The sequence below is a fragment of the Salmo trutta genome, chromosome 18 (genome assembly GCF_901001165.1).
Source record: "Salmo trutta chromosome 18, fSalTru1.1, whole genome shotgun sequence".
Classification (NCBI taxonomy): domain Eukaryota; kingdom Metazoa; phylum Chordata; class Actinopteri; order Salmoniformes; family Salmonidae; genus Salmo; species Salmo trutta.
In genome coordinates, this window is record NC_042974.1 from 55,807,411 (window position 1) to 55,879,300 (window position 71,890).

The 71,890-nt window shown below is 42.8% G+C and overlaps 1 long non-coding RNA gene across 1 annotated transcript; it reads right to left on the reverse strand.

The window, feature by feature from the left end:
- Window positions 1-48,548: 48,548 nt before the first annotated feature.
- Window positions 48,549-53,560, reverse strand: LOC115153553 (uncharacterized). Its single transcript, XR_003867711.1, has 3 exons — window positions 53,510-53,560; window positions 51,261-51,329; window positions 48,549-48,801 (listed from the first exon to the last, which is right to left on the reverse strand). It is a non-coding gene; the product is annotated as an uncharacterized LOC115153553 (long non-coding RNA).
- Window positions 53,561-71,890: the final 18,330 nt, after the last annotated feature.

Genomic DNA, 71,890 nt, shown 5'->3' on the forward strand with positions numbered 1-71,890 from the left:
GAAACCTTTTGCCACAATAATAACACTGCATTCCTACCAATTACTGCCCCTCTCCCTATCTCTCTCTCTCTCTCTCTCAATTCAATTTAATTCAATTCAATTTAAGGGCTTTATTGGCATGGGAAACATGTTAACATTGCCAAAGCAAGTGAAGTAGATATAAACAAAAGTGACATAAACAATAAAAATGTACAGTAAACATTACAATCACAGAAGTTCCAAAACAATAAAGACATTTCAAATGTCATATTAGTTATATAAACAGTGTTGTAATAATGTGCAAGTAGTTAAAGTACAAAAGGAAAAATAAAAAAAACATAAATATGGGTTGTATTTACAATGGTGTTTGTTCTTCACTGGTTGCCCTTTTCTGGTGGCAACAGGTCACACATCTTGCTGCTGTGATTGCACACCGTGGTATTTCACCCAATAGATACAGTTGAAGTCGGAAGTTTAAATACACCTTAGCCAAGTACATTTAAACTCAGTTTTTCACAATTCCTGACATTTAATCTGAGTAAAAATTCCCTGTTTTAGGCCAATTAGGATCACCGCTTTATTTTAAGAATGTAAAATGTCAGAATAATAGTACAGAGAATCATTTGTTTCAGCTTTTATTTCTTCCATCACATTCTCAGTGGGTCAGAAGTTTACATTCACTCAATTAGTATTTGGTAGCATTGCCTTTAAATTGTTTAACTTAGGTCAAACGTTTCAGGTAGCCTTCCACAAGCTTCCCACAATAAGTTGGGTGAATTTTGGCCCGTTCCTCCTGACAGAGCTGGTGTCACTGAGTAAGGTTGGTAGGCCTCCTTGCTCGCACACACTTTTTCAGTTCTGCCCACAAATGTTCTATAGGATTGAGGTCAGGGCTTTGTGATGGACACTCCAATACCTTGACTTTGTTGTCCTTAAGCCATTTTGCCACAACTTTGGAAGTATGCTTGGGGTCATTGTCCATTTGGAAGACCCATCTGCGACCAAGCTTTAACTTCCTGACTGATGTCTTGAGATGTTGCTTCAATATATCCACATAATTTTCCTCCCTAATGATGCCATCTATTTTGTGAAGTGCACCAGCCTCCTGCAGCAAAGCCCCCCACAACATGATGCTGCCACCCCCGTGCTTCACGGTTGGGATGGTGTTCTTCGGCTTGCAAGCCTCCCCCTTTTTCCTCCAAACATAACGATGGTCATTATGGCCAAACAGTTCTATTCTTGTTTCATCAGACCAGAGGACATTTCTCCAAAAAGTACGATCTTTGTCCCCATGTGCAGTTGCAAACCGTAGTCTGGCGTTTTTATGGCGGTTTCGGAGCAGTGGCTTCTTCCTTGCTGAGCGGCCTTTCAGGTTATGTCGATATAGGACTTGTTTTACTGTGGATATGGATACCTTTATACCTGTTTCCTCCAGCATCTTCACAAGGTCCTTTGCTGTTGTTCTGGGATTGATTTGCACTTTTCTCACCAAAGTACGTTAATCTCTAGGAGACAGAACGCGTCTCCTTCCTGAGCGGTATGACGGCTGAGTGGTCCCATTGTGTTTATACTTGCATACTATTGTTTGTACAGATGAACGTGGTACCTTCAGGCATTTGAAAATTGCTCCCAAGGATGAATCAGACTTGTGGATGTCTACAATTTTCTTCTGAGGTCTTGGCTGAATTCTTTTGATTTTCCCATGATGTTAAGCAAAGAGGCACTGAGTTTGAAGGTAGGCCTTGAAATACATCCACAGGTAGACCTCCAATTGATTCAAATTATGTAATTTAGCCTATCAGAAACTTCTAAAGCCATGACATAATTTTCTTTTAACAAGAAATGTGTGGAGTGTTTGATAAACACGTTTTAATGACTCCAACCTAAGTGTATGTAAACTTCCGACTTCAACTGTATGGGAGTTTATCAACATTGGGTTTATTTTCGAATTCTTTGTGGATCTGTGTAATCTGAGGGAAATATATCTCTCTAATACAGACTGCTCATGCGTTTGGCAGGAGGTTAGGAAGTGCAGCTCAGTTTCCACCTCACTTTGTGGGCAGTGTGCACATAGCCTGTCTTTTCTTGAGAGCCAGGTCTGCCTTTCTCAATAGCAAGGCTATGCTCACTGAGTCTGTACATAATGAAAGCTTTCCTTAAGTTTGGGTCAGTCACAGTGGTCAGATATTCTGCCACAATGTACTCTCTGTTTAGGGCCAAATAGCATTCTAGTTTGCTGTGTTTCTTTGTTAATTCTTTCCAGTGTGTCAAGGAATTATCTTTTTGTTTTCTTTCGATTTGGTTGGGTCTAATTGTGTTGCTGTCCTGGGGCTTTGTGAGGTGTGTTTGTGTTTGTGAACAGAGCCCCAGGACTAGCTTGATTAGGGGACTCTTCTCCAGGTTCATCTCTCTGTAGGTGATGGCTTTGTTATGGAAGGTTTTGGAATCACTTCCTTTTAGGTGGTTGTAGAATTTAACAGCTGTGTTCTGGATTTTGATAATTAGCGTGTATTGGCCTAATTCTGCTCTGCATGCAATATTTGGTGTTTTACGTTGTACACAGGTTATTTCTGCAGAATTCATGCAGAAATAACTCTGCATGCAGAGTCTCAATTTGGTGCGTGTCCCATTTTGTGAATTCTTTGTTGGTGAGCGGACACCAGATCTCACAACCATAAAGGGCAATAGATTCTATAAATGATTCAAGTATTTCTTGCCAGAACCTAATTTGTTTGTCAAATTTGATGTTCCTTTTGATGGCATAGAAGGCCCTTCTTGCCTTGTCTCTCAGATTGTTCACAGATTTGTGGAAGTTACCTGTGGCGCTGATATTTAGGCCGAGGTATGTATCATTTTTGTGTGCTCTAGGGCAACGGTGTCAAGATGGAATTTGTATTTGTGGTCCTGGCGACTGGACCTTTTTTGGAACACCATTATTTTGGTCTTACTGAGATTTACTGTCAGGGCCCAGGTCTAACAGAATCTGTGCAGAAGATCTAGATGCTGCAGTAGGCCCTCCTTGGTTGGTGCCAGAAGCACCAGATCCTCAGCAAACAGTAGACATTTGACTTCAGATTCTAGTAGGGTGAGGCCGGGTGCTGCAGACTGTTCTAGTGCCAATTCGTTGATATACAGTGGGGGAAAGAAGTATTTGATCCCCTGCTGATTTTGTACGTTTGCCCACTGATAAAGAAAGGATCAGTCTATAATTTTAATGGTAGATTTATTTGAACAGTGAGAGACAGAATAACAACCAAAAAATCTAGAAAAATGCATGTCAAAAATGTTATAAATTGATTTTCATTTTAATGAGGGAAATAAGTATTTGACCCCCTCTCAATCAGAAAGATTTCTGGCTCCCAGGTGTCTTTTATACTGGTAACGAGCTGAGATTAGGAGCACACTCTTAAAGGGAGTGCTCCTAACCGCAGCTTGTTACCTGTAAAAAAGACACCTGTCCACAGAAGCAATCAATCAATCAGATTCCAAACTCTCCACCATGGCCAAGACCAAAGAGCTCTCCAAGGATGTCAGGGACAAGATTGTAGACCTACACAAGGCTGGAATGGGCTACCAGACCATCGCCAGGCAGCTTGGTGAGAAGGTGACAACATTTGGTGCGATTATTTGCAAATGGAAGAAACACAAAAGAACTGTCAATATCCCTTGGCCTGGGGCTCCATGCAAGATCTCACCTCGTGGGGTAGCAATGATCATGAGAACGGTGAGGAATCAGCCCAGAACTACATGGGAGGATCTTGTCAATGATCTCACGGCAGCTGGGACCATAGTCACCAAGAAAACAACTGGAAACACTACGCCGTGAAGGACTGAAATCCTGCAGCGCCCGCAAGGTCCCCCTACTCAAGAGTACATATACATGCCCGTCTGAAGTTTGCCAATGAACATCTGAGTGATTCAGAGGACAACTGGTGAAAGTGTTGTGGTCAGATGAGACCAAAATGGAGCTCTTTGGCATCAACTCAACTCACCGTGTTCGGAGGAGGAGGAATGAAGCCTATGACCCCAAGAACACCATCCCCACCATCAAACATGGAGGTGGAAAAATTATGCTTTGGGGGTGTTTTTCAGCTAAGGGGACAGCACAACTTCACCGCATCATTTGATGCGGCCATGTACTGTCAAGTCTTGGGTGAGAACCTCCTTCCCTCAGCCAGGGCATTGAAAATGGGTCGTGGATGGGTATCCCAGCATGACAATGTCCCAAAACACACAGCCAAGGCAACAAAGGAGTGGCTCAAGAAGAAGCACATTAAGGTCCTGGAGTGGCCTAGCCAGTCTCCAGACCTTAATCCCATAGAAAATCTGTGGAGGGAGCTGAAGGTTCGAGTTGCCAAACGTCAGCCTCGAAACCTTAATGACTTGGAGAAGATCTGCAAAGAGGAGTAATTGTCTCTGGCCCCCTCCCAGTTAGGGGGAGTGATGAGCTCTACAGCAGAGTCTCACAACTCAATCGCTGGATGAAAACTGTTTTCTGCCCCTCCCAAAAGATAGAATTTGTAGATAACTGGCCCTCTTTCTGGGATTCACCCACAAACAGGACCAAGCCTGGCCTGCTGAGGAGTGACGGACTCCATCCTAGCTGGAGGGGTGCTCTCATCTTATCTACGAACATAGACAGGGCTCTAACTCCTCTAGCTCCACAATGAAATAGGGTGCAGGCCAGGCAACAGGCTGTTAGCCAGCCTGCCAGCTTAGTGGAGTCTGCCACTAGCACAGTTAGCGTAGTCAGCTCAGCTTTCCCCATTGAGACCGTGTCTGTGCCTCGATCTTGGGCAAAATTAAAAATGGCGGTGTTCGCTTCAGTAATCTTACTAGTATAAAGACCTCCTCCATTCCTGCCATTATTGAAAGAGATTGTGATACTTCACATCTCAAAATTGGGTTACTTAATGTTAGATCCCTCACTTCCAAGGCAGTTATAGTCAATGAACTAATCACTGATCATAATCTTGATGTGATTGGCCTGACTGAAACATGGCTTAAGCCTGATGAATTTACTGTGTTAAATGAGGCCTCACCCCCTGGTTACACTAGTGACCAAACCCCCCGTGCATCCGGCAAAGGCGGAGGTGTTGCTAACATTTACGATAGCAAATTTCAATTTACAAAAAAAAAAACAATGACGTTTTCGTCTTTTGAGCTTCTAGTCATGAAATCTATGCAGCCTACTCAATCACTTTTTATAGCTACTGTTTACAGGCCTCCTGGGCCATATGCAGTGTTCCTTACTGAGTTCCCTGAATTCCTATCGGATCTTGTAGTCATAGCAGATAATATTCTAATTTTTGGTGACTTTAACATTCACATGGAAAAGTCCACAGACCCACTCCAAAAGGCTTTCGGAGCCATCATCGACTCAGTGGGTTTTGTCCAACATGTCTCTGGACCTACTCACTGCCACAGTCATACTCTGGACCTAGTTTTGTCCCATGGAATAAATGTTGTGGATCTTAATGTTTTTCCTCATAATCCTGGATTATCGGACCACCATTATATTGCGTTTACAATTGCAACAAATAATCTGCTCAGACCCCAACCAAGGAAGATTAAAAGTCGTGCTATAAATTCTCAGACAACCCAAAGATTCCTTGATGCCCTTCCAGACTCCCTCTGCCTACCCAAGGACGTCAGAGGACAAGAATCAGTTAACCACCTAACCGAGGAACTCAATTCAACCTTGCGCAATACCCTAGATGCAGTTGCACCCCTAAAAATTAAAAACATCTGTCATAAGAAACTAGCTCCCTGGTATACAGAAAATACACGAGCTCTGAAGCAAGCTTCCAGAAAATTGGAACGGAAATGGCGCCACACTAAACTGGAAGTCTTCCGACTAGCTTGGAAAGACAGTACCGTGCAGTATCGAAGAGCCCTCACTGCTGCACGATCATCCTATTTTTCCAACTTAATTGAGGAAAATAAGAACAATCCGAAATTTCTTTTTGAGACTGTCGCAAAGCTAACTAAAAAGCAGCATTCGCAAATGGAGGATGGCTTTCACTTCAGCAGTAATAAATTTATGAACTTTTTTGAGGAAAAGATCATGATCATTAGAAAGCAAATTACGGACTCATCTTTAAATCTGGGTATTCCTCCAGGGCTTCATTGTCCAGAGTCTGCACAACTCTGCCAGGACCTTGGCTCAAGGGAGATACTAAAGTGTTTTAGTACTATATCTCTTGACACAATGATGAAAATAATCATGGCCTCCAAACCCTCAAGCTGCATACTGGACCCTATTCCAACTAAACTACTGAAAGAGCTGCTTCCTGTGCTTGGCCCTCCTATGTTGAACATAATAAACGGCTCTCTATCCACCGGATGTGTACCAAGCTCACTAAAAATGGCAGTAATAAAGCCTCTCTTGAAAAAGCCGAATCTTGACCCAGAAATTATAAAAAACTATCGGCCTATATCGAATCTTCCATTCCTCTCAAAAATTTTAGAAAAAGTTGTTGCGCAGCAACTCACTGCCTTCCTGAAGACAAACAATGTATACGAAACGCTTCAGTCTGGTTTTAGACCCCATCATAGCACTGAGACTGCACTTGTGAAGGTGGTAAATGACCTTTTAATGACGTCAGACCGAGGCTCTGCATCTGTCCTCGTGCTCCTAGATCTTAGTGCCGCTTTTGATACCATCGATCACCACATTCTTTTGGAGAGATTGGAAACCCAAATTGGTCTACATGGACAAGTTCTGGCCTGGTTTAGATCTTATCTGTCGGAAAGATATCAGTTTGTCTCTGTGAATGGTTCGTCCTCTGACAAATCAATTGTAAATTTCGGTGTTCCTCAAGGTTCCGTTCTAGGACCACTATTGTTTTCACTATATATTTTACCTCTTGGGGATGTCATTCGAAAACATAATGTTAAATTTCACTGCTATGCGGACGACACACAGCTGTACATTTCAATGAAACATGGTGAAGCCCCAAAATTGCCCTCGCTAGAAGCCTGTGTTTCAGACATAAGGAAGTGGATGGCTGCAAATTTTCTACTTTTAAACTCGGACAAAACAGAGATGCTTGTCCTAGGTCCCAAGAAACAAAGAGATCTTCTGTTGAATCTGACAATTAATCTGGATGGTTGTACAGTCGTCTCAAATAAAACTGTGAAGGACCTCGGCGTTACTCTGGACCCTGATCTCTCTTTTGAAGAACATATCAAGACTGTTTCAAGGACAGCTTTTTTCCATCTACGTAACATTGCAAAAATCAGAAACTTTCTGTCCAAAAATGACGCAGAAAAAGTAATCCATGCTTTTGTTACTTCTAGGCTCGACTACTGCAATGCTCTACTTTCCGGCTACCCGGATAAAGCACTAAACAAACTTCAGTTAGTGCTAAATACGGCTGCTAGAATCCTGACTAGAACCAAAAAATTTGATCATATTACTCCAGTGCTAGCTTCCCTACACTGGCTTCCTGTTAAGGCAAGGGCTGATTTCAAGGTTTTACTGCTAACCTACAAAGCATTACATGGGCTTGCTCCTACCTATCTTTCCGATTTGGTCCTGCCGTACATACCTACACATACGCTACGGTCACAAGACGCAGGCCTCCTAATTGTCCCTAGAATTTCTAAGCAAACGGCTGGAGGTAGGGCTTTCTCCTATAGAGCTCCATTTTTATGGAATGGTCTGCCTACCCATGTGAGAGACGCAGACTCAGTCTCAACCTTTAAGTCTTTACTGAAGACTTATCTCTTCAGTAGGTCCTATGATTAAGTATAGTCTGGCCCAGGAGTGTGAAGGTGAACGGAAAGGCTGGAGCAACGAACCGCCCTTGCTGTCTCTGCCTTGTCGGTTCCCCTCTTCCCACTGGGATTCTCTGCCTCTAACCCTTTTACAGGGGCTGAGTCACTGACTTACTGGTGTTCTTCCATGCCGTCCATGGGAGGGGTGCGTCACTTGAGTAGGTTGAGCCACTGACGTGGTCTTCCTGTCTGGGTTGGCGCCCCCCCCTTGGGTTGTGCCGTGGCGGACATCTTTGTGGGCTATACTCGGCCTTGTCTTCGGACGGTAGGTTGGTGGTTGTAGATATTCCTCTAGTGGTGTGGGGGCTGTGCTTTGGCAAAGTGGGTGGGGTTATATCCTGCCTGTTTGGCCCTGTCCGGGGGTATCATCGGATGGGGCCACAGTGTCTTCTGATCCCTCCTGTCTCAGCCTCCAGTATTTATGCTGCAGTAGTTTATGTGTCGGGGGGCTAGGGTCAGTCTGTTACATCTGGAGTATTCTCTTGTCTTATCCAGTGTCCTGTGTGAATGTAAATATGCTCTCTCTAATTTTCTCTTTCTTTCTTTCTTTCTTTCTCTCGGAGGACCTGAGCCCTAGGACTACCTGGCATGATGACTCCTTGCTGTCCCCAGTCCACCTGGCCATGCTGCTGCTCCAGTTTCAACTGTTCTGCCTGCGGCTACGGAACCCTGACCTGTTCACCGGACGTGCTTGTTGCACCCTCGACAATTACTATGATTATTATTATTTGACCATGCTGGTCATTTACGAACATTTTAACATCTTGACCATGTTCTGTTATAATATCCACCCGGCACAGCCAGAAGAGGACTGGCCACCCCTCATAGCCTGGTTCCTCTCTAGGTTTCTTCCTAGGTTTTTGGCCTTTCTCAGGAGTTTTTCCTAGGGAGTTTTTCCCAGCCACCGTGCTTCTTTCACATGCATTGCTTGCTGTTTGGGGTTTTAGGCTGGGTTTCTGTACAGCACTTTGAGATTTCAGCTGATGTACGAAGGGCTATATAAATAAATTTGATTTGATTTGATTTGATTTGATTTGAGTGGGACAAAATCCCTCCTGAGATTTGTGCAAACCTGGTGGCCAACTACAAGAAACGTCTGACCTCTGTGATTGCCAACAAGGGTTTTGCCACCAAGTACTAAGTCATGTTTTGCAGAGGGGTCAAATACTTATTTCCCTCATTAAAATGCAAATCCTTTTATAACATTTTTGACATGCGTTTTTTTGGATTTTTTTGTTGTTATTCTGTCTCTCACTGTTCAAATAAACCTACCATTAAAATTATAGACTGATCATTTCTTTGTATGTGGGCAAACGTACAAAATCAGCAGGGGATCAAATACTTTTTTCCCCCACTGTATATGTGGGGGAAAAAAGGGCTTAAGCTGCATCCCTGTCTCACCTCTCTCTCTCTCTCTCTCTCTCTCTCTCTCTCTCTCTCTCTCTCTCTCTCTCTCTCTCTCTCTCTCTCTCTCTCTCTCTCTTTCTCGCTCTCTCTTACTGTCTTTTTCTCTGTCGCTCTCTTGTATTCCCTCACTGTCTCTCACTCTCTCACTCTCTCTCTCTCTGTCACTCTCTCTCTCTTCTCTCTCTCTGGTAATAGAAAAATAAACAGAGGATTCATCATAATAGTGACCCTGTGACTAGACTGTCTGGATGTCTGCTGGGCTGACTTAATCAATATCAATCGCTGTAGTTGTCATTTGTGACGAGAGGCTTTTAGTTCGGAGACAAGAGAGATGGGAGGCATGGCATGGACTGTGTGTGTGTGTGTGTGTGTGTGTGTGTGTGTGTGTGTGTGTGTGTGTGTGTGTGTGTGTGTGTGTGTGTGTGTGTGTGTGTGTGTGTGTGTGTGTCTCCAGACGCTTTATCCTCTTTTCATTACTGCCATTGTCTGTTCTAATAGAGACTGCTCCGCTCAATGACAACTACGCTCCCAAACTTTCTTACCCAAGTTTTTCACCCTTCTTTCATTTTCTCTCTCTCTCTCTCTCTCTTTATATATATATATGATGAATGAACAAATGAGTCAATTAACAGTGAATACTTAAACGTCTCCCCCTGTGTGTTGCTGTGTCGTTGGCGTGTGAGGTGTTGTTGTGAAATTGCGTCATCTTATGGGAGAGGAGAGCAGTTGCTGGTCTGTGAAAAAGTGGTGTTTGGTGTAGCCTAATTAGAATTGTCTCTGTCAGCTCTCTCCCATCATTAGCACCTCTCCAGGCTGTCACCAATTTGACAATGATGCTAAACTAATCAAAGTCAATGAATCATGTAATTATGCACCTTTAAAACCCTGTCTCCAATTTTACATTACATATCATTTTTGGGGAAATTTAGCATACGCTCTTATCCAGAACGACTTGCAATCAGTGCATTCACCTGAGACTGTGTTGAGGGATAAATTCAGAGACAGTAGTAGGGGCTGTTCACTCTACACAGCCTAGCCCAAGTGCTGTCCACTCTACACAGCCTATCCCAAGAACTGTCCACTCTACACAGCCTAGCCCAAGTGCTGTCCACTCTACACAGCCTAGCCCAAGAACTGACCACTCTACACAGCCTAGCCCAAGAACTGTCCACTCTACACAGCCTAGCCCAAGTGCTGTCCACTCTACACAGCCTAGCCCAAGTGCTGTCCACTCTACACAGCCTAGCCCAAGAACTGACCACTCTACACAGCCTAGCCCAAGAACTGTCCACTCTACACAGCCTAGCCCAAGTGCTGTCCACTCTACACAGCCTAGTCCAAGTGCTGTCCACTCTACACAGCCTAGCCCAAGAACTGTCCACTCTACACAGCTTAGCCCAAATGCTGTCCACTCTACACAGCCTAGCCCAAGAACTGTCCACTCTACACAGCCTAGTCCAAGTGCTGTCCACTCTACACAGCCTAGCCTAAGTGCTGTCCACTCTACACAGCCTAGCCCAAGTGTTGTCCACTCTACACAGCCTAGCCCAAGAACTGTCCACTCTACACAGCCTAGCCCAAGTGCTGTCCGCTCTACACAGCCTAGCCCAAGAACTGTCGACTCTACACAGCCTAGCCCAAGTGTTGTCCACTCTACACAGCCTAGCCCAAGAACTGTCCACTCTACACAGCCTAGCCCAAGTGCTGTCCGCTCTACACAGCCTAGCCCAAGAACTGTCGACTCTACACAGCCTAGCCCAAGTGCTGTCCGCTCTACACAGCCTAGCCCAAGTGCTGTCCGCTCTACACAGCCTAGCCCAAGTGCTCAGAGATACCCAGTGTTGCTAATTGCACAGCACCATTTACTCACACAGTAGAATGGAACGAGTGAGTCCGTTGGTGTAGGAATTAAATGTAGGAAATGTAAAATGTGCTACTGCTGCTGGTGGTGAATGTGTTTCCTGCATAGTGTCTAACCTACCTTGATGCTGCTGAATTTGTTAAGGAACAGTGATGGAGCATTTACATAGCCAGCGGGAGATGGCAGTAATGAATTCTGTTGGGAGGAATAGATGTGTGTGTGTGCGCATGAGCTCGTGTGTGTGTGTGTAAATAACTTTGCCTTTCCCTTATTTATGAATTAATTAATAAATACATATGTACTTGAGGCTCTCACAATCAAATCACACATTCCGAGCCACACTCCAATCCAGTATTATCCCTATAACAATGACGGCTGGGTATTCCTTAAGGGTGGTGATCCATAGTCTGGCCATAGTGTAGGGGTTTTTATTTGATTTTTATTTATTTATTTAACCTTTATTTAACTAGGCAAGTCAGTTAAGAACAAATTTGTATTTACAGTGACGGCCTACCAGAAGGCGAAAGGCCTCCTGAAGGGACAGGGGCTGGGATTAAATAAAAAAACAAAAAAATATAGGATAAAACACACATCACGACAAGAGAGACACCACAACACTACATAAAGAGAGACCTAAGACAACAACATAGCATGGCAGCAACACATGAAAACACAACATGGCAGCAGCCCAACATGGGAGCTGCACTATTCATGGTACAAACATTATTGGGCACAGACAGCAGCACAAAGGGCAAGAAGGTAGAGACAACAATACATCACGAGAAGCAGCCACAACTGTCAGTAGAGTGTCAATGATTGAGTCTTTGAATTAAGGTTAAGAGATGGAGATAAAACGGTCCAGTTTGAGTGTTTGTTGCAGCTCGTTCCAGTCGCTAGCTGCAGCGAACTGAAAAGAGGAGCGACCCAGGGATGTGTGTGCTTTGGGGACCTTTAACAGAATGTGACTGGCAGAACGGATGTTGTATGTGGAGGATGAGGGCTGCAGTAGGTGTCTCAGATAGAGGGGAGTGAGGCCTTAGAGGGTTTTATAAATAATTATAGCACAGCAGACATGGACAGTGAGAAGGAGGAGAAAGAACCATCTTGGACAGCAGGGTCATTTGAGAGCGAGAGGAGTGGAGCGAGGAGATGATGGGAGGGAAGGAGAGGAAAGGAGCGGGGAGAAGAGGAGGGAGGGGAGGAAAAGAGACTACCTTAAATGTGTTTTACAGAACTAATGCTGTAGAGCATGGTCACACAGTTATCCGGACCAGCTGATGCTCTCATACATGTTTCAACAACCTCTCCCTCAACGTGATCAAGACAAAGGAGATGATTGTGGACTACAGGAAAAGGAGGATTGAGCACGCCCCCATTCTCATCGATGGGGCTGCAGTGGAGCAGTTGAGAGCTTCAAGTTCCTTGGCGTCCACATCACCAACAAACTAATATGGTCCAAGCACATCAAGACAGTCGCGAAGAGGGCATGACAAAACCTCAGGAGGTTGGCATGGGTCCTCAGATCCTCAAAAGGTTTTACAGCTGCACCATCGAGAGCATTCTGACAGGTTGAATCACTGCCTGGTATGGCAACTGCTCGGCCTCTGACTGCAAGGCACTACAGAGGGTAATGCGTACGGCCCAGTACATCACCGGGGCCAAGCTTCCTACCATCCAGGACCTCTATACCAGGCGGTGTCAGAGAAAGGCCCTAAAAATTGTCAAAGACTCCAGCCACCCTAGTCATAGCCTGTTCTCTCTGCTACCGCATGGCAAGCGGTACTGGAGCACCAACTCTAGGTCCAAAAGGCTTCTAAATAGCTTTTACCCCCAAGCCATAAGACTCCTGAACAGCTAATCAAATGGCTACCCAGACTATTTGCAACCCCCCCCCCCACGCTGCTGATACTCTCTCTTATTATCTATGCATAGCCACTTAAATAACCCTACCTGCATGTACATAAGTACCTCAATTACCTTGACACCGGTGCCCCCCCACATTGACACATTGACTCGGAACCTGTACCACCTGTATATAGCCCTGCTACTGTTATTTACTTGGCTCAGTTGGTAGAGCATGGTGTTTGCAACGCCAGGGTTGTGGGTTTGATTCCCACGGGGGAATGCTAAATGACTAAAATGTAAATGTACTTCTTTAATTATTTGTTTTTCTTATCTCTTACTTTTTTTAGGTATTTTCTTAAAACTGAGTTGTTGGTTAAGTAAGCATTTCGGCGCATGTGACAAATAAAATTAGATTTTATTTCGGTGCATTATGGGTAAAATGCAGAAAAATACAGTTATTAACTGTAATTAGAAGCCTTCTGTAAAAATTAACAACATACTGTATTTCTTTACAATAAAGTACTGTATTACCTATGTTGGTGTTTATTTACTGCAGCATACTGTAAATTATGGTGCATTGTGGGAACATTTTCTTGTTGGAGCTCATTAACATATTTCACGCCGTGCCTTGTAAGAGTCTATATTTGTTGTACCTGTGAGTGAGAATGCTGTACCCCCCCACAGAATAAAGTAACATTCTGTTTTTTAACAATTCTACAAAACCTCCTGTAAATCTACAGTAACTTAATGGTCAATTGCTGCCAGTAATTTACTGCAATTCACCACACCACAGAATACAGCACCACATCACATTTTTGGAGTACCAAAAACCTTTTGAATACTAGTTGGTGCATGGTATTGTTGTTCTTGACTCATTAACATATTTTAAGGTGTGTTTTGTAAGAGGCTATATTTGTTGCACACTCCATACAGAGCCTCCAGTCTGCATAAAGCAACTAGTAGGGAAAGTTTATACCTAGTCAGTTACATAACTGAATGGATTTAACCGAAATGTGTCTTCTGTGTTTAACATAACCCCTCTGAATCAGAGAAGTCTGGGGAGCTGCCTTAATGAACATAATCAGCGCTCTGAGGAACAGTTGTTGTTGGGGGTCAACTGCTTTGCTCATGGGCAGAAAGGCAGATTTTTCCACCTTGCTGGCTCAGGTATTCCAACAAGCGACCTTTCGCTTACTGGCCCAATGCTTTAACTGCTAGGCTACTTGTCTGGTCCCTAACAATTAAATGTACAGTTGAAGTCGGAAGGTTATATTCACCTTAGTCAAATACATTTAAACTCAGTTTTTCACAATTCCTGACATGTAATTCTAGTAAAAATGTCCTGTCTTAGCTCAATTAGGGTCACCACTTTATTTTAAGAATGTGAAATGTCAGAATAATAGTAGAGAGAATCACTTGTTTCAGCTTTTATTTTTTTCCATCACATTCCGAGTGAGTCCGAAGTTTACATACACTCAATTAGTAGCATTTGGTAGCATTGCCTTTAAATTGTTTAACTAAGGTCAAACGTTTTGGGGAGCCTTCCACAAGCTTCCCATAATAAGTTGGGTGAATTTTGGCCCATTCCTCCTGACAGAGCTGGTGTAACTAAGTCAGGTTTGTAGGCCTCCTTGCTCGCACATGCTTTTTCAGTTCTGCCCACATATTTTCTATAGGATTGAGGTCAGGGCTTTGTGATGGCCACTCCAATACCTTGATTTTGTTGTCCTTAAGCCATTTCGAAACAACTTTGGAAGTATGCTTGGGTCATCGTCCATTTGGAAGACCCATTTGCAACCAAGCTTTAACTTCCTGACTGATGTCTTGAGATGTTCCTTCAATATATCCTCATAATTTTCCTCCCTCATAATGCCATCTATTTTGTGAAATGCACCAGTCCCTACTGCAGCAAAGCACCCCCACAACATGATGCTGCCACCCCCGTGATTCACGGTTGGGATGGTGTTCTTCGGCTTGGAAGCCTCTCCCTTTTTCCTCCAAACATCTATTTGATCTGTTTTGCCCAGTAATCACAGCCAGTTTGGAAGCCTTTATTTAGGCCTCTAGAAGTGCAAGTGATATAAAACACCTAGCATTCATTAATATGTAGTACAGTCGAGGCCGGTGAGGGGAGGACAGCTCATAATAATGGCTGGAATGGAGCCAACATTAATTTCACCTTTATTTAACCAGGTAGGCCAGTTGAGAACAAGTTCTCATTTACAACTGTGACCTAGCCAAGATAAAGCAAAGCAGTGATAGATGTGCAGATGAGGATGTGCAAGTAGAGATACTGGGGTGCAAAATAACAACAACAAAAAAATAACAATATGGGGATGAGGTAGTGATCGGTAAGCTGCTCTGACAGCTGATTCTTAAAGTTAGTGAGGGAGATATAAGTCTCCAGCTTCAGTGATTTTTACAATTCGTTCCAGTCATTGGCAGCAGAGAACTGAAAGGAAAGGCGGCCAAAAAGGTGTTGGCTTTGGGGGTGACCAGTAAAATATACCTGCTGGAGCGTGTGCAACGGGTGGGTGTTGCTATGGTGACCAATGAGCTGAGATAAGGCTGGGGCTTTACCTAGCAAAGACTTATAGATGACCTGGAGCCAATGGGTTTGGCGACGAATATGAAGCGAGGGCCAGCCGACGAGATCATACGGGTCGCAGTGGTGGGTAGTATATGAGCTTTGGTGACAAAACGGATGGCACTGGGATAGATTACATCCAATTTGCTGAGTAGAGTGTTGGAGGCTATTTTGTAAATGACATCGCCGAAGTCAAGGATCGGTAGGATAGTCAGTTTTACAAGGGTATGTTTGGCAGCATGAGGGAAGGAGGCTTTGTTGCGAAATAAGAAGCCAATTATAGATTACATTTTTGATTGGAGATGCTTAATGTGAGTCTGGAAGGAGAGTTTACAGTCTAACCAGACACCTAGGTATTTGTAGTTGTCCACATATTCTAAGACAGAACCGTCCAGAGTAGTGATGCTAGTCGGGAGGGCGGGTGCGGGCAGAGATCGGTTGAAGAGCATGCATTTAGTTTTACTAGCGTTTAAGAGCAGTTGGAGGCCACAGAAGGAGTGTTGAATGGCATTGAACCTCGTTTGGAGGTTTGTTAACACAGTTTCCAAGGAAGGGCCAGTTGTATACAGAATGGTGTCGTCTACGTAGAGGTGGATCAGAGAATCACCAGCACCAAGAACGACATCACTGATATATACAGAGAAAAGAGTCGGCCCGAGAATTGAACCCTGTGGCACCCCCATAGAGACTGCCAGAGGTTATTGCGGACAACAGGCCCTAAGAATGCGGTGATTGACAGAGTCGAAAGCCTTGGCCAGGTTGACGAAAACGGCTGCACATTACTGTCTTTTATCTATGGCGGTTATGATATCAATGGCATCAAACCCATAGAAACCATGTGTTTGATACCATTCCCCCCACTCCACTCCAGCCATTACCACGAGCCTGAATGATTTGATATCTCTAGAAAAACAGCACGTTGGGCTCACAAAAAACTAACAAAATGGAATTGAACCGGGGTGGTTGGAGGGGTGCCATGTGCGACTGACGTGTTTTCCGTTTCCTCCCGCAGTATTCTTAAAGTTTATGTGAATTTTGCATCAGAACCGTATTTATTTTGAAATAGTAGTTTGGTGATCCCTTTCCGTAAAAACCAAGACTAATTTGCTTTCGAATGTCAGCATGTCGATGAAACATGAGGCCAAAAACTTGACTTTGAGAAAACCCGGCCTACAAGACCCACTCTTATCACCGCCCTCTCTGAGTCTGAGGGCCCGGAGACTCACACTTTACCCGGGGGTACGGTTTGGCTTGGCGGCGCTGAAATGAACATTCTCGAGGCCATCAAACTACTACACTCTGAGATAGTTGAAATTAAAACGGAGGTAGTTGCTACGATTGAGGCCCGAATACAGGAGGTTTCTGATACTTTAAAAGCAGATCTAACCATCCTGTGGAACGAGACGGTGCCAGCAATCACATCGTTCAAAACAACAACAGAGTTGCACACCCCAACGATTGCAGCACTGGAGACCTCCGCTACCAATGTCTCCAACTTAACTACCTCCCTGGAGGCTGACGTGAAACGCTGGCTTCGGATCTGAAAAAGGTGCAGGAGAGTTGTGTGAGTTTAGAGGGATTCTCTCGCCGCAATAACCTGAGACTGGTATCGGTCCCAGAGTCAGCGGAAATGCCTCGCGCGTCGGATTTCGTTTTTAGGCTGCTGAAGGATGTTCATGCCTTGGATGAGAAGCCCCTGATTGATCGTGCCCACCGGTCGCTGCGCCCTAAGCCCCGGGATGGTGAGAGGCCCCGTGACATCATTCTTCGAGTGCACTTTTTCCATGAGAAGATGGAGATTCTCCGACGAGCCCGCAATACCACTCTGAGCTTTCAAGGACAGAGCTTCTCTATCTACCAGGACTACTTCCCCACTGTTCCAGGCAGCGCGCAGCTTTCGCGCAGGCCAAACGACTACTACAGGACCATCCAGGTGTGACGTATGGACTGCGATTCCCGGCCCGTTTATGGCTATCTCATGATGGTAAAGACTACACATTTGAGTCTCCGGATGAGGCTATGGCTCACATTCAACGTCACATCAAGAAGTCTTGTATTTGCTCATAGATCAGCAACTGTTGCTTGCGAACTGTGGATAGTAAGTAGCCCACCTGTGGTACAATTATGTTTAGTTATAACATACTATTCTTGATAGTTGGGGAGTTGGCGAACCCATTCAGGCTTATTTGATGTTATCTAATGTTTTGATCATCTAGTGTGCTTGCCTAACAAGCATTCAGTCATTTTAATTTCATTGTATTAAGGTTTTACTTAACTCCTTTGTTTCCAGGCTGTCTCATTCACCTATTCAGTTTGTTTACATAGTGTCTCAGTGACTCAAAATATTTTTGGTTATTTGTTTACTGCATCAGTTTGTACCAACCCAGTAAACAGTAAATGTTCCCGAGGCTACACCTTTTTGGGGGGTCTTCACTTCAATTTTAAAGGTTTTGAACGTCATTTATGCCCAGCAAATGTTCAACGTTGCGCACACATCGTTTTTTGGTCTTGGCTGTAAGTTGTCTTATTGTCAAACTAGACAATTATTATTTTATTTTTATTTTTTGATCGTCTTACTACGATTTGCTCACTTCAAATTAGGTTTTTGGTTGAGAGCCTTTAAACATTTTATTTATTTTCTCTCTCAATGTCTGTTATAAGACTGGGAATATAATTATAAACATCTACAAGTGACGCTTTTGTAATTTCGGTTGCGCAAGCGGTTGACTTTTATTTTTCTGTCTTTTTGCTGCTTGATCCACTAAGACAAAACACAACTTTAAAGAGCGGGACTGTGGGTTTAGGTTTAACACCGCACTCTCACAGACATACTGTGTGAAGAGAACATGTTCTATTTAAGCTTGTACCTCATTTGGGGAGGTACTGTCTGGGATGGGGGGAGGTGGTTGGGGGGAGGAAAGAGGTTGAATTGTTCAGTTCTAATGTTGTCATTCTGTCTTTTTAGTTTTTTCTATACTTTTGTCAAGAATCTTGCACCGTACATTATTACTCTATGACAAGTTATTCTGGGGATTTTGGGTATTCATTGCTTTTCCACTCTATGCTCTAATGACAGGGTTGTATAACGGGAGTGCTCATGGTGGCCGAAATAATACGATCAAGTACATTTCATGGAACATCAAAGGGGTTAACAACCCTGTGAGGTGTAAAAGGGGGCTGACACACTTAAAGGGTTTGAATGCAAATGTTGCATTTCTACAAGAGATTCACTTGAGGACGGGTGAGCACTTTAGGATGCGTAGGGACTGGGTTGGTCAAGTGTTCTACTCTAACTTTCATAGTAAATCAAGAGGTGCTGCCATTTTGGTTGATAAATCTACTCCCTTGTAGCTTCTGATGTTATTGCTGATCCTAAGGGACGATACGTCATAGTAACTGGTAAACTGTTTTCTACCCCTCTTGTTTTGGCTAGTGTTTATGCTTCCAATTAGGATGACACAAGTTTAATTTATTCCTTTTTATCTGCTATACCCAATTTAGATTCCCAATTGTTGATTTTAGGGGGGGGACTGTACAATGTCCCCAGTTCTTGACAAGTCCTCACAAAGAACTACAGGTCCATCTAAATGTGCCCAACTTATTCAATCTTTTCTTCAGAAATATGCTATGTGTGAGTCCTGGCATTTCCTACACCCTACAGATAGACAGAATTTGTTTCATTCTCATGTTCATCAAACATATTCCCGTATTGATTACTTATTTTTGGACAAAAAACTTCTGCCTAACCTTCGGCAGTGTACTTACGAGAGTATTGTTATTTCTGACCATTCACCATTAGTGCTTGAACTAGAGTTTCCCCAGCGACCTCCTGTGTGTTATCAATGGCGTCTTAACCCCTTTTTACTCTCAGATAAGGAGTTTGTCAATTTAATTTCTTCTGTAATCACCTTATTCCTAGAAATTAATTCAACGCCAGGTACAGTTGAAGTCGGAAGTTTACATACACTTAGGTTGGAGTCATTAAAACTCGTTTTTCAACCACTCCACAAATTTCTTGTTAACAAACTATAGTTTTGGCAAGTCGGTTAGGACATCTACTTTGTGCATGACACAAGTAATTTTTCCAACAATTGTTTACAGACAGATTATTTCACTTATAATTCACTGTATCACAATTCCAGTGGGTCAGAAGTTTAAAGGCAAAGAAGAGAAAGATGGATGAAGATAAACAGCCCTTAGCTGATTGAGAGGGTTGCTGTCCACCTGTAGTCTTCCCAGAGGAAGATTGGCCGTTTTTAGTATAAACGTTTCTGTCCAGTTTCTGTGCCTTTAAACAGTTTGGAAAATTCCAGAAAATTATGTCATGGCTTTAGAAGCTTCTGATAGGCTAATTGACATAATTTGAGACAATTGGAGGTGTAACTGTGGATGTATTTCAAGGCCTACCTTCAAACTCATTGCCTCTTTGCTTGACATCATGGGAAAATCAAAAGAAGTTTAGTTCAAGCACTAATGGTGAATGGTCAGAAATAACAATACTCTCGTAAGTACACCGCCGAAGGTTAGGCAGAAGTTTTTTGTCCAAAAAGAAGTAATCAATGTGGGAATATATACTCTGACCAGACTGGCTTTGTGAGAAATAGGCATTTGTTTTTCAATATTAGACGCCTTATGAATATACTGTACTCCCCAGCGTCAGGGGACCCGGAGGTGGTGGTCTCATTTGATGCGGAAAATGCTTTTGACCGTGTTGAGGGCGACTACCTAACAGCTGCCCTTTATAGATTTGGCTTTGGCCCCAAATTCATTGCGTGGATTAAGATTCTTTATTTTTGTCCCATGGCTTTGGTACGATCTAACAACTTGTCCTCTGACTATTTTCCCTTGCACCACAGATCCAGACAGGGTTGTCCACTCTCCCCCTTGTTGTTTGCTTTGGCAATCGAGCCTCTCGCCATTGCACTACGCTCTAATGATGCCATTCAAGGTATAACCAGGACAGGCTTAGAGCAGAAAGTCTTGCTATATGCTGACGACCTCCTTTTGTTTATCTCCAACCCTGATACTTCATTGCCACGTGCCTTATCTGTCTTAAAAAGTTTGGATCAATCTCAGGGTACAAGCTGAATCTAGGCAAGACTCGATGGGAAAAGGATTTGGGGGAGGAACTTGGGGAAGACACCTGGGAATCTGTGCTGCACAGGGTGCATTCGTGCTCTTTTAGCACTAGACACAGCCTCATTCAATTCAAGGTGGTTCACCGTATCCACTGGTCCAGGGCCAAACTTGGAAGAATATTCTCTGATTTTGATCCTACCTGTGTCAGATGTAAAACGGAACAAGCCACACTGTTGCATATCTTTTGGGGCTGTCATAAACTATCAGGTTTCTGGGAATTAATATTGAAATGTTTCTCTGATGTACATGACACTGTTATAGATCCGTCTCCCCTTACAGCCCTTTTTGGAGCACTGCCCATAGGTACCCCCCTGTCAAGAATTCAGTTGGACACTGTTGCTTATACAACTCTTTTAGCTAGACGGCTAATACTACAGAACTGGAAGATGGCAGCTCCCCCATCTTATAAATATTGGGTGAGAGATGTGTTGTGCTCTCTGAAACTACATTAAAAGGTAATTCAATACACGTGGGAACCCCAAACTGTTTTATGAGGCTTGGGCTCCATTCCGGTCTTACTTTAAACAGTCCATCCTCTGATGTCATTCATATTAAAACAAAAATAAGTCTGTATTTGACTCCCCTGTGACTTAAGGGTTGGATGAGCATTTCTTTGTGTTTTTTTTTGGGGGGGGTGGACATTAAGATTGATGTGCTTATTGATTGTGACCTGCGGATGCCTTGTTCATCTTCCCCGGTCAGAGACTAAAATGTGAGCTTGTTTTGCCTTGTTCACGCTTACATACAATTATTATATATATAAAGTTTACAATGCTTTAAAAAAAATATATATATATATATATTTTAAAGCATTGTAAACTTTCTTTTTGGTCCAGGGGATGGTCAGTCTGTGGCCATGACTGTGTGTGAGTGGTTACATTTCTCTACCCCTATCCCTTGTCTGTTTACAGGAACAATGGTGAGGTGTCCGCTCTGTCCCTGTACTACAGATTGCCCTTTAACCTTTGTAGCCTTCTGCCCGTTGTATTTAACTTGTCTAAAGTACGGTATCTTTAAAGCAATTTTTTTGAGTGTATTTTTTCTAGTTTAGTATATTATTTATATTGTTTTGTGTTGTCTTGTGTGTAAAACTAAATAAACAGTTTTCAAAAAAAATGGAATTGAACCGACGTCGGTCTAGTAGTTGTTTAATTAAACCCCCCAAAACAAAATGTTGGTTAATCGCTCTACACACACACACACACACACACACAACCCCCATTCACCTTTTACACTCTGAATATACAGTATGCAGGGGCTCACCGTCTTCTGTCTGCTGCTATAGCAACAGTGCTTGGGTGTATCGGAGGACCCCAAGGCCTTTCTGTGTGTGTGCGTGTGTGAAGAAATCCAAAATGCAATCAAGGCTATCTGTCTCTGTGCTGCTAAGCCTGGATCTTCTTTGTAAAGATGTGTTATTTGGGAGACTAATTAATGATAAAGCTACATTTAATTCCTCCTGGCAATATCGTCACACCAACCAACAATCAGACTGTGATACACACGCGCACGCACGCACGCACTTCAGCGATTCCGTCCCATTCAAAATCCTATTTTCCCTAACCCTAACCCGCACTCTTACCCTTACTCTCGGCCTTTCATGTTCTCTCACCCTCTCCAGACCGGTATGATGTACAATATAGAAACAGGGCAATACGTTGCAATAGGCCAGTGCAACCCATGGTTTGGTACCAGCATAAACAGAAACCCTCTTAAACCTTACCCTAACCCTAACCTTAACCCAAAAACCTAGCCTTAACCCTAACCCTAATTCTAAAGCTAAACCTATCTCCTAACCCTAACCCTTAACATAATTCTAAAAGCCCCTAGAAATAGCATTTGACCTCTTGGTGACCAATAATGTCCCCAGTTGGTCAAATGTTTGTTTGTTTAACAAAAGTCCCCACAAGAAAAGTTAAACATGTCCACACACACACACACACACACACACACACACACACACACACACACACACACACACACACACATTTCTATTACACTCTCCTGTGGAGTCTCTGTATACAATATATCCTGCTACACAAAACATACAGGTTTTGTTTTTTATTTAACCTTTATTTAACTAGGCAAGACAGTTAAGAACAAATTCTTATTTACAATGACAGCCTACACCGGCCAAACCCGGCCAACGCTGGGCCGATTGTGTGCTTCCCAATTACGGCCGGTTGTGATATAGCCTGGATTCAAACCAGGGTGTCTGTAGTGATGCCTCAGGCACTGAGATGCAGTGCCTTAGACCACTGCGCCACTTGACATATGATGGGACAATGTAAATACGGCGGCAGGGCCAGGCTGTCATGTTTTTGTTGTTGCCGAAACTCAGACTGTACCCTTTATATTAAAGTAATCTAGAAGACACTCTTATCCAGAAGGATTTACAGTTAGAGTATTCATCTTAAAGGGATAGCTTGGGATTTTGGCAATGAGGCTTCACCCAGAGGCAGATGAACTTGTGGATACCATTTTTATTTATCCGTGTCCAGTATGAAGGAAGTTAGAGGTAATTTCACAAGCCAATACTAACTAGTGCTAGAAAGATGGCTGGAAGTCCACAGGAACTGCTGTTCCCATAGACTTCCAGTCATTGTGCTAATGCTAGTTAGCAATCACACTAATGCTAGTTCGCAACTTCCTTCTAACTGCACAAAGATACAGTTGAAGTCGGAAGTTTACATGCACTTAGGTTGGAGTCATTAAAACTCGTTTTTCAACCACTCCACAAATATCTTGTTAACAAACTATTGTTTTGGCAAGTCGGTTAGGACATCTACTTTGTACATGACACAAGTAATTTTTCCAAGAATTGTTTACAGACAGATTATTTCACTTATAATTCACTGTATCACAATTCCAGTGGGTCAGAAGTTTACATACATTAAGTTGACTGTGCCTTTAAACAGCTTGGAAAATTCCAGAAAATTATGTCATGCTTTAGAAGCTTCTGATAGGCTAATTGACATCATTTGAATCAATTGGAGGTGTACCTGTGGATGTATTTCAAGGTCTACCGTCAAACTCAGTGGCTTTTTGCTTGACATCATGGGAAAATCAAAAGAAATCAGCCAAGACCTCAGAAAACATTTTGGAGACCTCCACAAATCTGGTTCATCCTTGGGAGCAATTTCCAAACACCTGAAGGTATCACGTTCATCTGTACAAACAATAGTGCGCAAGTATAAACACCATGGGACCACACAGTCGTCATACAGCTCAGGAAGGAGACGTGTTCTGTCTCCTGGAAATTAACGTACTTTGGTGAGAAAAGTGCAAATCAATCCCAGAACTACAGCAAAGGACCTTGTGAAGATGCTGGAGGAAACCGGTAGTAATGTATCTATATCCACAGTAAAACGAGTCCTATATCGACATAACCTGAAAGGCCGCTCAGCAAGGAAGAAGCCACTGCTCAAAAAACACCATAAAAAAGTCAGACTATGGTTTGCAACTGCACATGGGGACAAAGATCATTATTTTTGGAGAAATGTCCTCTGGTCTGATGAAACAAGAATAGAACTGCTTGGCCATAATGAGCATCGTTATGTTTGGAGGAAAAAGGTTGGAGATTTGCAAGCCAAAGAACGCCATCCCAACCGTGAAGCACGGGGGTGGCAGCATCATGTTGTGGGGGTGCTTTACTGCAGGAGGGACTGGTGCACTTCACAAAATAGATGGCATCATGAGGGAGGAAAATGATGTGGATATATTGAAGCAACATCTCAAGACATCAGTCAGGAAGTTAAAGCTTGGTCACAAATGGGTCTTCCAAATGGACAATGACCCCAAGCATACTTCCATAGCATAATGGCTTAAGGACAGCTTTGATGCACCTGTACTGACCTCGCCTTCTGGATGATAGCGGGGCGAACAGGCAGTGGCTCGGGTGGTTGATGTCCTTGATGATCTTTTTGGCCTTCCTGTGACATCGGGTGCTGTAGGTGTCATGGAGGGCAGGTAGTTTGCCCTGGTGATGCATTGTGCAGACCACACCACCCTTTGGAGAGCCTTGCGGTTGAGGGCGGTGCAGTTGCCGTACCTGGCTGTGATACAGCCCGACAGGATGCTCTCGATTATACATCTGTAAATGTTTGTAAGGGTTTTGGGTGACAAGCCAAATTTCTTCAGCCTCCTGAGGTTGAAGAGGCTCTGTTCCGCCTTCTTCACCACACTGTCTGTGTGGGTGGATGATTTCAGTTTGTCTGTGATGTGTACGCCAAGGAACTTAAAACTTTCCAATTTCTCCACTGCTGTCCCTTCGATGTGGATGGGGGGTGCTCCCTCTGCTGTTTCCTGAAGTCCACGATCATCTCCTTTGTTTTGTTGACGTTGAGTGAGAGGAGGTTTTCCTGACACCACACTCCAAGTGCCCTCACCTCCTCCATGTAGGCTGTCCATGTCGTTGTTGGTAATCAAGCCCACTACTGTTGTGTCGTCTGCAAACTTGATGATTGAGTTGGAGGCCTGCATGGCCACGCAGTCGTGGGTGAACAAGGAGTACATGAGGGGGCTGAGCACGCACCCTTGTGGGACCCAATTGCACATGATACCCAGGGCCTTCAGCTTGATGATGAGCTTGGAGGGTACTTTGGTGTTGAATGCTGAGCTGTAGTCAATGAACAGCACTCTTACATAGGTATTCCTTTTGTCCAGATGGAATAGGGCAGTGTGCAGTGGGATGGTGATTGCATCGTCTGTGGACCTGTTGGGGCGGTATGCAAACTGAAGTGGGTCTAGGGTGGCCGGTAAGGTGAAGGTGATATGATCCTTGACTAGTCTCTCAAAGCACTTCATGATGACAGAAGTGAGTGCTATGGGACAGTAGTCATTTAGTTCAGTTATCTTTGCCAACTTGGGTACAGGAACAATGGTGGCCATCTTGAAGCATGTGGGCACAACAGACTGGGATAGGGAGCGATTGAATATGTCAGTAAACACCCCAGCCAGCTGGTCTGCGCATGCGCTGAGGACGCGGCTAGGGATGCCATCTAGGACAGCAACCCTGCGAAGGTTAACACGTTTAAATGTTTTACTCACGTCAGCCACCGGGAAGGGGGGGGCAGTCCTTGTTAGCGGGCCGCAACGGTGGCACTGTACTATCCTCAAATCAGGCAAAGAGTTGAAGGTTTGTGTGTTCAAAGCATACAGTATTTCCTCAAGTATATTAGTTTACCTGATTCATAGCGGGCATGTGTCGTTTCCAGTTGAAATAACTAGGGTTGCGTCGTTTTCATTTGAAATAACTAGGGTTGGCTTGTTTCCAGTTGAAATAACTAGGGCTGGGTTGTTTCCAGTTGAAATAACTAGAGTTGGCTTGTTTCCAGTTGAAATAACTAGGGTTGGCTTGTTTCCAGTTGAAATAACTAGGGTTGGCTTGTTTCCAGTTGAAATAACTAGGGCTGGGTTGTTTCCAGTTGAAATAACTAGAGTTGGCTTGTTTCCAGTTGAAATAACTAGGGTTGGCTTGTTTCCAGTTGAAATAACTAGGGTTGGCTTGTTTCCAGTTGAAATAACTAGGGCTGGGTTGTTTCCAGTTGAAATAACTAGGGTTGTGTTGTTTAAAGTTTAAATAACTAGGGCTGGGTTGTTTCCAGTTGAAATAAATAGGGTTGACTTGTTTACAGTTGAAATAACTAGGGTTTTGTTGTTTACAGTTGAAATAACTATGGTTGGCTTGTTTCCAGCTGAAATAACTATGGTTGTGCTGTTTACAGTTGAAATAACTAGGGTTGGGTTGTTTCCAGTTGAAATAACTAGAGTTGGCTTGTTTCCAGTTGAAATAACTAGGGTTGGGTTGTTTCCAGTTGAAATAACTAGGGTTGTGTTGTTTAAAGTTTAAATAACTAGGGCTGGGTTGTTTCCAGTTGAAATAACTATGGTTGGCTTGTTTCCAGTTGAAATAACTATGGTTGTGCTGTTTACAGTTGAAATAACTAGGGTTGGGTTGTTTCCAGTTGAAATAACTAGAGTTGGCTTGTTTCCAGTTGAAATAACTAGGGATTGTGTTGTTTAAAGTTGAAATAACTAGGGCTGGGTTGTTTACAGTTGAAATAACTAGAGTTGGCTTGTTTCCAGTTGAAATAACTAGGGTTGTGTTGTTTACAGTTGGAATAACTACGGCAGGCTTGTTTCCAGTTGAAATAACTAGGGTTGTGTTGTTTCCAGTTGAAATAACTAGAGTTGGCTTGTTTCCAGTTGAAATAACTAGGGCTGGGTTGTTTCCAGTTGAAATAACTAGGGCTGGGTTGTTTCCAGTTGAAATAACTAGTGCTGGGTTGTTTCCAGTTGAAATAACTAGGGTTGGCTTGTTTCCAGTTGAAATAACTAGGGTTGGGTTGTTTCCAGTTGAAATAACTAGGGCTGGGTTGTTTCCAGTTGAAATAACTAGGGTTGGCTTGTTTCCAGTTGAAATAACTAGGGCTGGGTTGTTTCCAGTTGAAATAACTAGGGTTGGCTTGTTTACAGTTGAAATAACTAGGGTTGTGTTGTTTAAAGTTGAAATAACTAGGGTTGGCTTGTTTCCAGTTGAAATAACTAGGGTTGGGTTGTTTCCAGTTGAAATAACTAGGGTTGGGTTGTTTCCAGTTGAAATAACTAGGGTTGTGTTGTTCCCTCATAAAAGAAACACTGGTCTCAATGGTGACTCCCTGATTAAATAAAGGTAAATACATATCACAGGAAGTAACACTTTTCCACAAAGCAGCTATCAGCAAAGTCAGTGCTACTAAGAAAGTACAATTGTGTATGTTAGTGCAAGAAAGGCAAAGCTTTTATTTATTTATTTTAAACAGGAAGCCAGAATTCATTAGCATATTCTACATAGTTCTGTTCCACCAAGTTAACACGATAATAATGCTTTAACACAAGTAAGGCTAATGCATTTATTAATGTCCAATTGAATCGCAGAACGCTTTTCAGAGCTGTTGCTTTTCATTTTCTTTCATTAGTGCACTAGGTTCTTAACTGGCTGTTGGAAAATCAACACAAGGAAACCTTAACGACTTGTGAAGCAGTGTGTGTGTGCGTGCGTGCGTTTGTGCGTGTCTGTGTGTGTGCTCGTGTGTGTTGTCTGAGTGTCACTAATAGGAGGCAGCAACACAGTTACTCTTCATCCGTGTCTTATTTAAAGTATATTTGGGTTATTAGTTAAAAAAAGCAGTCATCCTTTAAATCTTAATGTCTTATTGTGCTTTTTCTCAGGAAATCGGGTGATGATGATAAGAACAACCTTGTTATTGAACTACTAGAGATAATTAAAAAGGAAGTTTGTGTTTGCCGGAGCTAAAAGCTTTGATCTATAAAGTGGGAAGACTATTTTCTTTCAATGATGCTCTCAGTTTGTGTCCCCCCCAAATGTCACCATATTCCCCATATATAGTCCCTATGAGCCCTGGTCAAAGTAGTGCACTTTAAAGGGAATATAGTGCGATTTGCTTTCAGTTTATATGCAGAACATGTTGAATGAAGAATCTCATTAAAAAGGTCAATGAATACTGCAACTATGTCCCATGCAGGATGTTCTATATTATAAGGAAGCTTTTTATTATGATGCGAGACATCCAGGATACAGCTGATGCAAACTAAACTTCAGTCTGTGTTTGCAGAGCTAAAAGCATTTACCTCACGTAATAGGAGGTCTATTTTCCATTTAATGATGCTCTCTGTTCAGATGCCTCCCAAATGGCACCTATTCCTTATATAGTGCACTACTTTTGAAAGGGAATAGGAAGCCATTTGGAACAAAGACGTGCTTTCAGTTTATCTACAGAACATGTTGAATGAAGCTCTTTGTTATGATATGAGACATCCAGGACAAAACTGAAGACATGTTTGAATCTGTGTTTGCAGAGCTTAAAGCATTGACCTTGCACGTAATGGGAAGACTATTTTCAGCTAATGATGCTGTCTGTTTGTGTGGCTCCCAAAGAAAATGAAACATCAGAAGATTACCAAAGTAAAGTTTTTTTTTGACAAGATCAGGGAATTACCCTCGAGAAGAGACATTTCTCAAATTTCTACCTCATGTAACTAAACTTTCAAAGCTTTTGTTCTCCACCAAATAGAGGTCAGCTGTGCTTCATGTCTTGTTCCACCTGACTACGTGAACTGGCATGTGGAGTACTCTCTGTTACTTCTGTCTTTCTTTACATGTCCTGAGGCGCAAGATGCACTCTTTCAGTTTTTGTACAGTTGTGTTAAATGACAGGGGTTAACTTTAGTACAACACTGTGGTCGATGTGATCTTTGAAGGACATCATCATTACAGAGGTGGAGTTCTTCTCTTCAATTTTGACTTCTGATAACAGTGAAGTTGTCGAAGAGCAGTCTTTCAAACAGAGCAATGTTCACCTCAACTCTCTGAAGAAGACTAAGAAGAAGAAGATGATGATGAAGAGGAGGAGGAAGATGTAAACAGAGCAGTGATTACCTCAACTCTCTGACACTGACTGATTTTCCTAACTAATGGAGAAGGGGTCAAAGAACACACTTCTCAAGAGAGCAGAGGTCCCCTCAACCCTGACAGAGACCTTTCACTCTTCACAGTTGATGTAGGCCCACTGTACTGTCGACTTCAGCAGGCCTAAATGTGTTTAATAATAATCAGACATTAACCAATTGAGCAGTTGTTTCTTCATCTCCAACAATCTAGTGTCTCAATCATACCTAACGGTATGGTGTTTAATAATCTGATAGGCTTCCTCAAATGACTGATTTTCCAGTGCGTCACAGTATAACAGAGTGTTATAGTAACCGGTAGGCTATGTGAAGGTTTAATCATGTTTGATAATCATACATTAGTCAGTTAGCCAGAGTCCCAAATGGCACCATATTCCCTTTATAGTGCACTACTTTTGACCAGAGCCCTATAAAGGGAATAGGGTGCCATTTGGGATCATCATCTTTCTTTATACTCTGAAACACTGAGACACTAAATCTTAATCTACTCTCCTGCCGGTTCCTCTCTTCCATTGAGGACTGGGGAACTGTTGACACAATGTACAATGTATGTGTGTGTGTCTGTGTGTGTGTGTAAACATGAGCTACTTTGCTTCCATTCTTTCTCTCTCTCTCTCGCTCTCTCTCTCTCTCTCGCTCTCTCTCGCTCCACCCCCTTCTTCTCTCTCTCTTTCTCTCTCTCTCTCTCTACCCCCACTCTCTCTATCTCTCTTCACACCCTCCCTCTATCTCCTCCCCTCTTACCAGTCCACCTCCCTCCCTCTACAGTGTCCCAGCTGTACTTGCGCTGTTTGGAACAACACAAACAAATGTAATTCCTGCTACAAAGCATAGCAGCCAAATCCCAGAGCTGGATAAGCTATTTTTATCTGAAGTTCGTTTGTCCATGAAAATGCATTGCCCCTCTCTTTCTCCCTCACACAAGAGGCAAGCAGAAGGAAGGCAGCAACATGTAGGTGAACTAAACTGAGATAAAGATTCTAATTTGGATGAAAATTGATGCCATTCAGTATGGATCCCATCCTCTTCAAAGGGCTGAGGGAAGCTACTGGAATGTTGGGAAGGATATTGACTTTCAGAATCACTAGGCTCACTTTGAAAAACGGAGAATACATTGAAGATAAAAGCTGCCACTGGATCCAAGGTTGGATGCATTTGTTGTCTAAATCAAACTAAAGTAAATGTGTGACAGCTTCTAATGAAGAGAACTAGATCAACACCCGACGTCTCATTTTCTTAATTGTCCCCCACGATTTATTTATTGCCTTACCGCTCTTATCCTACCTCATTTGCACATGCTGTATATAGATTTTTCTACTGTATTATTGATTGTATGTTTGTTTATTCCATGTGTAACTCTGTGTTGTTGTATGTGTCGACCTGCTTTGCTTTATCTTGGCCAGGTCGCAGTTGTAAATGAGAACTTGTTCTCAACTAGCCTACCTGGTTAAATAAAGGTGAAATAAAAAGATTTTAAAATTATGAGATCGTGGAGGGGACTATCGATCGATGTCCGTCCATCCGTTAGTCGGACGCAATATCTCAGACAACACAGGCCCGATTTGGACGAAACTTGGGGGAATAATGCGTCTTGCCATAGAGATCCAGCAGGTGGCGTTTTTTCTTTGGCACATGACATGAAGTACAGGTGAATTAGCTAAAGAGACTGCAGGTCTTGACATTCAGGGCTGTCCGCTTGCTTAACATCTACCGAGCTCACCGGGACAGTTAAATCAAGCCTTCCGGCCGGCTTGGGTCAGTACATTTTCAAAATACGAAACAGAATTATTTTAATTTTATATATTTGTATTTAATCCTTGTTAATCTTCCTGATATCTGACGCTTCACACTTGGTATCAACCAGCATTTAGTTTCCAAGCGGAGGGAAAAATGTCAAAGCATTCCCTCTCTGTCTTGAGTGAGCCCCGCCTCAGTAGGCTACGTCCTGGATACTCGCACCAGACCCAGCTCAGCAGAGGACGAAGCCCATTAATTCATAGTTGAACACCGGCACGCTCATTCAAAAGTCGTCCACCTGCTTTTCAGTCTTCTTTTTTATATAGCCGACACAGCAATGTCATTATTAGCAAAGAAATGTTTTACACAGGACTACACTATGGAGCTGTGTGTTCTTAAAAGCCTAGTCATTGCATCACTGAGCAACATTACTAAATACAATCTTGGGAAAATACAACAGTTTTGATGGCAATTATTAAAAAGAGCGGGACCCCAACCCAGCTTTTCAGTGATGTATGATTTATTTCTCAACTCCATTTTTGGCTCAATGGAGCCCTACAGTGTAGGTGTCATAATACCCATAAAACCTAGCGGCCAAGAAGGGAAATTGTTCCAATCGTTTTTTCCACCATAAATTTATCCCATAGTGGATTTTAGAAACACCTAAAATAAGGGCTGTGTTTTGTGTAGGCTTACCCTGGCATGACATTTTGATAACCATATAAATCTCTCACGGACAAGGGGACTTTTATATATTCGACTCTATTTACTGTCAGATTTTAAATGCTAATTAGCATCAAAGTACACGTCAGGCAAAACTACAAATGTAATTAAATCAAATTGTATTGGACACATACACATTTTAAACACATGTTATTGCAAGTGTAGTGAAATGCTTGTGTTCCTAGCTCCAACAGTGCAATAATATCTAACAATTCACAACAATACACATCAATCTAAAAGTAAAATAATGGAATTAAGAAATATATCAATATGAGGATGAGCGATGTCGGAGTGGCATTGGATAAAATACAGTAGAATATAATACAGTATATACATATGAAATGAGTAAAGCAGTATGTAAACATTATTAAAGTGACTAGTGTTCCATTATTAAAGTGACCAGTGATTCCATGTCTGTATATAGGGCAGCAGCCTCTAAGGTGCAGGATTGAGTAACCGGGTGGTAGCCGGCTAGTGATGGCTATTTAAAAATCTGATGGTTTGAGAAGCTGTTTTTCAGTCTCTCTGTCCCAGCTTTGATGCACCTGTACTGACATCATCTTCTGGAAGATAGAGGGTGAACAGGCAGTGGCTCGGGTGGTTGATGTCCTTGATCATCTTTTTGGCCTTCCTGTGACATCGGGTGCTGTAGGTGTCCTGGAGGGCAGGTAGTGTGCCCCCGGTGATGCATTTGGCAGACCGCACCCCCCTCTGGAGAGCCCTGTGGTTGAGGATAGTGCAGTTGCCGTTCCAGGCGGTGATACAGCCCGACAGGATGCTCTCAATTGTGCAAGGATCTTAGGGGCCATGCCAAATGTCTTCAGCCTTCTGACATTGAAGAGGCGATAACACTGTCTGTGTGGGTGGACCATTTCAGATCGTCAATGGACTTGAAGCTTTACCTTCTCCACTGCAGTCCCGTCAATGTGGATAGGGGCGTGCTCCCTCTGCTGTTTCCTGAAGTCCACGATCAACTTCTTTGTTTTGTTGACGTTGAGGGAGAGGTTATTTTCCTGGCACCATTCCACCAGGGCCCTCACCTCCTCCCTGTAGGCTGTCTCGTCATTGTTGGTAATCAGGCCTACTATGGTTGTGTCATCTGGGGAGGCAGGGTAGCCTAGTGGTTAGTGTTGGACTAGTAACCGGAAGGTTGCAAGTTCAAATCCCTGAGCTGACAAGGTACAAATCAGTCATTCTGCCCCTGAACAAGGCAGTTAACCCATTGTTCCTAGGCTGTCATTGAAAATAAGAATTTGTTCTTAACTGACTTGCCTAGTTAAATAAAGGTAAAAATGTAATCTGAAAACTTGATAATTGAGTTGGAGGTGTGTGCAGTCATGGGTGAACAGGGAGTACAGGAGGGGGCTGAGCACTCACCCTTGTGGGGACCCTGTGTTGATGATCAGTGAAGTGGAGGTGTAGTTTCCTACCTTCACCACCTGGGGGCAGCCAGGAAGTCCAGGACCCAGTTGCACATGGTGGTGTTCAGACCCAGGGCCCTGAGCTTGATTGTGAGCTTGGAGGGTATTATAGAGTTGTAGGCTGAGCTATGGTCAATGGACAGCATTCTTACAAGGTGTGTAGTGCAATGGCGATTTTATCATCTGTGGATCTATTGGGGCGGTTAGCAAATTGAAGTGGGTCTACGGTGTCAGATAAGGTAGAGGTGATTTGATCCAAAACTAGCCTCTCAAAGCACTTCATGATGACAGAGGTGAGTGCCACGGGGCGATAGTCATTTATTTCAGTTACCGTCCCTTTCTTGAGTACAGGAACAACGGTGGACATCTTGAAGTAAGTGGGGACAGCAGACAGGGATAGGGAGAGATTGAATATGTCTGTAAACACTCCAGTCAGCTGGTCTGCGCATGCTCTGAGGATGCGGCTAACGATGCCGTCTGAGCCTTGCGAGTGTTAACACGATTAAATGTCTTACTCACATCGGCCATGGAGAACGAGAGCTCACAGTCCTTGGGAGCGGACCGCGTCGATGGCACTGTGTTATCCTCAAAGCTGGCAAAGAAGGTGTTTAGATTGTCCGGTAGCAAGACGTCGGTGTCCGCGACGTGGCTGGTTTTCCCTTTGTAATCCGTGATTGTCTGTAGACCCTGCCACATACGTCTCGTGTCTGAGCCATTGAATTGCAACTCGACATTGTCTCTGTACTGACGTTTTGCCTGTTTGATTGCCTTACGGATTGTTTGTTTTCTGGTTTGGGTAGGTTTAAATAGTCACAGTGGGAACAACATCCCCTATACACTTCCTGATGAACTCAGTCACTGTGTCCGTGTATACCTAAATGTTATTCTCTGAGGCTACCCGGAACGTATACCAGTCTTCGTGATCAAAACAATCTTGAAGCATGGATTCCGATTGGTCAGACCAGCGTAGAATAGACCTTAGCATGGGTACTTCCTGTTTGAGTTTCTGTTTATAGGAAGGGAGGTGCAAAATGGAGTGGTGATCTGATTTGCCGAAGGGAGAGCAGGGGAGGGTCTTGTAGGCATCCCGGAAGAGAGAATAGCAGTGGTCGAGTGTTTTCCCAGCGCGAGTCAATCTGTTGATTGAACGTCGGTAGCGTTTTCCTCAAATTTGCTTTGTTAAAATCCCCAGCTACAATAAATGCGGCCTCAGGATCTATGGTTTCCAGTTTGCATGTGTAACAGTATAGCTCCCATCCCTCACCTCGCCCCTACCTGGGCTCGAACCAGGGTCCCTCTGCACACATCGACAACAGCCACCCTCGAAGCATCATTACCCATCGCTCCACAAAAACCGCTACTTCAAGGTCTCAGAGCGAGTGACGTCACCGATTAAAACGCTATTAGCGCACACCCCGCTAACTAGCTAGCCATTTCACATCAGTTACACTCACCCCCCTTTTGATCTTCTCCTTTTCCGCAGCAACCAGTGATCCGGGTCAACAGCATCAATGTAACAGTATAGCTTCCGTCCCTCTCCTCGCCCCTGCCTGGGCTGGGCTCGAACCAGGGTCCCTCTGCACACATCGACAACAGCCACCCTCGAAGCATCATTACCCAACTACTTCAAGGTCTCAGAGCGAGTGACGTCACCGATTGAAACGCTATTAGCGCGCACCCCGCTAACTAGCTAGCCATTTCACATCGGTTACACATGAAGTCCAGTGTAGTTCCTTGAGGGCCGTCATGGTAACGGCTTGAAGGGGAATATACACGGCTGTGACTATAACCGAAGATAATTATTTTGGGAGGTAATACGGTCGCCATTTGATTATGAGGTATTCTAGGTCGTGTGAACAAAATCTCTGCTAGGTCCTGCACATCATCTCTAGCTGACACCTTTGCTAACAGGTATTGTGTCAATTTAAAACTTGATCAAGACAGTTCACAGAATTGTCCATTTAAAGAAATGTAGCCTTATTTATTATTACATTTAGCTAACATTAGATAGTTAATACAGAGATTCTTACTTTTTCCTCAATTCGGCAGTCTGGTCCAGATCATGATTGAATTTGTAGTTCTTTATGATCGTCACATTATCAGCTAATTAGTAAATACAGGTGCATATATTGATAAAAGTCACTCTGTCCTGGACGGTTATCAAAGCACAGCCCTTATTGTAAGTGTTTCTAAAATCCACTATTGTTTCTAAAATCCTGGAATATTGGAACAGTGGAAAAACGATTGGACCCATTTCCTTGTTTGACCTATTGATCTATACTCTATTGGCAGCGTTTTGCAATCTTGAGTGTCTGGCATGACAATAAAAAAAGTAACCACAGCAAACCCGTCTGCCATTCAAAAGCATAAACGGTAGATCTATATTCACTGTAAAATTCACACAATTACACTGTAGCCTATTTAGTAACACTGTAAACATCACATGATTCTATTCCTTTCAGTGAGAGTTTTTTTTTAGGACATATAACAAGCAATGAGATCATATTAGAGTCTGTGATCGTATCAACCTAATGTTAACCAATTGTGGTAAGCAATGCAGAGGAGCAACCCCATGCTTCAGCCATGTAGCAACAATGTTGCATCAGACAGATGATAATTCTTCAGCTATGTAACCATGATGCTGCATCAGACAGGGGATAATGCTTCAGACATGTAGCCAAGATGCTGCTGCATCAGGCAGGTTGTGATGCTTCAGCCATGTAGCCATGATGCTGCATCAGGCAGGTGATAATGCCCTGGCCATGTAGCCACGATGCTGCATCAGAAAGGTCATAATTATTCAGCCATGTAACCATGATGCTGCATCAGACAGGGGATAATGCTTCAGACATGTAGCCAAGATGCTGCCGCATCAGGCAGGTGGTAATGCTTCAGCCATGTAGCCATGATGCTGCTGCATCAGACAGTTGATAATGCTTCAGCCATGTAGCCATGATGCTACTGCTTCAGGCAATTGATAATTCTTCAGCCATGTAGCCACGATGCTGCTGCATCAGGTAGATGATAATGTTTCAGCCATGTAGCTTCGATGCTGTATCAGGCAGGTGATAATGCTTCAGACATGTAGCCAATATGCTTCATCAGGCAGGTGAAAATGCCTTAGCCATGTAGCCACGATGCTGCATCAGACAGGTGATAATGCGTCAGCCATTTAGCCATGATGCTGCTGCTTCAGGCAGGTGATAATGCTTCAGCCGTGTAGCCATGATGCTGCTGCATCAGGCAGGGGATAATGCCGCGTCAGGCAGGTGATAATGCTTCAGCCATGTAGCCACGATGCTGCTGCATCAGGCAGGTGAGAATGTTTCAGCCATGTAGCCACTGTGTTGCATCAGGCAGGTGATAATGTTTATTGCTAAAATAGGACCATATACAGGCCCTAAAGACTTTTCTTTTCATCATTATGTTATTGGGCTAATTTCCTGAGGGGAATATTACAATTAAACCGTTTTTTAATAGGCTACATGTCATAATTGAGAAAGTGAATGGTTTTATTTTTGTTTTCCAAACAATCAGTGTAAATATCAGATGTTATGGTTGGCTATAATATAAGGTACTTCCTCAGACTGCTAATGAAACATGAAATCACCCATGATTGAAATTCTGCATGTATGACTTGCTTTCCTGTGATCTTGGCCTGGGTCAGTAATTTTCTCATTTGGGCCAGTAGTCAAATTTACCTGAATGTCAAGACTGGTACCCGGGCTGACTGCCTTACATTTTTTAAGAAATGTATTTTCATTGTTAGACCGGCCACTTGAGTATCTGGTCAATATAATGGATAATCTGTGGTCACACATGATAACTGAAATGTGTTAGTCACGCACGATATCTCAATTGGGGGGGTGGTCTGCTGCATCATTCGTGGGAGACATTCGACATGTTTACTGTTGCCTTATTATTAACTTGATAATGCACTCGGTTCAGGGTTATTGTGCTGTTCAATCTTGTTTTCCTTTGCCAATACCATTGCGTTCACAATAGGAAGATAAGACAGTGGAGTCAAAAAGTGCTCTGTAGCATATAAAAGCTCACCATCCCACCATCTATTACTGATCTTAAATGTGTTTTACTATGTAACATCAGCATCTTTAACAGGTAGTTTGAGATACATTATTGCGTCCAGACATAGCCGTTGGAAGTAAGGGTGCTGATATTACTCCTGTAATAGAAAAATACTCCTCTGCACACTCTGCCCTGCTGCTGCACACTCCCTCCTTGGCCCCTTCACTGCTCATCCAAACAATCACACCAAATGATACTCTGAGGACTCTGCCTAACAATTAGGCTGAGCTACAGAGCTTTTTATCGTCAGTGTCATGAATGCGCCAGTCAGTGTATTAAACCTAACATCTAATTTACGACACATGCTACTTCTAATTCTACAAACAGTGGTATTGTGCTGGTTTGAAAGCGGACTTCATTCATGAATTGTCCATTATTCTACATTCCTCCCTCTGCATGTGATTTGGCTGAAGCTACCCTAACGCCTAATCTAATACTATTTTATTCTACAAATAATGATATGGTGCAAGTTTAAATGCACCAAGCATTCTTAATTGCTGTCTCTCTGCATGCATTGTGGCTTAGCGAGTGACACAATGCCACAGTAAGCTCTTTATTTCTGTTCAGTTCTCCAGCGACTACAGTAGTAGTGCAGTTATAGAAACAGTACAGTGGGCCAAAACCTTCATTGCGGAATAAACCATGAAAATAAAGGGTCTATGTTATAGATATGGATGTTTATTGGTAGGGTATTGTTAATCTCGAAAACCCAGAACTAAAATCTTGCAGAATTACGTCAGATGCTCGATTAGACTCTGCGGGGAGATCTATGACAAAAGATACTAGAATGAGCAGTGTGTCGGGCGAATCTGTGCAAACACCTGCAGAAATTGTGATTTGTCCAAATGATCAGTGACGTAAAATCATCATACCGGAACAAAGTTCCTCATTAGTTGTCACATCCCAGAATCTGTTGACATTGACAGACGCTATGTTACCATGAAAGTATTCACACCCCTTGACATTTTTGTGTTACAGCATGAATGGATTCAATTGAGATTTTTCTGTCACTGGCATACACACAATACCGCATAATGTCAAAGTGTAATTCGGTTTTTCGAAATTTTTACTAAAATGAAAAGCTGAAATGTCTTGAGTCAATAAGTATTCAACCCCTTTGTTATGGCAAGTCTAATTAAGTTCAGAAGTAAACATTTGCTTAATAAATTGCATGGACTCACTCTGTGTGCAATAATAGTGTTTAACATGATACCTCATCTCTGTACCTCACACATACAATTATCTGTAAGGTCCCTCAGTCAAGCAGTGAATTTAAAGCACAGATTCCATCACAAAGACCAGGGAGGTTTTCCAATGCTTTGGAAAGAAAGGCACCTATTGGTAGATGGGTAATAATTAAAAAAGCAGACATTGAATATCCCTTTGAGCATAGTGATGCACTTTGGATGTCGTATCAATACACCCAGTCACTACAAAGATACAGTCGTCCTTCCTAACTCAGTTGCTGAAGAGGAAGGAAACCGCTCAGCGATTTCACCATGAGGCCAATGGGGACTTTAAAACAGTTACAGAGTTTATTGGCTGTGATAAGAGAAAACTGAGGATGGATCAACAACATTGTAGTTACTCCACAATACTAACCTAATTTACAGAGTGTAAAGAAAAAAGCCTTTACAGAATATTCCAAAACATGCATCCTGTTTGCAAAATGGCAGTGAAGTAATACTGCAAAAATGTGGCAAAGCAATTCACTTTTTGTCCTGAATACAAAGTGTTTGGGGCAAATCCACTCCAACACATTATTGAGAACCACTCTCCATATTTTCAAGCAAAGTGATGGCTGCACCATGCTATGGGTATGCTTGTAATCGTTAAGGACTGGGGAGTTTTTTAGGATAAAAATAAATAGAATGGAGCTAAACACCTTCAGGAAAACCAGGTTTAGTCTGCTTTCCACCAGACACTGGGAGATTAATTCACCTTTCACCTTTAACACAAGGCCAAATCTACACTGGAGTTGCTTACCAAGAAGACATGTTCCTGAGTGGCCAAGTTAAAGTTTAGACTTAAATCTACAAGACCTAAAAATGGTTGTCTAGCAATGATCAACAACCAAGTTGACAGAACTTCAAGAATTTTTTAAAGAATAATGGCTAAATGTTGCACAATCCAGGTGTAGAAAACTCTTAGAGACTTACCCAGCTGTAATCACTGCCGAAGGTGCTTCTACTAAGTATTGTTCTAGGTAGAACCCTTTGCCTTTGAAAGAACCCTTGTCTTCCAAAAAGGGTTCTTCAGATCAAAATGGTTCTTGGTAGAATCCTATCTCTCCACAAATATTTTTTTTCTTCTAAGAGTGTACATATTTATATGGACAGGGAAACTTAAACTAATTTGTCTCCATATTCCAGCATTTTAGATTTGAGATCAAATGTTTTATATGCGGCAACAGTACAGAATGTCCCATTTTATTTGAGGGTATTTTCATGCATATCTGTTTTACCGTTTATACATGAATGCCGTTTATGTATCTAGTCCCCACATTTGAAGGTGTCATTTATTTTAGAGAAATTCACTTACTGTGCATATCATTTAGTTAAAAGTTTAGAATTTGGTTCCATATTCCTGGCACACAATGACTACACCAAGCGTATGACTCTACAAACTTGTTGGATGCATTTGCAGTTTGTTTTGGTTGTGTTTTGGATTATGTTGTGCCCAATAAAAATGAATGGTAAATAATGTATTGTGTAATTTGGAGTCACTTTATTGTAAATAAGAATAGCATATGTTTCTAAACACTTCTACATTCATCTGGATGCTACCATGATTACGGATAGTCCTGAATGAATTGTGAATAATGATTATGTGAGAAAGTTAGATGCACAAATATTATACCCTCAAGACCCTCATTGTAATCATACCCATAACAATAACAGGGGAGGTTAGCATTTTTTGGGGGATATGCTATTTGTGCGTCTGTAACTTTCTCACTCATCATCATTCACAATTCATTCAGGACTATCCATATTCCATTCTTATTTATAAAATGATTGACACCCCTGTTTTCAATACCTTTCAATAGCTCACCATGCTAGGATAACAGCACTGAGCCTTTTTCTAAAATCACTTATGAGTTGAACACATTGGGAGGGATCTTAGACCATTTCTCCATGGCATCATGAACTTTACCCAAATGCCAGGACATTTTAGCCAAAAACCTGGTTGCCTCTGTCAGGAGGCTGAAACTTGGCTGCAATCTTCCAGCAAGACAATAAAACTAATCACACATCAACATCCACAAATAAATGGTTAGTCTCCAGACATAAACACATTGAAAACCTTTGGTTTGATGAAGGATATCAAGGAACAGGAAGGATTCTGTATCCCTCCCAATGTGTTCTCCAACTCATACATTATTTTAGAAAAAGGCTCAGTGCCGTTATCCTCGCATGGTGAGCTATTGAAAGGTATTGAAAACAGGGGTGTCAATCATTTTGTAAATAAAAATACAATATGTTTCTGAATGTGAGTACGCAAGCAACCCCTCATGATGATTTTTTGTGGCCCTCATCCCAATCAAAGTTGCATCCCTGACTGAAATCAAAGTTGCATCCCTGACCGAAATCATCACTATCCCACCTTCTAAAATCATTGACAGGTGGCACTACTGACTTATGGAATAAATATGTGTCCTAAAATGAAGAAAGAAATTATTTTGAAAGAACAGCTGTCAAATAATTTGCAAACCGGGAGGGACCTGGAAGTCTGGTCACAATGCTGACATGGTAGACACATTTTAATACCATGTGTAGACACATTTCTGGAAATGTGGGCACAATCAGAATGTGGACAAGATCAGGACAAAGGACCCATGTTAGCGCCAGGTATAAATGAGGCTATACTGGTGGATGGAGAGGCACTTAGGCCACAAATCATTTACTACTAAAGTCATAACTCACAGCCTAGAGCCAGGACCCAGAGGACAGGTTATCAGCACAGTAATTACTACAGTACAGCCAGAGAGAGAGTGTGTGTGTGTGTGTGTGTGTGTGTGTGTGTGCGTGCGTGCGTGCGTGCGTGCGTGCGTGCGTGCGTGTGTGTGTGTGTGTGTGTGCGTGTGTGTGTGTGTGTGTGTGCCACTGGAAATGCCATGCGGTTGAGGTTGATGAGGTTGTCCGAGGTTATTTGCTGCTATTTTCAACTTAACCATAAATAACTTTGTAGTTGGGCGTTTGTGCTTGTAAAGGGTGTTAACACATTTGTAAGGTAACACTTTCTTTTGCTAGTCCATCTGTAGATGCTCTACAGACTATCAGTAACATTTCAACCAACTTTCTACAAGAAAATGCTCACCCAGATGCAGCGCTCCTTGTGGCCGAAGACTTTAATGCAGGAAAACTGAAATCGGTTTTACCTAATTTCTACCAGCATGTCACCTGTGCAACTAGAGGCAAAACAACTCTAGATCACCTTTACTCCACACACAGAGAAGCATACAGATCTCTCCCTCGTCCTCCATTTGGCAAATCTGACCGTAAGTCTATCCTCCTGATTCCTAATTACAAGCAAAAACTCAAACAGGAAGTACCAGTGATGTGCTCAACACGGAAGTGGTTCGATGAAGTGGATGCTAAGCTATAGGACTGTTTGGCTAGCACAGACTGGAATATGTTCCGGTATTCATCCGATGGCACCGGCTTCATTAACTTCATTAATAAGTGCATTGACGATGTTGTCCCCACAGTTACCGCACGTACAGTGGGGGAAAGAAGTATTTGATCCCCTGCTGATTATGTACGTTTGCCGACTTACAAAGAAATGATCAGTCTATAATTTTAATGGTAGGTTTATTTGAACAGTGAGAGACAGAATACAACAAAAAAATCCAGAAAAACACGTGAAAAATGTTATAAAATAGTTTGCATTTTGATGAGGGAAATAAGTATTTGACCCCTCTGCAAAACATGACTTAGTACTTGGTGGCAAAACCCTTGTTGGCAATCACAGAGGTCAGACGTTTCTTGTAGTTGGTCACCAGGTTTGCACACATCTCAGGAGGGATTTTGTACCACTCCTCTTTGCAGATCTTCTCCAAGTCATTAAGACTTCGAGGCTGACGTTTGGCAACTCAAACCTTGAGCTCCCTCAACAGATTTTCTATGGGATTAAGGTCTGGAGACTGGCTAGGCCACTCCAGGACCTTAATGTGCTTCTTCTTGAGCCACTCCTTTGTTGTTGCCTAGTCACTTTATCCCTACCTATATGTACATACAGTACCAAACATGTTATTCGCCTCACATGTGAAGAAGTAGTGTTAACATGTCAACTCAAAATGTATAACATGTGAACAACTGACCTCATGTGTCTGTTTTTTTTACGTGTGAAAATTTCAGCTCAACATGTGAAAACAGCTATCTCACATGTGAAAAGCGATTTCAACTGCAAACTTCTCATCGATCAATCAATTACATTTATTTATAAAGCCCTTTTTACATCAGCAGATGTCACAAAGTGCTATACAGAAACCCAGCCTAAAACCCCAAACAGCAAGCAATGCAGATGTAGAAGCACGGTGGCTAGGAAAAACTCCCTAGAAAGGCCAGAACCTAGGAAGAAACCTAGAGAGGAACCAGGCTCCGAGGGGTGGCCAGTCCTCTTCTGGCTGTGCCGGGTGGAAATTATAACAGTACATGGCTTTTAAGGCCAGATTGTTCTTCAAGATGTTGAAACGTTCATAGATGACCAGCAAGGGCAAATAATAATCACAGTGTTAATAATAATCACGTTTATTTTGTAAGGGAATTAAATGATATGGGGGTTTTATAGTAAGTGGTATGCTGTTCAGCTAAAATAGTGTAAAAATCTTTAATCAATGAAAATATGATTACATTTGACATGATCACTAGAATCAATCAGATCATAGCTGACACCAGTGTCGCGGATGTTTCGGTGGAACTGTTGGAGCCGTCAAATCGGTAAGCAGCTGCGCTTGCAATCATTGTCACAAAGCCACACCCGCTCAACTCCAGTTAGAAGTTCAGAACGATAATTACGCTATACCTGAAAAATTAGGAAATGCAATAATGAGGATTTATGTCATTTCTGTTGTAGATTTGACAGCTCTAACAAAGTTCCACTACCAACACCCTCTATTCTGATAGAGCCCTTAGTACTGACCCCAAATGGGATTTACAACTCACAATCTGTGGATTTGGTGTATGCTGAACTTTCTGCTGCACCACAAGTCTGTAGCGCTCCTTTACACATCTTAGCAAAAGAATGCACTCTGAATGCTATTTTAGTTATCAGTTATTCTGACTATTCTCTCATCATTGATTTAATTGACTTATTTCAGAAATGTGAGTGTTTTCTGTATAGCTGTCTAATGTCGGTGGGCCATACTATTCTGTTTTAATGATACTCCTGATTCACAATGATATAATATAATCGTTTTTGAGTTTATTTTAAAAAACGCTGAGATTTACTTTATGTAGGACATTTAAACTTAGTTATTGACTCAGACATGGGGGTGTACTGGAGCAGGAAGAAAGGAATGCCGTGAACCACAAGGTTGTGAGTTCAAATCCCAGGTGAGTGGACATGTTGAGTAATAATTACTGTAGATATAAACATACACAATGTAACTGTGTGTCTAACATGTACATTAAAAGCACGGTTTGTGTGTATCCTAATGTCTCGTTTTTCTTTGCAGGGCATCACCTGTGAAATCTCATGCAAAAAATATATGTGAAAATGTTTATCATGTGAAATATCATCACGTGAAAATCCACATGTAAAACGTTCTGTGAAATATCGTCATGTGAAATTTTCCAAAAACACATGGTTTGACATGATTTCACATGTGAAATACCTTTTCCACTTGTGAAATCATGTGTTTTATCCCTCAAGCCAGGCTAGAAGCACGGCCTGGTTACTCTGAAGATACAGGACTGTCAAATGGGCGCCCTAATTCTCTTTCTCCCAAATTTTGCACTTGTATTCCTCCCCTCGGCATGTAGCCTGGCTGGTAGGGGCATTGGGCCAGTAACCGAACAGGATGCTAGATCAAATCCCTGAGCTGACAAGGTAAAAATCTGTTGTTCTGCCCCTGAGCAAGGCAGTTAACCCGGGCGCTGTGGATGTCGATTAAGGCAGCCCTCCGCACCTCTCTGATTCAGAGGGGTTGGGTTAAATGCGGAAGACACATTTCAGTTGAATGCATTCAGTTGTACAACTGACTAGGTATCCCCTTTTCCTCAGAAACAGAAAGGAGAGACAAGAGGCATGACCATCCCCCTTTAAACTTTATTAGTTCATCTCATTATTGTTAAGCAAAGCAAAACACCAAATTATGAAGGCATCATTTTCATTTAATAGTACTGTACTCCAATTCATATGGTAATTTATAGTTTCATAGTACTGTACTTTACTGTTATTCATTGGATGTACTGTATAGCATGGAACCACTAAAAATGAATAATTTGTGAATGTACAATTGATAACAACATCGGAAAACAAAATTAAATGCTTTTCGCTCAATTTTCCGAAACCCAGAGAGTAACAGAGTGAATCAATAGAACAAAACATATCAGCCATCACGTTACAGTAGGTAAATACTCAAAATTACAAATCATCTGCAAGCGATACACCCAAGTATCTGTTAGAAACAGATAATGAAGAAGACGTTCGACAATGTGAAATAAGGCAAACTCATTTGATACAATTATTGACAAACTGGTTAAAAGACGATAAGTAGAGAAAAGAGAAAAGAGAAAAGAGAGAGAGAGGACTATTAAAATGACTGACTGTTTTAGGATTGCATCCCAAATGGCACCCTATTCCCTATATAATGCACTACTTTTGACCGGAGCCCATAGAGTTAACTATTTAAGGAATACGGTGCCATTCAGGACACAACCCATGTTTGTGAAGTTCTAAGCGATTCTGACATGCATTGGAACGAAACGACAGAGGAAGGAACCATAATCAATCTGTTGAAAGATTAAAAGACACCAGACATCCTGTAGTTCAAAGTGCTTGTTGGTGCTGATAAGGAGCTCTTTAATGAGCTTGTCTATGTCTCAAGTGGCACCCCCTTCCCTATACAGTGCACTACTTTTGACCAGGGCTCATATGGCTCTAGTGAAAAGTACTCCACTTTATAGGGAAGGGGGTTTCATTTGGGACACAGACTTTGTCTGCAGCTACAGATGCTGCTCTCTGAACATCAGACATTGTCAGAGCTTGTGTGTGTGTGTGTGTGTATGTGTGTGTGTCTCTCTCTCTCTCTGTGTGTGTGTGTATGTTAACATCAGACGTGATCAAGCATTATCTCACTGATGAAAGCAAAGCTGCTAGGGCTGAGTGATGGAGATTAAATTATTTTGAAGTGTCTGCCTCTGTGTGTGTGTGTGTGTGTGTGTGTGTGTGTGTGTGTGTGTGTGTGTGTGTGTGTGTGTGTGTGTGTGTGTGTGTGTGTGTGTGTGTGTGTGTGTGTGTGTGTGTGTGTGTGTGTGTGTGTCAAGGTATTAGTAGCTGACATCGTGACTAGGGTTGCAAAGCTACCGGTAATTTACCAAAGTCATCAGAATCTTCAGTAATTTTGGTAATTAACAGAAAATGTGTGGCAATTTATCATAACTTTGGTACTTTATACTTGAATAATTTTAAAATGTATATATATATATATATATATATATATATATATATATATATATTAAAGTATATATATATTCATATATAGTATTAATTGTTATATCTGTGTCCATATTGTCCATGAGTTTCTAGTAGATAGACCATATGGTTCAAGACAAAAAAGCCTAATTAAAGAAAAAAGCATCTAATCAACAATGGCATTATTTTCAATTAACTCTGCAACTCTTCACTTTTCTTCACAGCTGTCACCAGTTTAACGCCAAAACATTGACACCATATATATATAGACAAAGTAAAAAAAATGACAGCGTGTCAATTTATTTATTTATTTTTAAACCAATGGTATTCATCAGTTTGTGGTTTATATTTAGGATAATGTTTTACAGCTTTGCCATATTTTTTAAATCACCTTATTTAATTATGTCAAATATTTTACATGTGATAAGACCAGAGATAATTAGACATCTGTAATAATCTAAAGTATGGCCACTAGAAAGGGCCACTAGAAAGGGCCACTAGATGTCTTGTGATAGATTACATAAAATCCTTGAAAGATACCAACACTCTAGTAGTTTACTGGTAAACGTAGAAAGTTTCCAGTAATATACCCTACCTTTGCAACCCTAATCATGACTAGCTATGGGCGCTGCAACAGCAAGAAATGTGTGACAAGAAGATATGGCAGACACTCTGAACTTGGTATAATGCTGTGATGTACTCCTGTGTGTTTGTGTGAGTCCATGATGTTGCAATGTGCTCCTGCCTCCTCTATGTCAAAGATATTTTCAAAGACCATGTCAGTCATACACGCAGCAATCAACAGAAGCATAGTAAATGCTGGAAGATGTCATGTTCCGTCTTGTTTTCCACTGCTGAATGTCAGACTGTCAAAGCTAGTGACAGACAGACAGACAGACAGACAGACAGACAGACAGACAGACAGACAGACAGACAGACAGACAGACAGACAGACAGACAGACAGACAAGGTGCTGTGTCGGTTCTATGGTGCTTGTTAGAAACATAGGATGGTGGTGGTATACGGAACCCCCAACCTGTAATGTTAACGTCTGCAAACTGGAGCTGGTGCAGCTATTTTGGGTTGGTGAATGTGGCGTTCTGATTTTTTTACAGTCCCATGCTCCCACAATGTTCTAGACTCTAGATGGAATTTAAAGTTAGATGGAACGCTCCCACAATGTTCTAGACTCTAGATGGAATTTAAGGTTAGATGGAACGCTCCCACAATGTTCTAGATGGAATTTAAGGTTAGATGGAACGCTCCCACAATGTTCTAGATGGAATTTAAGGTTAGATGGAACGCTCCCACAATGTTCTAGATGGAATTTAAGGTTAGATGGAATGCTCCCACAATGTTCTAGATGGAATTTAAGGTTAGATGGAACGCTCCCACAATGTTCTAGATGGAATGGAACAGAGATATTATATTTAGGATATTATTAATATTCTCAATATATGCCTCTAGAATGGAAGGTTAGTCTCTTTTCTGAAAGAAGGTTTATTCCTCTGGCACTATATGGCTAATATGGGAATGACTAGTAGTAGTAGTAGTAGTAGTACTGTAGTAGTAGTAGTAGTACTGTAGTAGTAGTAGTAGTACTGTAGTAGTAGTAGTAGTAGTAGTAGTAGGAGTAGGAGTAGTTGTAGTAGTAGTAGTAGTAGTAGTAGTAGTAGTAGGTGTAGGAATAGGAGTAGGAGTAGGAGTAGTAGGGGTAGTAGGAGTAGGAGTAGTAGGAGTAGGAATAGGAGTATGAGTAGTAGTAGTAGTAGTAGTAGTAGTAGCAGGAGCAGGAATAGGAGTGGTAGCAGGAGTAGGAGTTGTAGTAGTAGTAGCAGAAGCAGGAATAGGAGTGGTAGCAGGAGTAGGAGTAGTAGTAGTAGTAGTAGTAGTAGCAGGAGCAGGAATAGGAGTGGTAGCAGGAGTAGGAGTTGTAGTAGTAGCAGAAGCAGGAATAGGAGTGGTAGCAGGAGTAGGAGTAGTAGTAGTAGTAGTAGTAGTAGTAGCAGGAGCAGCAGCAGCAGTAGTAGGGGTAGTAGGAGTAGGAGTAGTAGGAGTAGGAATAGGAGTATGAGTAGTAGTAGTAGTAGTAGTAGCAGGAGCAGGAGCAGGAATAGGAGTGGTAGCAGGAGTAGGAGTTGTAGTAGTAGTAGCAGAAGCAGGAATAGGAGTGATAGCAGGAGTAGGAGTAGTAGTAGTAGTAGTAGTAGTAGTAGCAGGAGCAGCAGTAGGAGTGGTAGCAGGAGTAGTAGTAGCAGGAGCAGGAGCAGGAATAGGAGTGGTAGCAGGAGTAGGAGTAGTAGTAGTAGCAGCAGTAGTAGCAGGAGCAGGAATAGGAGTAGTAGCAGGAGTAGTAGTAGTAGCAGGAGCAGCAGCAGCAGTAGGAGTGGTAGCAGGAGTAGTAGTAGCAGGAGCAGGAATAGGAGTGGTAGCAGGAGTAGGAGTAGTAGTAGTAGTAGTAGTAGGAGCAGGAATAGGAGTAGTAGCAGGAGTAGTAGTAGTAGTAGTAGCAGGAGCAGCAGCAGCAGTAGGAGTAGTAGTAGTAGCAGGAGCAGGAATAGGAGTAGTAGCAGGAGTAGTAGTAGTAGTAGTAGTAGTAGTAGTAGCAGGAGCAGCAGCAGCAGTAGGAGTAGTAGTAGTAGCAGGAGCAGGAATAGGAGTAGTAGCAGGAGTAGTAGTAGTAGTAGTAGTAGTAGTAGTAGTAGCAGGAGCAGCAGCAGCAGTAGGAGTAGTAGTAGTAGTTAGATCTAACAGACTGCCAGGTATCGCATCAGTTTGATATGTTACAGTCCTCTATCACATGTTTCTTTTTTTACATCCATATTCAAATTTGATCGATGAATCATTTAATGAATGACCGATTCTGTAATAAAGATTGATTGATGATAGATTTCATTGATGACAGATGACATCATTTCATTATAATAAAGATTCAAAAAGTAATTAAAAAGTAATGTAAAATAGGGGAATGAATTATGTCACGGTGAATGACTCGTTCTTGTGCCTCCGGTCCCCCAGTTTAAGAGGCCATACGGGCACAGGTACTGATGTGGTGGCCCTTTCTTTCTTCACAGTTGGCTGGTTGATTGTCCCTCCTCCTGCTGTTCATTCCTTCTTATCTACAGGATCTGGATGGACAGAAGAAAACAGGAAGAAAATAAGAAGGAGAAGTTGATGACACGAGGGTGCAAAAGTAGAGCAACCTTTCCAGAAACACAACAGGGATTGAACCAATCACAGGCAACACAATAGACCTTATTCACGCGGTTGACCATGATTGGTGGAGATCCAGGAAGCTGAAGTGCTCCTCATCTACCCCATGATGTTGGGCCAAACTACCCCTCTATTGTGAGTTCCCTAGCACACTATTTATATGGGCCCTGGTGAAAAGTAGTGCACTATATAGGGCAGGGGTATTCAACTCTTACCCTACACAGTCCGGACTGCTGCTGGTTTTCTGTTCTACCTGATAATAAATTGCACAAACATGGTATCCCAGGTCTAAATGAGTCCCTGATTAGATGGGAACAATGAAGAGAAAAAAAGGTCTAGATTTGAATTTGAGGGATATAGGGCAAAGGGTGCCATTTGGGACGAACAGCATCTTGCATAGTGAGACAATAACTTCTTGTGTGTGTTTGAGTTGGGCATTATCTACGGGATTTGGAGGGGAGATAGGAGAGGGTGAGGTAAGGCTGCAGGAGAGGGTGAGGTAAGGCTGCAGGAGAGGGTGTGGTAAGGCTGCAGGAGAGGGTGTGGTAAGGCTGCAGGAGAGAGTGAGGTAAGGCTGCAGGAGAGGGTGAGGTAAGGCTGCAGGAGAGGGTGAGGTAAGGCTGTAGAGTGAGATCATATTGTTATCATGCAAACAGACAGACAGACGGACGGACGGACGGACGGACGGACGGACGGACGGACGGACGGACGGACGGACGGACGGACGGACGGACAGACAGACAGACAGACAGACAGACAGACAGGCACACACACAGACAGATAGAAAAGACAGGCAGACAGACAGACAGACATGCCCATGTGCTCTGTTGGCTGATATTTTTTGTGTTTATATAGGACCTCCCGCCCACCTACCGTCAACCAATTATGTCAATGCGGAACTATACGGAGCCCTTCAGGTTCTTCAAAACAATCTACAACGAACCTTTGAGATTGAAGAAGGTTCTTTATAGAACCATTCTCCAAAAAGGTTCTATAAAGAACCATAAAAAAGTGTTCTATATAGCCCCAAACAGGGTTGTAACCATAGCGGAACCCTTTTTTGGTGCTGTATAGAACCTTTTATCAATGGTTCTTTATAGAACCTTAGGACAATTTTCTTTATAGCACCATATATAGGTCATTACTAATGACCAGAGCCCGTACACCGGATGTCACATATACCAGATGGGTGCAATGAAATGTGTTGTTTTACAGGGCCAGCCATAGTAGGACAGCGCCCCTGGAGCAAATTAGGGTTAAGGGTTTTCACCTTGTCAGCTCGGGTATTCGAACCAGCAATCTTTCGGTTACTGGCTTAATGTCAAATGACATGCAGAAACATTCCATTGGGCCCTCAATGTAGACCTGGATATGGCAACATGGCAGCAGTATTGTATCTTATCAAATATGATTTATCGATATCTGTGTCCCAAATGACTTTATATTCCCTACACAGTGCATAAATAGGGAATAAGGTACCATTTTGAACACAGTCATGATTTATCAGCATTATTATTGCCCCAGCGGTTAATGTCGCTTCCGAGTTAAGTTAATATACAATCCAAATGTGATTTATTAAACTGTGTGATAGTTGAGTGTGTAGGTAATTCATCACAGTCAATCTCCTAAGGCTCGCTTTCACGTACAGTATTTACCAAAATATCAGGGTCACTACTGGGAGAGGGGAAGAGGAGAGTATGGAAGAGGAGAGTATGGGAGAGGAGAGAAGAGAAGAGAGGAGATGAGACGATTTAGAAATGCACAGTGAGAAAGAGAGAAAGAGAGAGGAGAGAAGAGAGCAAGATGGAGAAAGATGAAGAATGAACATGTCTGTGCAGGGAGGAAAAGAGGGAGAGAAGGAGAGATGGAGCAAGGGAGCGAGGGAGGAAAGGAGGGAGAGAGTGGAGAAGGATGAGACCGAATATCAGAGTAGGCCAAGCAGCTCACTCTGAAGAGAGCTGAGAACAGGGAGAGAGGGATAGACAGAAAGAGGTAGAGGAATAGACAGAAAGAGGTAGAGTGATAGACAGAAAGAGGTAAAGAGGGATAGACAGAAAGAGGTAGAGGAATAGACAGAATGAGAAAGAGTGATAGACAGAAAGAGGTAGAGAGTGATAGACAGAAAGAGGGAGAGAGGAAGTGAGTGAAGGAATGTGAAGCTAAATACTGACAGATGCCAGGCATCCCTACTCAATGCTGAGGGTACTCAGACTGATGTGAATTTTTATTCAACAGCTGTGGTCGCTAATAAGAAACCACAAGCAGATCAATGAAGATGACCAGGTAGAGAGTGGGTGTCTGTGTGTTTGTGTGTTTGTTGAGAGTGTGTGTGCGTGTGTGTGTGTGTGTGTGTGAGCCTCCGATTCCAACTTACCTTTGGACGGAGTGCTGTCGGTTTCAGTTGGGTCAGATCCTTCCAAGCTCTCGACTTTAGCATTTATTTCTAATAGACAGAGAGAGAGGAGAGGAGAGGAGAGGAGAGGAGAGGAGAGGAGAGGAGAGTGAGACACAGAGAAAGAGCGAGAGAGTGAGAGAGAGGAGAAGAGATTACAATCACAGCTTTCTATCTCTGAGATACTGTGGGCATTGAAGGATATTGAAGGATACTAAAAGACAATCACTCATCATCACTCAGACCCTCCAACATGTCTTATACCAACTGACTGAGCAGACACATGGGGAAGTTTGATCATGGTCATACACCCACAAATAGGCCTATATATTTCTGTAAATGTAGGATACTGACATAAACTTGTAGGCGACTCTCAGAGCCTCTGCATCAGACTGGAGTCAGACACTCTTTGACTCGTCACATGGTCTTTTAACCACTGAGTGAGAAGATACTTGGGGAAGTTTGTTCATACACCCACAACCGTTGCACTATTATGAACTAACAGAATAGTTCATTATCTGTGTAACCTACCCCTGTGTAACCCCTGTCCTCTACCCCTGTGTAACCTCTGTCCTCTTCCCCTGTGTAAGCTCTTTCCTCTTCCCCGTGTAACCTCTTTCCTCTTCCCCTGTGTTAGCTCTTTCCTCTTCCCCTGTGTAACCTCTGTCCTCTTCCCCTGTGTAAGCTCTTTCCTCTTCCCCGTGTAACCTCTTTCCTCTTCCCCTGTGTAACCTCTTTCCTCTTCCCCTGTGTAACCTCTTTCCTCTTCCCCTGTGTAACCTCTGTCCTCTTCCCCTGTGTAAGCTCTTTCCTCTTCCCCGTGTAACCTCTTTCCTCTTCCCCTGTGTAACCTCTTTCCTCTTCCCCTGTGTAACCTCTTTCCTCTTCCCCTGTGTAACCTCTGTCCTCTTCCCCTGTGTAAGCTCTTTCCTCTTCCCCGTGTAACCTCTTTCCTCTTCCCCTGTGTAACCTCTTTCCTCTTCCCCTGTGTAACCTCTTTCCTCTTCCCCTGTGTAACCTCTGTCCTCTTCCCCTGTGTAACCTCTTTCCTCTTCCCCTGTGTAAGCTCTTTCCTCTTCCCCTGTGTAAGCTCTTTCCTCTTCCCCTGTGTAATCTATTTCCTCTTAGCTTGTGTAACCTCTTTCCTCTTCCCCTGTGTAACCTCTGTCCTCTTCCCCTGTGTAACCTCTTTCCTCTTCCCCTGTGTAACCTCTTTCCTCTTCCCCTGTGTAACCTCTTTCCGCTTCCCCTGTGTAAGCTCTTCCCCTGTGTAAGCTTGTTCCTATTCCTCTGTGTAATCTATTTCCTCTTCCCCTGTGTAACCTCTTTACTCTTCCCCTGTGTAACCTATTTCCTCTTCCCCTGTGTAAGCTCTTTACTCTTCCCCTGTGTAACCTATTTCCTCTTCCCCTGTGTAAGCTCTTTACTCTTCCCCTGTGTAACCTATTTCCTCTTCCCCTGTGTAACCTATTCCCTCTTCCCCTGTGTAACCTCTTTCCTCTTCCCCTGTGTAACCTCTTTCCTCTTTCCCTGTGTAAACTCTTTCCTCTTCCCCTGTGTAACCTATTTCCTCTTCCCCTGTGTAAGCTCTTTACTCTTCCCCTGTGTAACCTATTTCCTCTTCCCCTGTGTAACCTATTTCCTCTTCCCCTGTGTAAGCTCTTTACTCTTCCCCTGTGTAACCTATTTCCTCTTCCCCTGTGTAACCTCTTCCCTCTTCCCCTGTGTAAGCTCTTCCCCTGTGTAAGCTCATTCCTCTTCCCCTGTGTAATCTATGTCCTCTTCCCCTGTGTAACCTCTTTACTCTTCCCCTGTGTAAGCTCTTTCCTCTTCCCCTGTCTAAGCTCTTTCCTCTTCCCCTGTGTAAGCTCTTTACTCTTCCCCTGTGTTAGCTCTTTCCTCTTCCCCCGTGTAACCTCTTTCCTCTTCCCCTGTGTAATCTCTTTCCTTTTCCCCTGTGTTAGCTCTTTCCTCTTCCCCGTGTAACCTCTTTCCTCTTCCCCTGTGTAATCTCTTTCCTTTTCCCCTGTGTAACCTCTTTCCTCTTCCCCCGTGTAACCTCTTTCCTCTTCCCCTGTGTAATCTCTTTCCTTTTCCCCTGTGTAACCTCTTTCCTCTTCCCCTGTGTAACCTCTTGCCTCTTCCCCTGTGTAACCTCTTGTGTCAGAGGTGTAAAGGGAAATGTATACATCATTAAATTACATTAAATGTACATTAAATCAAATACTCACGTTCACTAGCGCTGGTTTCTGTCTCCATCTCTTTCACCGTATCCTTCTCCTTCTCTTTCTCCTTCTCTTTCTCCTTCTCTTTCTCCTTCGCTTTCTCTTTCTCTTTCTCCTTCGCTTTCTCTTTCTCCGTATCCTTTTCTTTCTCCATATCCTTCTCTTCAGGTTCTGCATTAGAAAGAATTGAACATACAAACACAAACACAGTTAAACAATCATCCAAATTGAGTCTTTAAATTACTTTAAATTACTTTAAATTTCTTAAATTTCTTTAAATTATCCATCTTTAAATTACTTGGTTGCTTTGGACATAATTTGCTTACAATGGATAAAATAGCATTTGGAATGTAGATGATGAATGCAACAAGTGTGGACAGACCGTTCCGTGTAGCTCCTTGTTTGTAACAACTCTGTGCTTACAGTAATACAGGCATCAGAACAGAATGGTCAGGACAGTCTCAAATGTCACCCTATTCCCTATATAGTCCATTACTTTTGGCTCTGGTCAATATAGGGACCCCAATTTTTATTTATTTAATTTATTTCACCTTTATTTAACTAGGTAGGCTAGTTGAGAACAAGTTCTCATTTGCAACTGCGACCTGGCCAAGATAAAGCATAGCAATTCGACACATACAACAACACAGAGTTACACATGGAATAAACAAAACATACAGTCAATAATACAGTAGAACAAAAGAAAACAAAAAGTCTATATACAGTGAGTGCAAATGAGGTAAGTTAAGGCAATAAATAGGCCATGGTGGCGAAGTAATTACAATATAGCAATTAAAAACTGGAATGGTAGATGTGCAGAAGATGAATGTGCAAGTAGAGATACTGGGGTGCAAAGGAGCAAGATAAATAAATAAATACAGTATGGGGATGAGGTAGGTAGATAGATAGATGGGCTGTTTACAGATGGGCTATGTACAGGTGCAGTGATCTGTGAGCTGCTCTGACAGCTGGTGCTTAAAGCTAGTGAGGGAGATATGAGTCTCCAGCTTCAGAGATTTTTGCAGTTCGTTCGAGTCATTGGCAGCAGAGAACTGGAAGGAAAGACGACCAAAGGAGGAATTGGCTTTGGGGGTGACCAGTGAGATATACCTGCTGGAGCGCGTGCTGCGAGTGGGTGCTGCTATGGTGACCAGTGAGCTGAGATAAGACGGGGCTTTACCTAGCAGAGACTTGTAGATAACCTGTAGCCAGTGGGTTTGGCGACGAGTATGAAGCGAGGGCCAACCAACGAAAGCGTACCGGTCGCAATGGTGGTGTCACAAGCGTCGTATTGAAGAGACCAAGGCGCAGCGTGTTGAGTGCTCATCTTTTACTTTTAATGAAAGCACTTCACAAAGAAAACAAACGACAGCCAAACAGTTCTGTCGGGTATACTAACACACTAAACAGAAAGCAACCACCCACAAAACCCAAAGGAAAACAGGCTGCCTAAGAATGGCTTCCAATCAGAGACAACGAAAGACAGCTGCCTCTGATTGGAAACCATACTCGGCCAAACATGGAAAACAAAACATAGAAATAGAAAACTAGAACAAATTCCCCTAGAAACAAACAAACCCCAAAACACACAAAACAACCCCCCTGCCACGCCCTGACCATTCTACTATGGCAAATGATCCTTTTCACTGGCCAGGACGTGACAGGTGGGTAGTGTATGGGGCTTTGGTGACAAAACGGATGGCACTGTGATAGACTGCATCCAGTTTGTTGAGTAGAGTGTTGGAGGCTATTTTATAGATGACATCACCGAAGTTGAGGATCGGTAGGATGGTCAGTTTTACGAGGGTATGTTTGGCAGCATGAGTGAAGGATGCTTTGTTGCGATATAGGAAGCCGATTCTAGATTTCATTTTGGATTGGAGATGCTTAATGTGAGTCTGGAAGGAGAGTTTACAGTCTAACCAGACACCCAGGTATTTGTAGTTGTCCACGTACTCTAAGTCAGAGCCGTCCAGAGTAGTGATGCTCGACGGGCAAGCAGGTGTGGGCAGTGATCGATTGAATAGCATGCATTTAGTTTTACTAGCGTTTAAGAGCAGTTGTAGGCCACGGAAGGAGAGTTGTATGGCAATGAAGCTCGTCTGGAGGTTAGTTATCACAGTGTCCAAAGAAGAGCCAAAAGTATACAGAATGGTGTCGTCTGCGTAGAGGTGGATCAGAGAATCACCAGCAGCAAGAGCAACATCATTGATGTATACATAGAAGAGAGTCGGCCCGAGAATTGAACCTTGTGGCACACCCATAGAGCCTGCCAGAGGTCCGGACAACAGGCCCTCCGATTTGACACACTGAACTCTATCAGAGAAGTAGTTGGTGAACCAGGCGAGGCAATCATTTGAGAAACCAAGGCTGTTGAGTCTGCAAATAAAAATGTGGTGATTGACAGAGTCGAACGCCTTGGCCAGGTCAATGAATACGGCTGCACAGTAATGTCTCTTATCGATTGCGGTTATGATGTCGTTTAGGACCATCATAACCATCATAACAAAATAGGGACCCCCGATCCCCGCTGTCCAGTATTTCTGTTATATCTGGAGTATTTCTCCTCTCTTATATGGTGTCCTGTGTGAATTTAAGTATTCTCTCTCTCCCTCTCTTTATTTGAGGACCTGAGCCCTAGGACCATGCCTCAGGACTACCTGGCCTGATGACTCCTTGCTGTCCCCAGTCCACCTGGTCGTGCTGCTGCTCCAGTTTCAACTGTTCTGCCTTCGGCTATGGAACCCTGACCTGTTCACCGGACGTGCTACAGGTCCCAGACCTGCTGTTTTCAACTCTCTAGAGACAGCAGGAGCGGTAGAGATACTCTGAATGATCGGCTATGAAAAGCCAACTGACATTTACTCCTGAGGTGCTGACCCGTTGCACCCTCTACAACCACTGTGATTATTATTATCTGACCCTGCTGGTCATCTATGAACATTTGAACATCTTGGCCATGTTCTGTTATAATCTCCACCCGGCACAGCCAGAAGAGGACTGGCCACCCCCAAGAGCCTGGTTCCTCTCTAGGTTTCTTCCTAGGTTCTGGCCTTTCTAGAGTTTTTCCTAGCCACTGTGCTTCTACATCTGCATTGCTTGCTGTTTGGGGTTTTAGGCTGGGTTTCTGTATAGCACTTTGTGACATCTGCTGATGTAAAAAGGGCTTTATAAATAAATGTAATTGATTGATTGATGTGAAATTTGTAATTGAAATCGCTTTTCACATGTGAAATAGCTGTTTTCACATGTTGAGCTGAAATTTTCACACGTAAAAAAACAGACACATGAGGTCAGTTGTTCACATGTTATACATTTTGAGTTGACATGTTAACACTACTTCTTCACATGTGAGGCGAATAACATGTTTTTACCTCACATGAATTGTGGATTCGGATGTGAAATTTGCAGTTTCACATGTGGAATAGCTTTTTCACTTGAAAATCTCCTTTAAGGGATTCTACAAAACAGAGCCCTATACTACGACTGTAGTTTAAGTAGTTAGCGAGGTAACTTCGTTCAACTTGGCAAAACCCGTACCACGAAAGTGGCTCACCTTTTAGCCAGGTATATTTCTATGGCAAAGAATCCTTCAGAACTAACATGCTCCGGGGCAGACAAACTAACGTCTTACTACATTTATCCTGTATTTCCTACATTTATAATTCAAATTTCATGTTGCTGCAGGATTCCTGCTGTAGCAAACCGGCTCAAATTAAGATCCTACATCTGTAACTGGCAGCTTCACATTTACATTTTTCACAAGGAGACAACAGAGGGTACTTAAAGCATCAAAGTGGCTCATGCCTGGAAATTCAATGCCTTCCTAAAGAGTCCCACTTCAAACAGAGACAAAACAAGTGCGAGGAGAGAGATGAAAAGAGAGGAAGGAGAGAGAGAGAGAGAAAGAGAGAGGAGAGAGTGATGAGAGAGATACAAAATTAATTACAGAATGCAGTCCTGAGGCAGCATGAGCAAAGAAGCTCCCCTTGTCGTCATCTCTCCACCTCCCCCCTAACTATCAGCAGTCACACAGGCCCCTCTCCTCCTCTCCTCCCTTTCTCCTCCACTACCTCACTCCCAAAGCAACCCCTCGCTCCCTTTACATCCTCAACCCCGGCTACAAACAAATTGCGCTGTAAAAACATCTTGTCTCCTCCAGACCTCCCAAGGCACCCCCTCTTTCCCCCAGGCATCTCAACAATGATGTAAACAAATACAGGTCTTCAGCAGTGTTGGAAAACAGTGTATTATTTCAAACTGTTATTTATATTTTTTGGGTCATTTTAGCAGATGCTCTTATCCAGAATGACTTACAGGAGCAATTATGGTTAAGTGCCTTGCTCGGTTACTGGCACAACGCTCTTAACTGCCAACAACCTACTGTAGCTGTTTCTACCAGACCAGGGTTCTAATACTATTTGAAATCTTTTAAATCCTTTATAGGCTCAGTGCAGTCAAAATTCAGTTTTTCCTGTGATTTGTGTCATATTGTACAACAGCTGATGAAACTAACACTGTAAAAGTGTAAAGAAAATTAGATCAGTGTTATTTCCTGATAGTTGCTGGTTGAAAATACAATCTACACAGGATCTTCTAATCAGAAGGTTTTCATGGGTGGAGTTTTGACTTGCCTGGTGACATGCTTGGTCAATGCAGCTGTTTTTATCTCAATATCACATCATTTCTGGGTAACAATTAAGTACCGTAATGTACATGTTTTCCATAAAAAAAGGTATAATAATAATTTCAAAAATGATTCTTAGCAAAGAGCAATTTCTCAAGCAAGAATCTAGCTTGGACTGCCAGGCTAAAACTCCATCCACTGAAAACAGGCAGACATTACAGGCAGTCTTTTCAAACAGCTCTTACACTAATAGGGCATTATCGTCATTTTCAAAATGTAACAATATTATTCTAACCTCATAGTATGGAAATATAAAACACAGGAAATCCCGTTTTGGACTTCACTGGGCCTTTAATATGTAAGGAAGAATCAACAAGGGGCTATGGGTTCTGTGGAAAATAATGCATGACGTGGAACGTGTGTGCCACGACATGCTAGCAGTGGCACTAAGCTTCCAGGGAGTTGCAATATTTTCAGCGTCGGGGAGTAGTGAACCAAATGTAGTTCAACTAGTAATTAAACTACATTTTGCAGTCGCTTGGTGGTAGTTCAACTAAATTCAAATCTTGACAGTGTATTCAGTAGTTAATTACTTTAGCTAACTACTGGAACTACACACTACTTTTTTTGCTAAAAGAAAAGACAATATGGATGAAGTAGGCAAGAATGTCCTTTCTTTTTCGGCATCAGACCTGACTTATTCTCAGTTGAAACATAGTTTTTGTGTTTAAAGGCCAAATTACACATTTGGTTTACATCTGAATCCAGAGTGATGTCTATGATATTTGAGATTTAGATATGATCATTTTTTCACGAAGTAGTTTTAGTGTAACTTAACTTCTTCCACTGTGATGTAATTGGTAGCTTTTAAACAATATTTTCAGAGTAGCTTCCCCAACACTGATTATTCTCCACAGGTAGGTAACTGGTTAGAGCGTTGTGAAAGGTCGGAGGTTTAAATCACCGAGCCGACAAGGTGAGAAATCTGTTGAGGTGCACTTGAGTAAAGCACTTAACCCTAATTGCTCCAAGGTCGCCGTTGACAATGGCAGACCCTGGCTGTGACCCCACTCTCTGAGGGTGTCTCAGGGGGAGTTGGGATATAGAGCACTGAGATGATTATCTCGCTAATACCACAGCTATAATGTGTTCATTTGAGGGTAGAAATGTGTTCGACATCCACTGAAGTAGCTAGCAAGTTTACTAGATAGCTACAGTAGTTGCCTTGGTAACCAAACCAACAGACCTGCTAGCTTAGCTAATCAAACCATCAGTCCTGCTAGCTTGCTATTAAGAAAATCAAATTCAACAATGCCAATAATATTTTCAATTGTACTTTTGCTTTCAAAAGCAGCTCAAACATAGAACATGTCATAATGAACTTCATAGCCATTGAATATTGCCGTGCATTCTAGAGAAATAATGCAAGTTCTTGAATGCCCTTCAAGCCAATCAGAAACGAGTATTCAACAAGGCCAGAGGGGGTGTGGTATATTAGCCATATACCACAAACCCCCGAGGTGACTTATTGCTAATATAAACTGGTTACCAACGTAATTAGAGTTGTGGTATATATGATATATGGCCAACAAACAAACCAGTTCTCTCAGAGAGCCATCCATTATACTGGAATCTAGAATCCCTGGATGCTTGGAGTTAGTCTGCATCTTTCTACATGGCTGCCTTCTTAAAGCAGGCTTTAAAAATCAAGAGTTCTCCTGGATTTTGCAGATCAATTTTGCAGATCAATCTACATTCTGCTTCTGTCTCTCTCTCGCTCCCTTTCTTTCTCTCCCTTGCTCTCACCCTCTGTCGGTCTCTCTCTGTCTGTCTTTCTCTCTCTTTATCTGTCCTCCTCCCTTCTGTCCGTTGCCAGTAGAGAAGCAGCAATGACAGGCGAGGAAGGACAAAGCAATGATTCCATTCCACCACCGCCACCACCTTGTCTCGCGCTGACGGAGAGAGAGCAAGAGAACCGGCGGGAGTAAATGAAACTGTGCAAGACACCTTTTCAAAAGTCTTTATATTACTCCCTCCCCACTATAATCAAAGTAGCAGGTTTGTCACCCAAATCATCTCCATACCTGTTCACCTACCATGAGGAATTGGTACAAAGACACACTTACAGATAAGTACACATGGGTATATACCTCGGTATTACGTTCATATGGACAATAGACAGAGAATTACCCCAAGGGGACAAAATATGCAGTTGAATTGAATGGAATTGAATTCACTAGTTTACATGCTGTATTTCAAGGTCAGCACATTAAAGGAAGTGTGGAATGTGGTAATATTGTATCCTGCGGTGGTACACAGCATCCTTCTTCTTGTCAGCCTTTTAAAATGAGAGAGCTAAGAGCATCCCTGTATAACATTGCAGAACTGGCCTTATTCCAGATCCCTCCTCTCCTCTCCTCCCAGGTAATAACATCAGAACCCAAGAGCCCTGGTGGCACTTTCTCCTCCTAATAACCACCATTGATGAAAACCCAACACAAACCAAAAAAGAAATAGAATTTAAATTGATTCTGCTCCACAGCCCCCTCTGCCACCCCCGCCACCCTACAGATCCCAGAGAGAGAGAGACAGAGACCTAGACAGAGAATGAGAGAGAAAAGAGAGAGAGAGAGAAAGAGACAGAGAGAGAGAGAGAGAGCGAGACAGAGAGAGAGAGAGAGCGAGACAGAGAGAAAGAGAGAGAGAGGGAGAAAGAGAGAGAGAGAGAAAGAGAGAGAAGAGAGAGAGAGAGAGAGAGAGAGAGAGAGAGAGAGAGAGAGAGAGAGAGAGAGAGAGAGAGAGAGAGAGAGAGAGAGAGAGAGAGAGAGAGAAATACATTTATTGGCCCAATAGCTACATCATTAAAAGCACAAACTTGACATAACAGGCCTAGAAAGTTAGAACCAAGCCTCCCTCCTCGTCCACTGTACCCCCCTGACGCCCCACACTCCTACAAAGTTCTCCAGATGGTTCACCAGCCCCCCAGTGGTGCAGCGGTCTAAGGCACTGCATCTCAGTGAGAGAATGCTGTGCTGAGAGCTGACAGTATAAGGGTCATCGTTTAGGGGGGAGGAGAAAGAGGAGGGAGCATGATGTGGGTAGAAACACATAAATGAGGTGGAGAAAAACAGGCTTCTGTCGGAGAAGGAGAATTTAAGTCAAAAAAGAGGAGGAGGATAATTTTAGTCCAAAGAGAGGAAGAGTGGGAGGAGGAGAAGGATTCGCTCAGTCCATAGAGATGAGGAGACAAGGAGATGAAACAACTCACTGAATTAATCTACTTTCTCATTATAGTACTGGACAGCCCAGTACTATACCAACTAACAGCATCAACACTGATTGAAATAATTCTCCAAACCCCACATTTAGGAGGAAAGCCCCACATTTTCTACAAGGGTTACTAGATGATATGTAGAGACACAATAATGTCCAACAACCTTCTCCCTCCTTTCTCTCGCCTTTCACTGACCCCCTCCCTCCTTTCTATCAACCCTCTCTCTCCTTTTCCTGAACCTCTCCATCCTTTTCTTCGACCCTCTCCCCCCCTTTTCTTCAGAGGAAGAAAGGAAAAGGAGGAATATTGATTCAGGGCTTTTGTCTTTTCACAGGAAGACTCGACAGAGGGAGACGGGGCGAGGAGTAGGAGGAGAGTAGGAGAGGCAGTTGTAGTGTTTACTGAACTGATACGCTCCCCCTTTTCCTCCCTCTTTATCCCCCTGTCCCTCCTCCTCGTACCCCTGTCCCTTCTCCTCGTACCCCTGTCCCACGCAGGTCACAGCTCACTGCTCCCTAATTGGCTTAGAGATGCTGAGACAGTGGGCCATATAACACTGGGTCATCATCAAGTGTTTTCCCTCCAAACTACTCTTTCCTTTTCACTCCTTTGAGTGTGTTGGCGGCTCCATTCAGCTAAGCTATTTCACCAGCCTGGGCATCGTACTACAAGCTTGTAACATTTACATATGAAAATGGGACCAGCTTTGTCCACATTTACCAGCTCATTAGTTCCTATTGGTTCAGGCCCTTGTTGATCCGCCAGGCAACCCGTTTCCTCTTGTTTTGCATGAGTGCGGTGATGTCTGCAATTATGTGTTACAAGAAGGATACATAGAAGTGGCCAGGGCCCAGGGCTTGTAATGGGGGGGGGGGGGGGGGGTAAAGTTAATGAATAAGGGTCTTTGATACTCGTTGAACATAAATACAGTTCAGTTCACATAAAGATCACAGATCACACTAACCATAGACCACCCAGTAGTCATTACAACCCCTCTTTAATTGACACAATGAATTCAGCTCCACCACGGTAGAAAGGGTTATCTGAAGACGTCAATGGCACCATTGACCCTAACAGGGCTCTTGTTGCGTCTCAAATGGCAGCCTCTTCCCTATGCAGATTTTTAGATTAGCCGACACGCCAATGCTGACAGCTAGTCTTACTGGGGTCCGGCACATAACGAAAAATACATTACAGACAAAATACTTTACAATTGAAAACATTAGTAGTGCACTAAAAAGGGAATAGAGTGCCATTTGGAATACAACCCTCAGTCTTTGTTTTCGTTCTTTGCTTATTCTGTGGCAAGGAAGTGCTATTGAGCTGGCAGTGCTACCCCAATATAAAAAACACACTTATTTTACCAGGTAAATTGACTGAGAACACATTCTCTTTTACAGTAACGACCTGAGGAAGAATTGCAGGGGAGAAAATAAGGGATAAATGAGCCAATTGAAAGCTGGGAATGATCGCGTGAACATGATGGTATGACGGCCAGATTGGGAATTTAGCCAGGACACCTTGATATCCGGACTGCCTTAGCAACAGCAGTGAACCAGGACCAGAGACATTTACCAGATACTCCATCAAGTAAAGTGAGATGGAAAACGGTTATTGCTGTGGCTAAAATACATTTCCTGCAACGTCACTCAACAGCTGTTTTAAAGTTCAATGGAACTGGGTCAGAATTTATCTAGTAGAACTCCCTGGCAGAACTTAGAATGCGCAATACAATTTCCTAATAATATGTCACTTGGACTGTGCCACTAAGACAAACGCTGGATTCCCTATAGTACACTCGTTTTGACCAGGGACGATAGGGCTCTAGTCAAAAGTAGTGCTCTATATAGGGAATAGGGTGCCATTTGGGACACAACTTCTGTCTTGGTTTAACCTATTCCTTGAATTCCAGGAAGACTAACTGTCTCAGTTTAACCACTAACTTCTGTCTTGGTTTAACCTCTTCCTTGAACTCCAGGAAGACTAACTGTCTCAGTTTAACCACCAACTTCTGTCTTGGTTTAACCTCTTCCTTGAACTCCAGGAAGACTAACTGTCTCAGTTTAACCACCAACTTCTGTCTTGGTTTAACCTCTTCCTTGGACTCCAGGAAGACTAACTGTCTCAGTTTAACCACCAACTTCTGTCTTGGTTTAACCTCTTCCTTGGACTCCAGGAAAACTAACTGTCTCAGTTTAACCACCAACTTCTGTCTTGGTTTAACCTCTTCCTTGGACTCCAGGAAGACTAACTGTCTCAGTTTAACCACCAACTTCTGTCTTGGTTTAACCTCTTCCTTGGACTCCAGGAAGACTAACTGTCTCAGTTTAACCACCAACTTCTGTCTTGGTTTAACCTCTTCCTTGAACTCCAGGAAGACTAACTGTCTCAGTTTAACCACCAACTTCTGTCTTGGTTTAACCTCTTCCTTGGACTCCAGGAAAACTAGCTGTCTCAGTTTAACCACCAACTTCTGTTTCAGTTTAACCTCTTCCTTGGACTCCAGGAAGACTAGCTGTCTCAGTTTAATCACCAACTTCTGTTTCAGTTTAACCACTGAGCGGAGAACAAAAATGATCCTCCATAGTGACTGTGTTTTAATTCAATCAAGCCCCCCATATGGAGAGGGTTGGATGGGTCTGGTGTCTGGTGGCCTTTGTTTGGGTATAAAAAGCTGGACATCTGTGTGTTGCAGCTGAGATCAAGGTGTAGTTCTATAGGCTCTGATAGGCTCTGGTAGACTCTGATAGGCTCTGAGGGAAGAAGGAACACAGAACCCAACAGACAACAGAGGCCACGCTTTGAGATCAAAGAAGCCAGCTGAAGGAATTCACCTTCTGAGATATTGACAGACTCCCCACTGTGACGTAAACCACGGATGGATACTAGACACAAGGCGTAGGGTATACTCCCACATCATCGATTTCCCCCCGACTTTTAAAGAGTTGTGGAATAAAAAAGCATGTGAGACTGAGAAGTCTAGGTATTGAGACGTAGCTCTGTGACAAAATACTTACGTTTCTGGAACATTGAACTTCCTGTCTGCAACAAACACAGGCATTCCCCATTTCCCGTGGTTACATGTAACCATGCACCCGTCTATGTCCATACATGTCCTGTTATTGTCTGCAAACTCTGACAGGCTACAAGGGGCATGCTTTCTCTCTCTCTCCTATCTTTTTCTCTTTCTCACTCTCTCTCTCCCTCTATACTTTTCTCTCTATCTCGCTATCTCTCTCTCCCCAGTCTCCTCCCACAATTGTAGCTTGGGAATCAACTGAGAGAGGAGTTGTAATTTGATGAGGGATGGAGCCTTTTCTGAGCCGTTCGATGACACAGTCAATTATTGCTGAACAGAAGGACAAAAAGCCAAATTATCTTCTGTCTCCTAAATGCATGCAAGGTAGAGAAGGTCATTTTCTGCTTGTCTGCATATGGATTTGAGTTATGCCTAAATCTATGTTCCCTTCTCTCTCTTTCTTTCATTCTCTCTCTATCTTTCTCTCTCTCTTCCTCTCTCTCACACTTTCTCTCATTCCATCTGTCTCTCCATCTCTCTCGCACTTTCTCTCGCACTCTCTCTCGCACTGTCTCTCTCTCTCTCTCTCTCTCTCTCTGCCCCCCTCTCTCTCTCCCTCCCCCTCTCTGGTCCACTCCCTTCTGTCACACTGATGGATTTTGTCTCTAGGTTGTTCAGTGCTGTTTGAAGGGCTGACTAGGGCTGACTAGAGAACACTCCCCGCACACAGAGAAAGCCCAATCAGTAACACTACAAGAAGTGTAACTTCAGGCATTACACGTCTCTCTATTAAATCTTAATGAACTCTGACAGAATTCTGTCGGTTTGCAGAGCAATACTTTTTCTCAGTTGTATGAAGTAAAGCCTCTGCCATTAGATAAAACTAGGGGAGAACTGAGACGAAGGTAACACACCCAGTTTCTCAGATAACAGTTAGAATGATGTAGTAAAGTCAGCACGTTCCTAATGCGGGGTACGACCTCGCTGCAAAAGAAAAGCCCAGTTCAACCATGTTTCACCAAGTCATCAACAAAACCTACTGACGTAACATTGTGGTAGTTCTGTTCTCAGTCTATTTCATTTCAACTCATTTATCTTAGAAATTAAATTACAGTTGCTAATGGTGGAGGACATATGAAAGTTGTTTGTCATAAAATATGGTCTCTCTAGCTCTATCGATCTCTGAGTAATTAGGAAAAAAACTAAGTGTTACTTTCTGCCCGGTTCTCACGACTAGTACTGGTGGGCTCACTTAAACACCAGGGTGATGGCAGAACAGGCCTGCTGGATCAGCTAAGATTGATCAGCCTAGCTTTTATCCATCTCCTCTTTCTAGCCCAATCTATAACCAAATTACTGCACACAATGAGAGGAAAGGAGACAGGACTGACAGAAAGATAGAAAATAAAATCACAAAGATGAAAGAAGAAGGTAGTGAAAACCTCCCACTGGTTAAGTTAAGAGGAGAGATAGGAGAAGAGAAGGGAGGAGAGGGGAGGAGAGGGGAGGAGAAGGGAGGGTGGAGAAGAGAAGGGAGGAGAGGGGAGAAGAAGGGAGGGGAGGAGAAGGGAGGGTGGAGAGGAGAAGAGAAGGGAGGAGAAGAAGGTAGGGGAGGAGAAGGGAGGGGAGGAGAAGTGAGGGGTGGAGAGGAGCAGAGAAGAGAAGAGAAGGGAGGAGAGGGGAGGAAAAGGGAGGTGAAGAGAAGGGGGTTGAGAGGAGAGGGGAGGAGAAGAGAGGGGAAGAGAGGAGAAGAGAAGAGAAGGGAGAGGAGGGGAGGAGAAGGGAGGGGTGGAGAGAAGAGAAGAGAAGGGAGGAGAGGGGATGTTCTGTGCAATATATTATGTCATGTTTTATGTGGACCCAGGAACAGTAGCTGATGCTTTTGCAGCGGCTAATGGGGTTCCTAATAAATACCAAATACACTACCATTCAAAAGTTTGGGGTCACTTACAAATGTCCTTGTTTTTGAAAGAAAAGCACATTTTTTTGTCCATTAAAATAACATCAAATTGATCAGAAATACAGTGTAGACATTATTAATGTTGTAAATGACTATTGTAGCTGGAAACGGCAGATTTTTTATGGAATATCTACATATGCGTACAGAGGCCCATTATCAGCAACCATCACTCCTGTGTTCCAATGGCACGTTGTGTTAATTGATCATTAGAAAACCCTTTTGCAATTATGTTAGCACTGTTGAAAACTGTTGTTCTGATTAAAGAAGCAATAAAACTGTCCTTCTTTAGACTAGTTGAGTATCTGGAGCATCAGCATTTGTGGGTTCAATTACAGGCTCAAAATTGCCGGAAACAAAGACATTCTTGTGAAACTCGTCAGTCTATTCTTGTTCTGAGAAATCCAGGATCCAGTTGCAGAGGGACGTGTTTAATCCCAGGGTCCTTAGCTTAGTGATGAGCTTTGTGGGTACTCTGGTGTAGATCGCTGAACTACAGTAAATGAACAGCATTCTCACGTAGGTGTTCCTTTTGTCTAGGTGGGAAAGGGCAGTGTGGATTGCGATTGAGATTGTGTCATCTGTGGATCTGTTGGGGCAGTATGTGAATTAGGGTGGGGCCAGGGATTCCGGCATGATGGTGTTGATGAGAGCCATGACCAGTCTTTCAAAGCACTTCATGGCTACCGGCTTGAGTGCTATGGGGCGGTAATCATTTAGGCAGGTTACCTTCGCTTTCTTGGGCACAGGGACTATGGTGGTCTGTTTGAAACATGTAGGTATTACAGACTCGGTCAGGGAGAGGTTGAAAATGTCAGTGAATACACTTGCCAGTTGGTCCGCGCATGCTTTGAGTACACATCCTAGTAATCGAGTGTCAGAGCCGCTGTAGTAGGATTCAATCTTAGTCCTGTATTGACGCTTTGCCTGTTTGATGGTTCGTCTGAGGGCATAGCGGGATTTCTTATGAGCATCTGGATTAGTGTCCCACTCCTTGAAAGAGGCATCTCTAGCCTTTAGCTCGGTGTGGATGTTGCCTGTAATCCATGGCTTCTAGTTGGGATATGTACGTACGGTCACTGTGGGGATGACATCGTCGATGCACTTATTGATGAAGCCAGGGACTGAGGCGGTATACTCCTCAATGCGATTGGATGAATCCTGGAACATATTCCAGTCTGTGCTAGTAAAACAGTTCTTTAGCGTAGCATCTGCGTCATCTGACCACTTCCGTATTGAGCGAGTCACTGGTACTTCCTGCTTTGGTTTTTGCTTGTAAGCCGGAATTAGGAGGATATAATTATGGTCAGATTTGCCAAATAGAGGGCGAGGGAGAGCTTTGTATGCATCTCCTTTGTATGCATCTCTGTGTGTGGAGTAAAGGTGGTCTAGAGTTTTTTCCCCCTCTGTTACACATGACATGCTGGTAGAAATGAGGTAAAACTGATTTAAGTTTGCCTGCATTAAAGTCCCCATCCACTAGGAGTGCCGCTTCTGGATGAGCATTTTCTTGTTTGCTTATGGTATTATACAGCTCGTTGAGTGCGGTCTTAGTGCCAGCATCGCTTTGTGGTGGTAAATAGACAGCTATGAATAATATAGATGAGAACTCTCTTGGCAGATAGTGTGGTCTACAGCTTATCGTGAGATATTCTACCTCAGGCGAGCAATACCTTGAGACTTCTTTAATATTAGACATCGCGCACAAGCAGATATTGACAAATAGACACACACCCCGCCCCTCGTTACCAGACGTAGCTGCTCTGACCCGCCGATGCACGGAGAAGCCAGCTCTATATTATCTGTGTCGTCGTTCAGCCACGTCTCGGTGAAACATAAGATATTACAGTTTTTAATGTCCTGTTGTTAGTGTATTCTTAATCATAGATCGTCCAGTTTGTTTTCCAATGATTGCACGTTGGCCAATAATACAGAGTGTAGTGGTGGTCTACCAACTCATCGGCAAATTCTTACAAGGCACCCTGCCCTCCTCCCCTTTTTTCTCCATCTTTTCTTCAGGCGGATGACGGGGATTTGGGCATGGTCTTGACAAAGCAGTATATCCTTTGTGTCGGACTCATTAAAGAAAATATTAATCTTTGTCCAGTTCGAGGTGAGTAATCCCTGTTTTGATGTTCAGAAGCTCTTTTCGGTCATAAGAGATGGTAGCAGCAGCATTATGTACAAAATGAGTTACAAAAACAAATGCGAAAAATAAACAAAATAGCACAGTTGTTTAGGAGCCCGTAAAACGGCAGCCATCCCCTCCGGCACCATTATACCAAAGTAAATTGATGTTTCTGCAAAATTATATAATTACTCCTGTCTAAATAAAATCATTAAAATACTTCACCAGGGAGCATGACTTAGCCACAGGGGATCATTAGCTTCTGTTCTTTATTTAAATAGCTGTGGATTGTTTCAAATCAGAAGTGTGTAGGCCTACGCCTATTTAGGAAGCCTGCAATTTGGGTAGTGATCGTGGAAATAGGTCTAGCTGATTGAGTTGTGGCTGTCAGTGAAAAGAATCAAAAATATGTGTTAAGATAACGTGTCTTGAGTATAGTTTCAAATGTTGCAACAAGAAGGGGAGTATTGTGCGGTAAAGATATAGCACGTTTCTCTCCAGAATGCATGCACTCAGCTCTCCAGAACGCACTCAGTTGTCTCCCGCCAAATCTTGCACATTCATTGTTTCATTGTGTGACTTGTTTGCTTATTTTTGATCAATTCCCCATTACATATGTCACAAGTAGGCCTAGTAAATGTGCCATTAATCCCCGTCATTTATATTCATTCATGTATTAATTACAGTCATTTACCATTCTCACTCTCAGACTGGAAACATTGTGGCGTTCACAACCCGCTACAGTTTTTATTTATTTTTATTTAACTAGGAAAGTCGGTTAAGAATGAATTCTGATTTCCAATGACGGCCTACCCCGGCCAAACCCAAACGTAGCTGGGTCCATTGTGCACCGTCCTCTGGGACTCCCAATCACAGCCAGATGTGATACAGCCTGGATTCGAACCAGGGACTTTAGTGACACCTCTTGGACTGAGATGCAGTGCCCTAGACCGCTGCGCCACTCGGGAGTTGAGTTGTAACAACTTTTGGTTTATTTCTGTGGCTCAGTTGGTAGAGCATGGTGTTTGCACTGCCAGGGTTGTGGGTTCAATTCCCACGGGGGACCAGTACAAAAATAAAAGTATGAAATGTATGCATTCGCTACTGTAAGTCGCTCTGGATAAGAGACTGACAAAAATGTCAGTCTCTTAATGACAAAAATGTTCATTGTCTTTTGTTTGGAGTGCTCCATGTGAGCAATGAGCATGTGTCTGGTTTCTTCTTTCCTGGTAACGTTGAGAGAGCACACGCGCCTGAGCTCGCATAGAAGTAGGTCTGATTTCTGATTGTCATAACTCACCACGTCCACCACTAATGAGCTGAGCTAATCAGTCATTTTTTTCTTCACCTCACACAGTAAGTTAACAAAGTCAAAAAAAATGTACAACCACTGCGAACGATAGTTGCGAACGATAGTTCCTCAGTATTTGAAAAATCTTTCCAACCCTCCCGGCCTCGATAATCACCCCGGTGTGAAAGAGCACAATATTATGATCTGATGATTCCACATATCCAGTGAAAACGTCATAAAAAACAGCTGTCTGTCCCGAGCAGGAAACTCTGAAGGCTTGTTGATACAATGTTCTAAGTTTGCTATAGCAACAGCTTCAGGCTGGACCCAGTTGATGGTTTGATACAATGTTGTACTTCACTAGCAATAGCACAAGTCAAAGACAGATAGAAAGGGAGGCAGACAGGCGGACAGGCGGAGTAGAAAGATGAATGTGATTGAAAGAACCAGTATTTTCATCAGGAAATTTTCTACAGTTTTATTTGTTGGCTTTTGGCCTATTGTATTTTACTTAGTTGAAGATAAAGTTATAGGCCTACTGCTGCCTTGGCCTATAGGGTATCTCTGAGTTGTATGCGCTCATTTCTTTAGCCGCCAATGGATCACAGTCTATCAATGTGTCCATATGGCAGAGGCTGGTGCTCTCCCCTTAGTTGAATTTTAACTTTTAGATTCTTGTCATTTTACTTCAGATAATTATGATTAACCATGTGACAATGATTTTGAGAAACAAAAATGTTATTATTGAAATGAAACTGTTCCACAAAAAATATTGCATAGAAAAATGATCATAACTGGCACGCAGATCGGTATAAATGGTAGGATAAATCGTAAGCTTCCCCAAACTTGAAACTCACTAGCTGCCTATGTTCTTTACTATAACACCCATTAAAAAAAAGGAGGTCCCGTGAAAAAACGTGACTGCCTATGGAAATCAACGGCCCGTCCAACTGATTGGTTCTGGCACAGGCCCTGAAGAAGCCCATTATCTAAAAAAAATTATGTCTTTAAGTTATGATGTGAGTAGCCAAGGAATGCACTATCCTCCTAGCTTTTAGTTACAGTAGCCTATGATGTGACGCTTGGGTATTGCAGACAATGTGTGCCTCCCAAAAGGCACCCTATTTCCTAAATAGCACACTTCTTTTGAACAGGGCTCATATGGCTCAAGATGTCAGGTAATGTGGGAGTTTTTGCAAAAGTGCTTTATAAATGAATAAAATGCTGTGTTTTCGACCAATGTGAGGTCAAAGAGGGCCATCATACTTTCTGATAGAGCAAGCCGTGATGAGTGCAAAACCTGTCACTTGTGATAAAAACTAAATGCACTATGGTAAACTGCATCTAATGGCTTTAATGAAGTGGCAGCTGCATTCATGTAGATGATGTCGCCATAATCTAGGACAGGAAGGAACGTCGACTGAATGATCTGCATTCTACCATTTATTTTCTCAGCTTCTTAACTAACGCATCAATATGTTTATTAAAAGATAGCTTCTCGTCTATCCAAATGCCCAGATATTTGTAAGCAGGTACACGATCAATGTGGGCACCATCCAAGTGGTGTGTGCTCAAGAGAACAACATATGCTTCGTTTTACCTGCATTAAATACTAATTTAAGGTCAATAAAGGTTTTCTGTAAAACAATGAAGTAGAACTGTAGTTCAGATAGAGCCTGGTCAACAGTGGGGGAAATAGAATACACCACTTTATCGTCCTCATACAGGTGCCGGTTATATCAATTTTTTTACAGACAAACCAATATTGTTAATGTATAGAGTAAAAAGTACTGGAGCTAGAACCGACCCCTGTGGGACACCTTTCGTTATATCCAGACAACTTGATTTAACACCATCAGTAGACACACATTGAGTTCTATCTGTCAAGTCATTTTTAAACCAGTTACATGTAGCCTGACCAACTGAGGAAAGCCTCTGAACTAGTAGTGACTGATCAACAGTATCGAAGGCCTTTGACAGGTCTGCCAAGAGGGCAGCACATTGTTGCCTTTTATCCATATTGTTAACTAAATCATGTATTTATTGTCATAACAATACAGACACAATAAGTGACATAAACAATTGCTGTGT